The sequence below is a fragment of the Podarcis melisellensis genome (genome assembly GCF_964234715.1).
Source record: "Podarcis melisellensis genome assembly, chromosome: 7".
Lineage (NCBI taxonomy): Eukaryota > Metazoa > Chordata > Lepidosauria > Squamata > Lacertidae > Podarcis > Podarcis melisellensis.
In genome coordinates this window covers 20,027,197-20,088,509 of record NC_138539.1, presented here as the reverse complement: position 1 = coordinate 20,088,509, position 61,313 = coordinate 20,027,197, and the positions used below count along the sequence as shown (strand labels likewise).

General features: G+C 42.2%; 1 protein-coding gene and 1 long non-coding RNA gene across 4 annotated transcripts in view; one reads left to right on the top strand and one right to left on the bottom strand.

Moving 5' to 3' along the window:
* Positions 1-1,275: 1,275 nt before the first annotated feature.
* On the bottom strand, positions 1,276-26,866 carry EIF3E (eukaryotic translation initiation factor 3 subunit E). Its single transcript, XM_081918889.1, has 13 exons — positions 26,708-26,866; positions 20,592-20,706; positions 19,210-19,327; positions 16,901-16,943; positions 15,816-15,920; positions 13,137-13,262; positions 11,347-11,471; positions 9,214-9,340; positions 8,591-8,692; positions 7,950-8,059; positions 4,731-4,833; positions 2,817-2,951; positions 1,276-1,434 (listed from the first exon to the last, which is right to left on the bottom strand). Exons 1-13 carry the CDS (start codon positions 26,795-26,797, stop codon positions 1,396-1,398), a joined length of 1,338 nt encoding a protein of 445 aa, XP_081775015.1. The 5' UTR covers positions 26,798-26,866; the 3' UTR covers positions 1,276-1,395.
* Positions 26,867-52,860: 25,994 nt separating this feature from the next.
* The window catches only part of LOC309374218, a 21,145-nt gene continuing 12,692 nt past the window's right edge, over positions 52,861-61,313 (top strand). For all 3 annotated transcript variants that reach the window (XR_014170407.1, XR_014170408.1, XR_014170409.1), the window contains exon 1: positions 52,861-53,159. This is a non-coding gene — a long non-coding RNA (uncharacterized lncRNA). The remainder of the gene's footprint in view (positions 53,160-61,313) is intronic.

Genomic DNA, 61,313 nt, shown 5'->3' with positions numbered 1-61,313 from the left:
GCTACCATTATCTTGCTTAGCTGGCCTTGCTGGCTGGAGCCGAGGCAAGCTGGAGTCCCACAACTTTATTAATGTTTGTATTTATACCCCACCTTTCTCTCAAATTCAAGGCAGCTTACAACATCCAAAAACACCACTGCAAAATACACAGTCATAAAAACACGATAGTTCAAGAACAATGGTTAAAATACCTTTGCCAGGTGAGCTACCACTGTAAAAAAAACCCACCAGCTAAGAATTAGTCTTTCACAGCTGCCATGCACTATTTTCAGAGAGCTATCCCCAAGGTATTCCCTTGGCTAGCTATCAACAATTCAAACCCCATCAGTGTGTGTGTTAAGGAATGGGAGTGCAACTGTGCAAATCACTTTACCACAATTGAACTACCTTTGTTGTTTTGTTGCCCATATACATATATATATATATAGAGAGAGAGAGAGAGAGAGAGCGCTTTCATTTGAGAGTTTACATTACATTACATTAATTCAGCATCCTTTGCAAATGTGGCCACCGTACTGTTCACCTCCAACTCCACATAATTTATGAAGTTAAAAAACACACATGCCCCTAATATAGATTCTGGGGAAAGCTCATTTCGTAATGCAAGTCCCACTGCACAAAAATAAGCAGCTTATGGTAGTAGTCATTATAGACTATATAGAAGAATAATTACACAGGTTGTATAGACTTCCTTGAAAGAGTAGCTCATTCACTCTTCACACCCTTTGATTTTTATCCTGTTACCTGTGCAGTAAATAAACAAACATTGCTTATTGCCCTGATAATTTAAGTTTCCTTTTCAAGATATAACACCACGCAGTAATCTACATGTAGATTCACCCTTAATGGCAACAAATGTTTCATGATAATACTTTTTCTACCTGTTGCTGTGAAACTCTTGTGACAACTGCAACACATTAGATGTTGGCCACTGGTTTCTATAAGACAGGCTACTAGGGAACAGCAGACATCTCTGTTGAAGGGATGTCTTAAATCAAGGGTACTGTTTTTATTTACTCTTGGAAAGATAAGACTCACACCCACTGTCCAAGTATATATAAATCTAGTGCTCATACACAGCAAATTTGATTCTTTTTAAAAATAATGTCGAATGGGAGCTTAGATGGTAGGGTTTTTTAGCAATTGTACTTGGAAGTTTAAGTGATTCCTTTAAACTTTAAATTAGATTTCTACAGCTTCTCATGAATTGCTAGCTTTGCTGCCTTGAACAAAAACCTTTTACAAATCCAATTATAAAGATAGACAACCAGTCAATTAAAAGTAGCCAATTTTATTCAAATCAACATGTGCTGCAAAGTCCACATAATTGCCACCTCTTCAAAACAGTACATAATTAAAGTTCTTATCAAGTTGTCTTTCTTCCCGAGAAGTGTTTCAGTAGAAGCCAGAGTCTTGAGTAGCCCAATTAGGTGCCTTTTAAAAGAAGAAGCAAATTTGAAAGTCAGGACACAAAGTGTTTGGCATTCAAAGCTAATAAAAACTAATTATTTGGAAAATATTTCTAAATCTGCTTTAGTCAGAGTAACACACATTGCTGTGGATAACTTTAGCAGTGTATACATGAATCTACTTTCAAGAACTTTAGGGCACTAGACTTTCTTCTTTGTTGTGGTGTCCACCATGTGGAATGCTCTCCCAGAGACCAAGGGAGCAACGGCTGCAGGGGGTGTTTGTTGCCAATTGAAAGCACCCCTCTTCATGCAGGCTTTCCATGACCCTTAATATTATTAATGCTGCTTTCTGTGATTTGCAAACATATTTTTTTATTTTTTATTGATTTTTAAACCATAACAAACAAAAATAAAAATATTTACATCTTATTATCACAAATTTCTTTCTTTAAGACTTCCTTCAGCTTCCCCACAAATCATCCGTGCCCTTATTTGAAAAGTTTACGCAAATCCTAGTTTATATTGACATTATTTTCTCTTTTCTTCCTTTTCTCTTTAGACAATATTCCTACTTTTTCAGAGCCTTTTTAAACCCAACTAGCGTTATCTGACCTTCACTTATGTTATCCAGATATTCCACAAATTTCCCCCAGTCATCAATGAACCTTTGGTCTTTTATATATCTAATTTTCCCCGTCAATCTGTCCATCTCCGCGTAGTCTAACAATTTTGTTCTCCATTCCTCAACCGTCGGTATGTTCTGTTGTTTCCAATTTTGAGCTAGTAGGACTCTTGCGGCCGTTGTTGCATATTGAAAAAATTTACCGTCATTATTCTTTATATCCCTTCCTGCTAGTCCTAACAGGAAAGCCTCCGGTTTTTCCCCAAAAACCCTTAACCTTTATGCATTCCCACCACATGTGGAAGAAGGATCCCTCTTTTTCCCTGCATTTCCAGCATTTGTTACAAGTTTTATACATTTTTGCTAATTTTGCAGGAGTTATATACCATCGGTAAAACATCTTCATGAGGTTCTCATTTAACGTTATGCAGGCTGTAAATTTAAGGTTTTTTTTCCAAAGTTTCTCCCACTCTTCATAATATATGTTGTGACCGATGTCCCTAGCTGCTTTCTGTGATTTGTACTAATTATTGCTTCTACTGGATTTGTTACTCTCTCACACACACTTTTTTTTTTACTCTGAATCATTTTGGTATTTCTTTCCATAAATGAAAAGTGGTATAGTAATCTTTTAATAAATAAATAAAATAAACCTATTCCATATTCCAACCGTAGAGACAAGCAAGTTATGTTTAACCATCTCACTGTAATCCTTTATGAATTTCCATTTTGGAGATTTCTACTTAAATTAATAATATACTTGCATGACAACATGGACTTACCTCAGCCCTACCGCCTAGGTTCAGTTTTTTCTCAATGTTCATAGCTAACATCTGACTCCGGAAAGACAAGCTTTTGGTCTTTTCAATCACTTGTTGATAAGGTGATACTGCATTGTTTCCCATAACGACATGACCCTACAAAAATATATATACAAATATTGCCTCAAATGCTGAAAAAAGGTTTTGTACGGGATACAAAATGTACAGGGTATTATTTGCCTTCCTTATGGAAGGAAACTTATGGGCATACACATTGATGGATATTTTATTCCCTTCTTGTTTACGTCATTGATGAACAGGGTTGCCACTAACTTTCTAATACAGTGGTGCCTCGCAAGACGAAATTAATCTGTTCCGTGAGGCTCTTCGTATAGCGGTTTTTTCGTCTTGCGAAGCAAGCCCATTGACAGCTTAGCGGATTAGCGCTACAGCTGTCAAGCGGCTTCCAGCGATCAGCTGTTAAGCGGCTTATCAGCGGAACAGCTGATAAGCGGCTTAGCGGCTTAAGAAAAGGGCGGAAAAAGCGGAAAAAACCCGCGGGGGGGATGCAAGATTTTTTTCGTCTTGCGAAGCAACCCCATAGGGGAATTCGTTTTACGAAGCGCCTCCAAAACGGAAAACCCTTTCGTCTAGCGGGTTTTTCGTCTTGCGAGGCGTTCGTCTTGCGGGGCACCACTGTACTCTTGATGTTTAGCAAATGTTACAAAATCCATCTCACCCCATTCTATACTTGGTAAGTATGCATAGGGCATATGTAAGTTTTCTAGTACTGTATTTATCCTTCAACAAATTTCTGATCTGCATCTCAACCCATCTCTAAATGTACCAATTAATTTGGGACGAGAGCTGGAAACAGGTGAACACTGGGGGGAAAAGCAACTTCCCCTGGAGATTTGGTCTAGCACCAAATCTCTGCTTAAATGCAGGGAGTCCTAACATATGAGAATGTGGGGTGGGGGAGAGTGAGACTAGGAAGATGCTGAAAGTAATTATAAAGTGCTTATCACATCCTTGATCTTCTATGCCCTCACCCAGCTTCAAATCCTTGCCCCACTACATTATAAGCAAATTCAGAGCAGGTTAACAAGCTGAAACATAATGCCATCTACACAAAACAAAATAATAATAGAGGCAAATCAAATATGGCCAAAATAATCAAATCCATTAATCTGAGATTGTATCTAAAATGGCAACATCCATGCATAAGGCAGAAGTAGCAGCAGGCTTGGGGGAACTTATAGGTTGGCATAAGTCCAAAAACTTCAGGAAAAGCCCGGCAAAGGTGATGGGTGGGGCACAGCGGGAGAGAACACGAAGCAGCCCAATAAGAACTGAGCATGGTCAAGAGTTCATGAAATGCAGAGCCTGGCACCCTGAGCAGCATTTTGTTGCATGCCCCAGGTATACATCTAAAATATTCATCTAAAGCCACCCACTCCGTGCATCTTGGAGTTGTGTACTCTTGTTCCTCATTTAAAAAGTGCTAAAGGTCATTTTAGTATAAAATACTGAGCTGCAGGGCCATGGGGGAGGGGAGAAGATAGGAGTCAGCAAAAAGCCCTTCAGTAAAATCCAGTTGGGCGACAACTGTATTAGGAACAACCAAAATGTCACAAAATAAGTGACCACATTTTCAAAAACATGGAACCCGTGGCCTTCCAAATAATGGAACTACTACTGCCATCATACTTGACCATTTGCCATGCTGGCAAGTACTGAAGGGAGTTGCAACAGGTTCCCCATCCCTGGGCTAAATGTTACTCAATGCAGCAGCAGCAGAGGGGGCGGGGGGAGCCAACAAAAATACAGAATTAGGCAGGAAACTGTAGCCATGAGATCTTGCAGCTAGTAATGAGTTTTAAGAGTTCCCCTTAATAAATCAGATTATGCCGTGCAATGCAATGGGAAACCTACCAATTTTGAATCTATCTTGGCATCAAGCCTTGCGTTCCGAATTAAATTCACAATCCATCGCTCAGCTTCTTCAGGGGTCATATTTAACTTATCTGCCAACATACTGAAGAAGAAGAAAAAATACACTTAATAAAGTTTGAAACATTAGAGAACGTGCTAAATAATTGTAAACAATATGCCTGATGATTCCAGCATCTTTGCAAATTTTGCAATGTTTTAGTCTGTTTTAAACACTGGTGTTCTAACAGCTGACAGCAACAAGAGAGGGATACATAGAAAAGCGAAAACACCTTTTTGCACCACAGAATATTCTAGGTTAAAATTCATCCTAACACATATAAAGGCCCTTTAAATTTAGCATCAGGGAGACAACTGGCCGACTGTTTACAATTCATAAAGTTTGATCCACTGTGGACTCATCTGCCCATTTACACTACAAAAGAAAAACAAAACAACCAAGAGGTATTCATAGAAATAAGCTGATGTTATTGTGTGAAACACTTCACTGTCCGTCTGATTCATGTTGAGAGCAGCTAATAACACAACCCTTTAGAAATGAGTGAGATTCATAGATCATTTCATGTACACTGTTTAAAAACCATGTTACACTAGTCACAATAGTTTAAATTTATGAAGGAGAAGGCCAATTATAATGGGCCAGAAATTAGAAGGAATTAGATTTGGTTAGGTAAGTAGCTAATCATTAGGACAGCAACACACACTATAAAAGGACTCTCTACACTACTTTTCATTTGCTAAATGTCTGTCTGCTTTTTGACAAAGTAAACCATTGCAGGGATGGGTTTCATGTTAATTCAATTAGTAATAAAGCACTGGGCAGATGGCATTTCTATGTGTTGCCTCAGAACACTTATTCCCAATATCTGAGAGTCAGACATAGGTTTGTCACAATATGATCGCTCTTTCAAGGAGGTCGCTTTATGTCCAATGTTTTCTCAGTTTCTTATTCTTTACAAGAGCCAGCCCAGATCTGCTGCTTTGTCAACAGACATTCTGCAGATGGCATTTCCTGTGGCTTTCTAATAAGTTTTGGGCTCTCTCCTTTTTGGTGCTTCATTTCCTTGAGAATTATAAACTTGAAAATTCCCCTAGCTGCTGGACTTCAGAAACGCTCACTGTTTTTAACCTGAAACCTGGCCAACATGCTACACTGGAACCTCTGTTTTAATCATTCCCTAATGCAATCTCTGTCTACATTCTACTGAAGTTTAGTTACTTTGCCTTCTGGCTGCCTGTGTTAAGACAACATACTTTTAAGTTATTAAATTTGCAGGATTATTCTCTCAGCCGTGGAACTACCCAGTAATTTGTTTAAAGTGTTTCCCCCTACTCAGGTTAAAATCCTACACATGAGACATCTTGCTTCAAACTAATGGTGGTTGTGCATTGGCCAGTGAGCTCACACAGTATCACTGAAAGGGCAGGACTACCCTCACATCTTTCTACTTGCCCCTTCAGATGTTCAGATTTGTTGTCTGAAGAATAATATGAAAGACCATATGGAAACAGTAACTCTGAAACCAGATTAGGCATATTTATTTGCGAATTTTTATCCTGGTCCCTAATATTGATGTTCCAAACTGAACTGCTAATCAGTTTTAATTATGTATCTGTGTATCTGAAGAAGTGTGCATGCACACGAAAGCTCATACCAAGAACTAACTTAGTTGGTCTTTAAGGTGCTACTGGAAGGTTTTTTTCAGTTTTAATTATTTATCTCATTTTAGAAAAAATATCTCATACTCCCTCAATAGTTATTCAGAAAACACTTTTAAATATATTGACTGAGCTATTTATTTTTAGGTGTGGGGTTGCGTGAAAATTAAGGTTTGATCTGTGTCTCTTTGGTTTGAGGTGCTGTACTGTTGTTGAAAACAAATTGTATCATCCATTGGGTTACAATGACTAATCAAGCAAGAAGACTCATACAAACGCACTTCCTCCTGGAACTGCATTGATTCATTCATATTTCTTCCCCAACAGTCATGTCTATATACAATTAATAGCTTCAATCACTGCTCTTGTCTGAAGCTAGGAACTTAGTGCAGAGGAACTGCACTTTTAAGTTTGATCCTAACAGGTCAGCATGATGTGGCAATTTTGAGAGATCTGAAATTCACATGTCCAGCCTCTCACACACTGGCTGACTATAATGGTGAAGATGAAAGAGAAAACTTTCAGGATGTATGGTTTATGACTTCTGCAATAAAGCTCTGAAATATTTAATAGAAGGCACCACACTTAACGAGACAGGGGAATCTCTGCTCTCCCTTCCTGGTCAGGGCCACTTATATGTGCCTACTGACACAAACAAGCACACACATGCAAATTAAGATGAGCAGATAGTACTTTCAAACGTTTTGTCAGAATGATACCCTTTGAGGTCATAATGGCACAGAACAAGATTTTCTTTCCATTAATTTTTCAGAACATTGAAGGCACTTAACAAGTCTCCAACATCTAAAATAATTTTTACTCACTGCTCCTGTAGGTAGCCCACGGTGATGTCAAACTTTCTGTGTTATTTTTAAAGGTATAATCAGTTGTTTCTGAAAAATACTGCTTGTATATTTGATGGGTGGTCTGGTTTCTTTGCTGAATTTTAGATCTGACAGTAGTTCTTATGGTTCCCATATGTTGTTTCAGATTACATCAATGTTTAAGGCAGTTTTTCCCAACCTTTGGTCTCCAGCTGTTTTTGGAATACAACTCCCATCATCCCTAAGCTAGCAAGACCAGTGTCAGGAATGATGGGAATTGCAGTCCGAAATCAGCTGGATACCCAACGTTAGGAAACACTGGTTTAAGGTGTCATGCAACTCTTCTTATCTAAAATGTTATTGTTGTATCTTTGTGGCATTTCTAGGATACAAACCACTGAGATTTCTTTGAAATATGAAGTAGTATACAAATTATTCAAATAAATAAAACAAGGACCTGCAACTGCACAACTTCAAGGCCCTTTATCCCTTCAGCTGCTTCCTATGGGCTAGAGGGAAGAACCCAGACCCCTGGATGAAAGCTAGTTACAGGGCGCCATCACCCCTGGTTTAGTACGATGGCTGAATGTTGCCATACTGTTAGTTCTTTTTAGCTTACAATTCAACCACTATTGAAGCAACTTCATGACACTATCTGTTAAGTACAATGTGTCACCAAACTAAGAGAGTTTTCCTACTGAGCTTTTAGTTTTCTTACTTTATGCTGATGCACTGATGGATGCGGCAGAAAGTCTCAAATATAAAGAGACGAGCATTCTCAATGAAGTCTTCCAGACATGCCACCAAGAAGAAATCATTCACAAGAACCTGCAAGAAGCCATACAGGAATTAAAAGGGTGAGAAAAACGCCAAAGCTCTGACAAGCACTCAGTTACAAACGCCAAGCCCTTAAAAATATCCTGAAAGGAAAGGTAAAATTAGGACTGTGGATTCACAGTATGAAACATACATACCCTTACCTCAATTAACCCCTTGAATTCTCCCACAGACCACTGGGAGAAAGAAGTAAAAATACCCTTCAAAACACTATACTGATGAGACTGAGGAAGTTTCCAGCTCACCTAGCCCCAGACAATCTAGTGTTAGGTTGCTGAGGTTGAAGATTAGATGAGCAGGATGCTAATCATGTAGCCCCAGATCTGAGCCATCTCAAGCTACTGTGTTACTGGTAGCGGCACATTTCCCCAATATTCCCAGCTCTCTCAAACATTAATTGACACTTTAAACAAGAGATTATGAATACATGGAGGTTTTTGTTTTGGGGCAATATAATGAATCCGTGGCCAACATATAGGCTCTTTGTTATTAACAAGTGTAATCTTTTAACAAAACTCTTACCGATTCACATTCTCTCAGCTTTTTCTGAGCTCCATCGAAGTCGAAGTTCACATACAAACACTCTACAAACTCTGTTATTGGGTCCTTATAGGTATAGGATTCCTGCATAGTGAAGAATAGTTGTGTGAGTAACTCCAAATTATACCCCCAAACATTTGTATCAAAAATCACTTATTGCTGGAGTCTCCAACTTGGCACCAATGGGCACTACAGAACTCATCCCAAATTATTATAATAAGCTCCTTACAAGCTTTTGATGTTGCTACTAAAAACAAAGTTTCAACGTGGTATAGGTGCTTCCAGGTGCTTGTTAATCGAGCATTCATCCTGATTTGTTTGCAGAGAGATTAGATCCTATTGCGTCAAATCAAGTGCTATCCCATACTTTCCAGTGGATTTTCCCATTACTTCTTGTATCATAAAGTCTGATCTTTTGAGGAAGCAGTTTTGTTGTGCCAGACCTCCTAATCAGTGATAATTGCACAACATGAATTTGTTGGCATGTGACTGATCCCACCCCATAATAGCAACAGTCTGGTAAGGCACACAGCCTCTGTTCAAATACAGTCATACTTAGGAAGTAGGCATTTTATAATTAGCAGTATGAGCAAAGTATGCCTTACCTGCTGAATAACCTTGACTAAGTCTTTCAGCACTTGCCTACGTTTCCGAACATCTTTGTTTGTTATTACTGCTGTAGTCAGATATCGAAGAATATGTGGGCACATTGTCTGAATTGCATTAAGATACCTACACAAGCAGAATGTTTTGTAGAGTGAGAAGCAGAAATTTTGAAGGAAACGAGAATATAAGAAAACTCAGGTTCTTTACCTGCCAGAAAGTCAGAAGAGGAAAAAGCCTTGCCTACTGGAGCTCCAGCAGTTTTTATAGTAGTAGCAGTAGTAATTTATTACTTATACCACACCCATTTGGCCAGGTCTCCACAGCCACTCTGGGCAGTTTATGGGCCAACTCTGGGCCAACATAATATTAAAAACACAATAAAACATCAAACATTAAAAACTTCCCTAAACAGCTTTTGTTTTCCTCATCCCACAAAAAACAGGAAAAAGTAGGAAGCTGCCGGTGTCTCTTACAAGATCCTGTGCTCTGGCATTTGCCCATAAATGCTGATCCTTTTGTTTATATTTTTATCCTAACTGAGAAAGGCCTGTTTTTACATTAAGGGTGGCATTCAATTTAAGTTTTACTCCCAGTAGCCCCAGCAAAATTAATGGACCAACTTAGTAATGTTGATTAATTTCAATGGTCCTGCCCTGAGTAAAACTAAGTTCAATATTGTCTCCCATCAGTTAGAATCAACTGATCATATATCAAATCAAGCTCTCGTTGTAATATTTGAACCCTGAGGCAAGTTTACCAATCTAACCATCAGCAAATAATGTTTTTGAACTCTCTATAACAAGTAAGACTATTGAGCAGGAGTATACAATTTCAAGCACACATCGTAAATATTTTAAGTTTAAGCTAGACAGCAGAGTTTGCAAATTCAGGACATTTCCTTAATGGACATACTATGTTATTATGTTACTTAAAATTGGCTACTCTCATAAAACATTATCAATTTCAAAGAGATTGTACTGTATGCTAAATGCTATAGGAATGTTTTTAGCTACTTTTACTTGTTGTTTTTTCATGTTTTGTTTCTGTTGCCATTCCTCCACCCTAGGCTGCACTGGAAGGAAGGCAGAATGTAAATCAAAATCATCATCTCAAACCAAATTGTGAGATGGTAAATGATAGACAAAATATACACTAGATTCCACACAAATTTAACCTCCTAAATTGTAATATGGCGTTGCACAAAATATGAATTAAATGGAATTAGGCAACAACAGTATTCCAGAACAAATCAGGATTGACTGCAGTTGGAAAATGGGTGCAAACTTAAGTGGAAACAGTTGCCATCATAATAAGAGTGCAATAAAATTATTCAGAGTAGAGGTTGTCCGAGACAGTTCAGTCTTGAGATTAATTCACGCATACTGTTTGTCTATAATGCATATAATGGCTACAACAGATGAATCATATGTCCTTGAAAAACACTAGAAGATGGCAATGAATCAGTGCATTACCTCATGCAACACTGACATCACCACCCAACTCCACTGAAATAGACTGTACTCTCAAAATTCTTTGTGGCAACTTTAAATGTAATACAATATCAGAGACATCATGCCAAGATGAAGTTACCTATGAAATAATGCCTCTTCCAAGTTTATGGTAGTTGCCACTAAAAGGATTGTACCTGTAATATTCAGCCCTTCAGTATTTGATGCATCATAGTACAGCAGAAACCTTTAAACTTGGCACATCAAGTATCAAATTGCTAATCACATAGCTAAGTTTCTACGGTAATGTAACATGAAGCACTTTCTATTAGTACATTTCATTTTTGTCAAGAGTTATACTTAACTTCATAAATGTAATCAAATTTCTATTCAACTCCTTAGATTTAAGAGTTTACTTCTGTTTCCTAAATGTCTGGGCTTCACATGCTTCTAGCCAGATTCTATGCATGTTTATGTAGACATACCAATTTTAAAAAGTGTAATAGTATATGGAGCTATACTGTAGCCTCAAAACCGTGGAAAGGATACAACAGTACATTTCACTTCAAAGGCATAGAACAACCTTCTAAAGTATGTAGGAATGTTTAACATCATCAGGGCAGAAAACTGGATTACTACATTCTTACACATCCCCTTTATTTTTGTAGGTATATATTAACTCACTGGGGCTGATAGAGAAAAAGATCAATTATGTTATCTCTGCCTTTAGGATGGTTGAAGAAAACGAAGAGAGACCAGTGAATGAGCCATGTTCTCTGCTGAAGAGACTGGAGAGGAGAGCTGACGGACTGAAAAAATAGAAAGAACAGTTTACATTTACAGTATTTAGTTCTTGGATCCTAAGTAAACTTAAGTTTACAGAAGGGACATTCCCCCCCCCCCACAGCAAAATGCCCATTTTCCAGGATAGTCTCCAACCCTGTGAATTCAGAGGTAGCAGTGGCTACAGGGGGTGGAAGGGACAGAAAACTCTCATTTAATTTTTAGTATTATTATTATTAATAGTAATAATAATAATTTATTTAATAATAATTTATTTGTACCCCGCCCATCAGGCTGGGTTTCCCCAGCCACTCTGGGTGGCTTCCAACAAAATATTAAAAATACAATAAACATCAAACATTAAAAACTTCCCAGTTATCCAGGCATAATGGTTTTAAATTTCTCCCTTCTAGCCCATTTTAACCCAAGATTTCTGAACAATCTGAATTTGACTCAATGGGCGTGCCAAAAGAAACTAGCCATATAAGTTGCCACTTAGCTCTGGTGAGCAGTACATTGGTTATAAATTGTGTTGGGCTGCCCTGGGAGTGATAAAGCAACTAACTGATGATGATGATGATGGTTGAGTGACAAAGCTCATCAGTTATTTCCCCCACTGCCACAGCACTGAGCACAATTTCCTGGCTTTGGAAAGGCAGAAAGCCAATTCTATGTATTCTGGCCTCCAATTGTTAGTAGGCTAGACAACAGAGTCCCAAGTACAGGTCCTGAGTGACTATCCATGAGCCACCATACCAACCAGGAAAAATCATTCAACATAGTGCCCAGCCAGTACTGTAACTCTGCATACTACTGCCTCCTCTGCCTGCAAGCAATTGCAAGGAGCTGCTGCAAAACTGCAGAGGCACAGCTCACGATGCCACCCCAGGAGAGGTGGGACCCACTCCCTCTGCCATCACAACAGCTTCCTGACATTACACAGTTGACAAAAGTCAGAGGCAGCATGAGTTCTGAAATGCTATAGTGGAACGGTATAGTTGAGCAACATGTTTTGCATGCAAAAGATCCCAGATTCAATCCTTAACGTCTTCAGGTCAGCCTGGTAAAGGTGCCCGTCTTAAACCCTTCAGAGCCTCTACCACTTACAAGTAGGCAACCTTTAGTTCTAGTAACCCATGGTAATACAGTGGTACCTCGGGTTACATACGCTTCAGGTTACAGACTCCTCTAATCCAGAAATAGTACCTCAGGTTAAGAACTTTGCTTCAGGATGAGAACAGAATTCATGCTCCAGTGGCGCGGTGGCAGCAGGAGGCCCCATTAGCTAAAGTGGTGCTTCAGGTTAAGAACAGTTTCAGGTTAAGAATGGACCTCCGGAATGAATTTAATACTTAACCCGAGGTACCACTGTATGAGAACAGAAATATGCCCTTAAAAACACTCTTTCTACACAGATTTTAAACTTTTACTGTATCTTGCCACTTGCTACTCCCCTTCTGAAAGCCAGATTCCCATTTCTTTTAAGCAATAGGGAATCATCAACAAATCAGTTGATTTAGCTGACTTCCCAGGCACACCATGAAAAAGTTGCCTAAAAAGAAAGAGCACCGCTAACCATAACTATTTTGAGCAAAATGTGAAGTGATATTAAATATTTGCCAACATCCACCAGCTGCAATTCCTCTTCCCACACCAGCTATCTGTCAATATGTAAATAAAAATAAACTCACATTATTGTCAATTGTCTCTTTCAATCTTGTAAGGTCCTCCATGGCAGCATCCCAGTTCTGCATCAGAATTTCAGATGCCAGCTTTCCCCAGAGTGAACTCAAAGCATTTCTATCTGTTGATGGAACCTGTTTTAAATAAGTGAATCCAATTACAATAACCACAATAATTTAATACTTCTCTAGGTCAAACATTTTGATTAGAGACTTGCTGGCACCAGTAGAGAGAGAATATGCCACTGACATGCTTGTTCCACAATTTTGGGAGAATGAGCTGTGTTTCATTTAGCAAATCAGTTTTGATTTTCTAGGAAACAATCAGCAGCACTAGGCATTTCCAAGGAGATTCAGCTGGAGATTTTAAAAACCAGGAAAGCCTGGAGAATTGGCAGCCACAGCTTCTGCACAGAACTTTCAATACATGCAATAAGGATTCCTTTGTCAACAATACTTCAGTGTAGTTTGGGGTTTCACGCACTAATTTAAAAGGGTTTAAAGCTTAACTAATAAAACCACCAGCTCTACAGAAAACCTCTGCTAATCAGAATGAGGAAAATCTATAGCAGACTACTATAGTCTAGAGTAACGGTTTGTACAGACTGCTTAACAGGGATGGCTATGGGGGTGTCATGACCCTTTCTGTAATTTCAGCTTAAGATATCATTATATAATAGAGAACTCGTAGAATTACAATATGCACCTTCACAGCTGAGCATGGGTTGTTGCAACACATTTATTCTTTCTTACCATTTATAAGACACCCTGTAACACAAGTCCACATTTGTGGCAAAAGAAAAAAATACTGTACTGAATTTCAAGTGAGGGTCAATCAGCTTTAGCTGACACAGGGCCAAACTGCAAGTCATTCAGAGAACAACACTCTAGCCTCAAATCCATTACAATGGTACTTTCATAGCATGTGTTTCTCAAAAATCTCACTTATCAACAAATTTCTTGTCAAAGACAAGTAAACTAGCTTCTCTCAAAACATTAACAGTTGAATATTTACCGTATTTTTCGCTCTATAACATGCACCCGACCATAACACGCACGTAGTTTTTAGAGGAGGAAAATCCGTAGGCATTCCCTCCATAACATGCACGGACATTTCCCCTTACTTTTTAGGAGGAAAAAAGTGAGTGTTATGGTGCAAAAAATACGGTAACCATTATTTTAAAATCTACAGAATGTAACAGAAATTCTGAAAGACTGAAGAGAAAATACCTAAGAAATTCTTATTTAAAAAAGAAAGAAAAATTAGATCAAGCACTGCACATTGCCAGGTCTTCAGAAACTGGATTTCCTCTGCCCTTGAAGTTTCTGAAATTTGAGCATCAACTACTGCCTCATCAGCTAGTTGTCGCTGTGCCCTGAATGCTACCTCATTATCATTATACTTCCATCCCAGTAACAAGCTTTGTCATTTAACTGAAAGCTGTGTTCAGAAAGATCAGAGAGACTAAATTTGTTGGGGATATCAAATAATGTCATTCATACACACTCCAGAACCCTCAAATAATATTAGAACCATACGTATTTTCATCCCCCCTAGCTGAGGGTGGGGAAAGACGATGACATTACTTTGCTCAAGTTCAGGGCACAAGGTCATACATGCCATTTTTTACTCAGCTCTGCACAACTTCAGTTGGCACTGCATAGTAACCTATTTTCAGGTAAGGCTATATTAGAATAGACTAGCTTCAATATGTCAGTCTACCCAACCATTAATTTCCATTTCTAAACAGAATAAAACATGCATTCAACCAGCCACAAAAAGTTCACGGCCCTAGATTTTCTCTTACTTTATCACCACACAAAATGACATGAATAATCAACTCTTCATGTTGTTCTAAGTTGCTGCATTTGTTAACTATTGGTATAAGCCCTTTCCAAAATACAAGACTACTACTCAAACTCTTTCATGATATTAAAAGGAAAGACTGACAAAATTCTCAAAAGCAACCACTAAATTCAGCATTACCAGCTAATTCCTTCACTTTAGTTGTGCCTCAGCACTTTTCTGTTTCTGTAATTAATTTAGAAATTAAATGTTCTGCTATGTATTTTATGTTTTTATTTATTTTCCTATATTTAAGCCCTGTTGCCAGCCCAAATGATACCTCAAAGCAGCATATACAATACATACAGCAATAAAATCACAATGAAATAAAACAGTATTAAAACAGTGAAACAATAAGCTACAGTCATAAAAAATAAATCATCCTCATCTGCATACATATTCATCAAGTACAATAGGTAAAAGAAGAATCTGCAACAGCTTTGTGGCTAGATCTCACTCGCTGGACTGGTGTGGTATTTGAAAGCCAAGTCAGCATCTAACTTTTCATGTTGCAGTTACAAAGACAGGACTCAAGTGAGGTAAAGACTAAGTTAATTGCAGCAGTGCCATTCTAAGAAATAGTTTTGTTTCTCTTTAGGCAGGTACACTGTTTGAATACAGCTGAGTTGAAAGAATAAGATTTCCAACTTGCTCTCAAAAATCACACACACACACACACACACACACAAAAGGAACAGTGATTTTGCCAATAATTTAGAGGTTTTGCTAGAAAGTATCTACCATGAAAGGAAGAAAAAGCAAACTCATATGGATGTCCATTTTGGGGCCCACAAACTTTTAAAAAATATAATCTTAAATTATTTATATATAGAAAAACTTACCAATACTCTAAAGAAGTACAGGTATTCTGCTGCTCCTGAATAGTTGCCACATTCATACTGAAATTTTGCATACCTGTAGAGTGTATCTAGATACTCTTGCCTAAACTGCAAGACAAACAGAACAAATATCAAAAATGTTTCAAGAAATTGCTTTGGAGGTAGTTCAGTCTTGTCTAAATATACAGCGGAATAATGTAGAGGCAAAGTTCTGAGGGCACAAAATTACTGATGGTAGGGGCTCATGAATTCTCCCCAAGTGCAAAGCCACCATAGCAGGGAGCATGGTGGAATAGAACCTATTTCTCAAATATACTAGGACTGTTTTTGTTTAACTTGCAGGAAGTCTGTTACATTGCAGAAACATTCAAAAAGTTATACTTCAACCACAACAATGAAGTCCTCATTCTGTGCATGCTTAGACAATGCTGAAATGGACAAAATCTAATTAAAACTTGACTTTGTGAAAAGGTAGAATGAGATTTAATCAGACTTGCCATTAGTAATGTCAGCCAGCACTGACAACCAGGTGACTAGATTGTGACTCAGAGGCCTCAATTTCCCCTTTTAAAAATTCACTTGACATGCCCAGTTCAGTGCTGACTGAATTCTCATCACTTATCTAGCCAGTAGATGTCAAAACCTTTAGTTGTATTTGCCAGAGGGCTTTCCAGCTTGCATGCCTTTTGAACCAATCAATACACAGGGTTGTATCTAACTAAGACATACTCAGAGTAACTCCTTTGATTTCAATACCCAAATAGAATGGTTAACTTATGGCCAATGGAATTACTCTGCTCCCACTAAACAGACATCTCTCTCCACCTCACAGCTGACACTGTGAGACTAAGCATTAAAATAGCTGCTCACCATAAGTTTAGAACCATTGCATAAAAGAGGTATATGATTTTAATATTTAACTGTGCTTTTATAACCCGCCCTGGGACCACTCAGTATAGAAGGCAGGCTACAAATACATACATCACAGAAGGACATAATCAATCACATGACCAGTTCTCACATCTGAAGTCCATTTATTTTGCATCATGCATACTTAAAATTTTACAGATTTAATAATTGATACCTACACCATGTTTGTCAGCTAAGTAGTCAAATAGCATCCGACCATCCCTGTAATAAAGAAGAGTTCACTGTAGTGCTATAAATCACACAAAAAACATTACAGAGAGAAACATTTCTGTTCACTGAAAGCAAATTCATTTTTCTACATTTCATATATGAACAAGTCAATTAGTTTTCACTCAAGGCTAACTCTTACATTGCTGCAGCATGCATTTTTGCACGCCACCGGCTGGGTATTATTTAACTTTCAATAATATGGGCACAGGGTCTAATAACCCTCCTCTTGTTTTATGGAGAGTGTAAGGGCAATATCTCTCTGCCTTAGACAGCATCCTATTATGTCCCGTCACTTGTTATCCTTTTTCCTCTGCAGTAGAAATCAGCACCTGTCACCTCTTAACCAAATACAGCCTTTTAGGGGATAGTACCTAGCTCTGCAATCCCCAAACCAGATGCTTTAAAAAAGGGTATGGAAATAGTGGCAGATGCAGCAGTGGCACTTTCTATCAGGTTACCTCACAGACATGGAATAGAGACATCACCATCATCATATGTACCCCACCCATCTGATTGGGTTGCCCCAGCTGGGTTGCTTTTAACATAATATACAAAACAACAGAGAATGTAATAATAGTTAACTATTTTTCTTTTCACTGATTACGACCTCCATTCTGGCTTTTAAAAGGTAGAAGGGGACTTAAAGCACAATCCCAATGACATCTATTCAGTAATAAATCCAACTGAATTTGATTAAGCTTACTCCCACATAAACAGGATTAAGGCTAGGTACATTGATGGAAGATTGGGAAAAATGATGGAAAACTGAAATAAAATTTACTGCATGTGTGGCAATTAAAGAAAATTATGTGGAAATGATTTATAGATGGTACCTAACTCCAGTAAGATTAGCAAAAATGTATAAAAATAAAGAAAGTAAGTGTTGGAAATGTAAATCAACAAAAGGGATATTTTTTCATATGTGGTGGGATTGCAAAATTGTTAAGTACTTGGAAATGATTTATAATGAATTGAAGATGTTTAAAATAACATTTGTTTAAAAAACCAGAAGCTTTCCTACTAGGTATTACAGGAGTGGATATGCCAAGACCGCAAAAAGACTTACAGTCATACCTCATGTTACGTCCGCTTCATGTTACGTCCCATGGCGAAATGGAAGTACCAGAAAGGGTTACTTCTGGGTTTCACCACTCACGCATGCACAGAAGCGCAAAATGACGTCATGTGCATGCACAGAGGCGGCAAATCGCAACCCGCACATGCGCAGACATGCCGCTGCGGGTTGCATTATTTTCATGTTGCGAAAGGGCCTCCAGAACGGATCCCGTTCGCAACCAGAGGTACCACTATATTATTGCACAACATTGGAAAGAAGTAGGTGTCCCAGCTAAAGAAGACTGGCAAGTGAATGAAATTAAGAGGAAGAAATGAAAAGAAATTTAAAGAAGATTGAGAGGACTTTATTGCATATATACAGAAGTAATTTACACAGGTTAATACGTTAGCAGGATTTTAAAAAGACTTCTAAAGACATTATGCCTGGACAGTAAGTAATTTTAATGATTTTATCATTTAAAATGGAAATGTGGTGTGATGATAAACAATGGAACCAGGGAAGGAAATGGGGGAAGTCAACTCTACTTTTTTCTGTGTTTGAATATGCATTGTTGCTTTTATTTTTATTTTTTTGTTTTTGGAAAATTAATAAATTATTTTTTAAAAAAAAAGTAAAGGTAAATCTTAGATCCTAAGGCAATGGGATACAATTGTCGAAATATCCGAGTTACCCTGTGCAACCTTTCCCAAATGTTTCTGGCTGCAACTCTGAAGAGCCCCAGCTAACATAGCTGTGGTGGGCCTGATGAGAACCTGATGAGTCCGAAACATGTGGAGAACACCAGATTGCTCTAGTCTAGAGAATGAGACATGATTAGCTAAATGGAGGTTTAAAGACTCAATTTCCCATGTGGAATACATGTCAATCTCTCTCATCTGAAAGAACTTTCAAGTTAAGAATTTCAAAAATGTTTGAATTAGGTTTCACAAATTAAAATCAACAGAACATCAGCTGCACATAGGCAGAACTATTTCCATTTCTAATCTAGACGATAAACCATCCTAGTGACTACATAGGCTACAAGCCTACGTACACTTACAAGGTATTTACAACTGGGAGACTTACTTCTGAGTAGGCATGCATAGGATTGCACTGAGGCTCACACAATTAGAAGATCAAACTTGAAAAATTATCCAATTACACTCAAGTAGCAATTCTGCAAACATCCAAAAGCATTACCTAGTAGACTGCATTTGCCGTGTAGTTTCTGGGTCTTCAAACATTTTGACAATAGGTTCAGTTTCTGCCTGAAGCTGTTTTAGCTGTGCAACAACTGTGGTTCTCTTTTCACGCAAAGCTGATGAGAAAAACAGAAAAACTAAGTTAAGTCAACTATACAAAAAGTTCCGTCAGCAATAGTCAATCAAGCAAGATAATACTGTGTACCCTAGAATTCTCAAATTTTATTCACCTAGGTCCTAATCAGTTAGACACAATTATTAGCTCAATAAAATCTTTTGTTTAAATGTGTCTTGCTCTGTATCTCAGCAGAGTAGCCCACAAGATTCAAGAAAGCGATCTAAACACCCATTCTGAATGCAATGGGGAAAAGTGAAGTTTTCAAATGGGCTCAGACAAAGCAAGCAACAGCCTGAATAAATCAGAAGTACTACTTGCTTACCAAACTTTTAGAATATTTATGGTGTCCATTTTTTTGAAGGGGCAAAAAAGCTTGAATATAGCAGTTTAGATGTCTGAACACTTGACTCCAGCTCCACAATACTAATAAATATTTTAGGCCATAAACATTTTATTGAAGAGTTTGGATATAAACTTAATCTGTGCATTGAGAAAATGAATGTGAACAGATTTAAGTGGGAACATTTTAGACCAGAAAAAGTGTGACAAAATCCCTCAGTGACAGATAGATCCAGGCAAATACAAGAGACATTTTCCAGGGAGTCCCAATATTCCACCAATGTGCATCAAGTCTCACCTCCTACCCCACTGCATAAAGAATGACTTGCCTGATAAGGAAGGATCCAATATAGATGAGCTATACCCTGTTTTAGGGAAATCTTGGCATTAAAAGAAATATGGAAGTAGAGAAGAGCCATCTGGTTAACACCGATTCTTTGTAATATTTACATAATTCTAACTGAAGGCATGTCAACTTTGACAAGTGGGGAAAGGAATGGGACATTCTTCTAGTCCTTTCTCATTCCCTACTCTTCTTATTCTCTCCACCCTTCCATTCATCACTGAGGTCACTGCCTCTACCACAGCAAGAGATAGGCCAGAACTGTTTTTTCAATGTGGCCCTTCCCCACGCCATCTCCCTTCGTCTTTTGTCTTAGAATCTGTGTTGGGATGGGAGGAGGCATGCAAACCAGTTCCTACAGTGGGACTCAGAAGCCAAAAACATTAAAATATATGAATAGAACTGAAAAAGAACTTTGATTGAACAAAATGACATTATTTTTTAAACAAACAATTTGGATTTAGTCAACATTAAAGATCAGTATATGATAGTAACTTAAAGTCGTGGGCTTTATTATTTTTAAGGCACGAGGGCTGGCTGTAGATCCTGTCACAGTTTTATTTGTAAGTAGATAGCTTACCATGAGGAATATCATCAGAATAAAGGTTTTTGTAGACATCCATAGCAAAGTCCACCATATTGGTGTCACTAAGGAGATCCAGTTTTCCTTGAAGTAGTTCCTTTTCATTGTATATCTGAAAGAAATAAAATAGCAATGGTTTTAAATATTACCCCTATTACTTTCTATTTAATTTAAAGTTTGTGTTTAAACATTTAGATGTCACCCTTTCGTTTGCACAATTACCAAGGTAATTCACAATCAAAGTACTGAGTACAATGAAGTCAGAAGAACAAATAGAGCTCTATAATTAGACCCTGCAAAACCCACAGCGATTGCAACCCGAGGTATAACTGTACTAGTCACATTTGGAGAATGTTGAGGGATGAGGGGTGCTAGGACTGAAAGAAGGTCTCAGGATGGATAAAAATCAATGGGTTTTTCTTTTAAAAAATTGATTTTTTTATTTAAATCGTATTTTTTTTATTTAAATTGATTTTTTTAAAATTTAAATTTGATTTTTAAAATAAAATGCTTTTGGTCCAAAGGCTATTCATCAGGAAATAAGGATTTGTTTTAAGTTTTTCATGTGTGCTAAAATTCAGTCTGTTGTTTTTTTTAAAACCGTTTAACCACATCAGTTAACAAACATGGATACTGTCAGGGAACTGCCATCGCAGCTAGCAGAGGAGGCGAGACTCAGCAGCGATGCTGGAGAGGGGCCAAGCAGGGAGAGAGGGAGGTCCCCGGCTGGGGAAGATTATCAGCGCTACACCAGGGATAGAGGGGGGCTGATGGGGGAAGCGGAGAGGAGGCTCCAGGACTCTTTGCAGGAGACCAGCGAGGAGAGCACAAGTCCTCCACTGCCTACGCCCACCCTGCGCAAAAGACTTTCGCGCAGGGAAAGTAGGCGGCGACTTGGCGTCAAAGAGCTTCTTTGTTGGAAGAGGTTCAAGAAACACCCATTGACGGATTCTGCCAGCAACTGAACAGCCACGGAGTGGAGGGCTGTCCAGAGGGAAACGGCTTAACCAGGCAAACTAGCCCGGAGAGGCGGTAACTTACGCACAAGCAACCCTTAAAGCCATTACAGATACATATGCTATAATGTTATTGTTTTAGTTAAATTGTTTAAGTTGTTATTAAGGAAATTATTATTTTTCTCCTTCCAATAAAGTACAGCCAAAAAGTTGTCCAAATATAAACAGTTAACTTATTAAACCTCACAATAATTTCATAATTATCTGCTTTGTATTTCTAATAGTATAACCAAATCAGTAATTTTTTATATGAGTGTAAAAACTACTCTGAAAATTTATTATTCCAAAAATGAAACCTTCATCTGGTTGTAAATACTAAGATTATACCAGCAAAAATGAGTCTTTCTGTAAAAAATTGATTTAAATCAAGTCCACCCTGGAAGGTCTCCAAATGAGTTTAGAGCAAAGGCAAAAATCAAACTGGGAAACTTATCTGTTTCCTAACTAACATGCCACAGCAGATCTTGTGGGCTGCGTCAAGTATTGTGGTATTTCAGGAGGAGATGCTAGTCCAGTTCCATTTGAGGAGCACTCAGGCAAACTCAGTACCAGGGACGCAGGTGGCGCTGTGGGTTAAAGCCTCAGTGCCTAGGACTTGCCGATCGAAAGGTCGGCGGTTCGAATCCCTGCGGCGGGGTGCGCTCCCGCTGCTTGGTCCCAGCGCCTGCCAACCTAGCAGTTCGAAAGCACCTCCGGGTGCAAGTAGACAAATAGGGACTGCTTACCAGCGGGAAGGTAAACGGCGTTTCCGTGTGCGGCTCTGGCTCGCCAGATGCAGCTTTGTCACGCTGGCCACGTGACCCGGAAGTGTCTCCGGACAGCGCTGGCCCCTGGCCTCTTAAGTGAGATGGGCGTACAACCCCAGAGTCTGTCAAGACTGGCCCGTACGGGCAGGGGTACCTTTACCTTTTACAGGCAAACTATTGACTGGAAACACACTGGGGCATAATGCACTTCATTACAGTAGTTTCGGAGTACTCTCCAAATCATGAAAAGTAAAGCTAGCACTTTACATATATATAGCTCTTTCAAGAATTCAAAAGCACTTCATGTACACTAACTGGCTGTAATTCTTGCAATAACCAAGTATGACAAATTATTTATACTTCTTACACACCACCATTCCTCCTACTCACAGGTGGCTAACAGTTCATAAAATGATACATAGATACAGAAGCCTAAAATGAAATTACAACTAATACATACAAATTTTTAAAAGAAGCAAACAATGTACTCTCTCAGCAACAGTGTGCAATTAACTAACAAATGCCAGGCAAAATAAGGTTTTAAGGTGGCACCTAAATGCCGTTTATTCAGGGGACAATATTATGTCCATCAGAAGGAAGTTCCATAAACAAGGAACTGTCACAGAGAAGGTACTGGCTTGTGCCACCACCCCAGAATTCTCACTCATCAGTAGCAACATCAACTCTGCAGAGCTTAACAAACAGGTTGGGCCATATTCAGAGGGGCACCTCGTCAACTATTTGGATTCTAGGTTGTATTTGGTGTTACACACCAGTACAAATACTTTGGATTGGGCTTGGGGCCTAACATATAGTCAGTACAAAGTTCTCAGAAAAGGAGTGATATGTTTTGCCCTCACTGTCCAAGACAGCAAACTAGTGGCAGCAGTTTCCACACTTTCTTCAAGGGCAGCCCCCTGTGGAGGGTGCTGCAAAAATCCAGGCTATTTTAGTTCAGGAATAGTCATAGCTGACAAACCAACCAAATACAGGCTTAAACATTTCTTGACACTGAGGCCACCTTGGCCTCCAAAAATATCTTCAAATCAAGGGGTACTCTCAAGTTATACACTTACTCCTCCACAATGAGTGCTACTCCATCCAGAACAGACCATCTCCCTAATTTCTAGACCAGGGAACCACTGAACTGCAGTACCACCATCCTATTAGGGTTGTCTGTTTACTGGCTTTCATCCAGCCCATCACTGCCTCCAGATATTGGTCCAGCACATGTGCAACCTCTTCTCATTCAGATAAAATGAAGAGAAGCTTCAGGTGCCATCTGCATATTGAAGACACTGCACTCCATATCTCTGAATGACTCCTCCCTGCTGTTTAAACAACATGTGAGACAAGATGAATCCCTACAGGAACCCATATAAATGCCATAGGATCAAGAAGCACTGGAACCACTGCAACACAGTGTCTCTCCAAGAAAACACTATGGTCAATGGTATCAAACACTCCTGAGAGGATGGGCAGAATCAACAGGGAAACACTCCCCTCTCTCCCAAGAAGGGTAATGAATCAGGCTTTTTCAATGTTCTACCAGGCTTGAAGCCCAAATGAAGTGAGTCTAGATAATCTGCTTCCTCCAGACACATCTGCTAGTCACCACAGTGATCACACTTCTCAATTACCCTGCCCAAAAAACATCTGCAACTAGACAGCAGTTATCTAAACCATCAGGGTCCAGGTCCTCATTTTATTATTCCCCCATATTCCAGATGGTGGTTTGAAAGAGAGTTTGAGAGACAGTTAAAAATAAACTATGGTTTAGGAAGGAGCGGCATGCTGCTGCACCCTGCTAGAAAGTGCACACCACACTCCTCCCTCCCTTCTGCTATTGCTGAGCTAGGAACAAAACAAACCTGAGACTAGTTTCCTGTTGCCTATAAAGGAAGAAACTATGAATACTGGTTCACATGCAACAGGAAGTCAGTTTTTGGTTTGTCTTCTCCCTGGCACAGCAACGTCAGGAATTGGGGCTTCCAAGCATGTTGTTCTCACGTTAAACCATAGTTTATTTTTAACTATGGTTTAATGTGACATCCCTAAGAGGAGTTCATGACAGGAGATTTGAACCAATGAGTTTGATTTGTAGCCCCAGCCTTATTTATTTTATTTAACAAAATGTATATACTACTTCATCAACAAACCTCTAAGTGGTTTATAAAAATGATATAAAACACCAATAAAATGAAACTTTAAAAACAAGTAAACACAGACTATAAAAATATAGATAATTAGCCTCAACTAAAGAAAAAAGTCTTTAGCCAAGTTTTTGAAAACAATACCACAAAGCCTAATATTAACAGACAAGAAGAACCAGAAGGAAGATGGCACCACATTACAAGATTGATTCCATGCAAGGATAGAATGAACGTTATGGGGCACTTATAAAAATGTCAGATCAAAGCAGTTGGATAATGTGATCTTTCAAGCCAACTGACTCCAAGCTGTGAAGGACTTTATGTACGAACACTTTGAATTTGCTCTGATAACTCAGAAAAGAGCGTAATATGCTGAAAGACAATCACTCCCGTCAACAATCATGCAGCAGCCTTCAGTACTATCTACAGTTTCTTGATCAAGCACAAGTCCCACATAAGTGTTTTGCAGTAATCTTGGCCAACACCTGGCCTACTGTACTCAGACTATCCCAGTCCAAATCACAACATCTGTTGTGCTAGACAAAGCTGATAAAAGGCACTCGTAGCTACCCAAGCTACCTGGGCTTCTAGTGACTGGAACTAGAAGTACCCCCACACTGTACACCTGTTCCTTTCAGGGGGAAGGCAACAGGGCATGCAATTGACCAATTTCTCTTGACACAGGAACCGCTCGCTCACAGACCTGCTACAGGGATTCAAACTCCATATACAGTGGTACCTCAGGTTAAGTACTTAATTCATACCGGAGGTCCGTTCTTAACCTGAAGCACCACTTTAGCTAATGGGGCCTCCTGCTGCTGCTGCTGCCGCCGCACCGCCACAGCACGATTTCTGTTCTCATCCTGAAGCAAAGTTCTTAACCCGAGGTGCTATTTCTGGGTTAGCGGAGTCTGTAACCTGAAGCGTATGTAACCCGAGGTACCACTGTATTTCTCTCTCTTCCCAACACCTGTCCAGGGCCCACACAGCCTTTCCTGATTCAGATGTTACGAAAATAAAAAGTTGCGTAATATCAGCATATTGAAGGCATCTTGCCCCAAATGCCCCGCTCCCACCAGCTTCATATAGATATTAAATATTACTGAGAATACAACGTACCAGGGAACTAAGAATCACACTCCCAACAATACTTTGGGGGCAGAACCACTGCAAAGCAGAACCCTTTGTTCCCAATACCACAGTCCGAGAGGACTGATGGTACCAAAAGCTACAGGGAAATCAAAAAGGCAAAAGGACTTCCCCTGCCTCACTCTTAGTTAAAGTTAACCCTTCAGGACAACCAAGGCAAACATGGTCCCACAGTCTGATCTGAACCAAGACTGCAATGTGGCTAATGATCCAAGTCATCCAAAATGCCATGACCTTCTCCACTCACTGCCCCTGGAAAGGGGATAATTGTGACTAAACTCTCATCCACATTAATAAATGTGTTCATCTTTAAGGCATCAGGTACATTGCTTAATTTAAGTAGAATGGGAATCTGGGAGGAAGTGACTTCTACAGTGTATATGTTTGTGTGCGAACGCCTGTCTGTCTGTCTTGTCATACACCGGGGAGGGGGGGCGGGGATCTGTGATGTGCGCATGCCCTTGCTTCACCGCAGCATTCAATCTCTCTTCGTAAGGCAGCCTAGTGCACACGATGGATCGTAGCTGTCAACTTTCCCCTTTTTAAAGGGAAATTCCCTTATTCTGAATAGGATGCCTCACAAGAAAAAGGAAAAGTTGACGGCTATGCTCCCCAATTTTCAAGCACATTTGGCATGGCCTTCATAGGCGCGCTTCCACAGAAGTCGCATGTATTCAAGGGGCACGTGATGCAGAAAAGGCTTCGATGCCACAACGGAAGCGCGGTTGGGTTTGGGTTAGAATGAGAGAGAAGGGCCGTGCACTCTGCACATGCACAGAGAGCCCTTCTTGTTCTATAGCCAAGCCTGCGGGTCCTTCCCTTCCTTCAGCCAAAGGGCTTTTATTTTGTTTTTATTTGTATTATTTTAACCCCGCCGAAGCAGCTGTTCTGACCGGGCGAGGCGCGGAAACCCGACCAGCGCGGAGAGGCCTCCTGGGCCTCGGCCTGGCCTGAGGCGGGGAAAGGGAAGCGAGGGAGGCTCCCGGAGACGCAGCCCAGGCTCACCCCCTCACGGGCCCCAGTATCCCCGCGACTCGAGGGAAGCTCACCTCTTTGACGGAGAGGAACTCGAGGAGCGGGAACACCAAGTGCCGGTCCAAGAAGTGCGCGATGCGCGTCGTCAAGTCGTACTCCGCCATCTTGGGCTCCAGGCCGCGAGGGAAAGGCGGGGCTTAGGAACGCGGCGTCAGGCACGCCGCGGGTTAACTGCGCACGCGCGGACTGACTCAAGCCCGCCCTTCCGTACCGGCCGCTCCCTGGCTGAGTCAGGGGTGTATGAGCGTCGTGCCGCGGGGCAACTCCTTCTGCGCACGCGCAAGATGAATTCCTGTTCCACCCACCCCCTTTTTCCAACGTACGTCATATTTTTCCTCCTCCCCTTCCAGACCTGGCTCCGCCTCCTCCCGCGGCTGCCTCTAAGAACACATGGACCCAGACGTTCGGCTCAGTTATGCGCAGGCGCAAACTAGTTTTGTTGGGATTCAGGGAGTGTTGATTCTGAGGCTTCTGAGTCGTCCGAGGGGCGAGTCCCATCTCACCCACCGACAATTTCCAGAGGGAGAGAGAACCCTCCAAGTCTGTTGCAGCAAAAGCAGCAGGCACCTTAAATCCATAACTTTATAATGGCAGGAGAAGCTTTCAGTCTTATGTCGTAATATATGTCCCTGACTCTTATGGTGGTACAGAACCTCTTTTGTTGATCCACGAGCAGCCAATCGAAAAAAAGATGCATGCATGTGTTCTGATATGTTCAGCTGTACTTACTGAATGCTAACTGCACCACAAGCAATGAAATGCAAAGAGGTGGTTGTCTTTGTATATCATTTCCACTTTACAGCAGCGCACGGTGCTCGTTTAGTACCTTGACTTTATTATTTTGTGTCTACTGACTGATCAGGAAACTTAATTTCTTTTTTTTATAATAATATTTATTAAAATTTTGTTTAAACAATAAAAAACATACAGAATAACATACAGTTTTCCAATATCCACATTTCATTCTCATCCTTGGACTTCCTCACAACTCTTGTTCCTGCATTCCAAACTCCTAACTTTTGCCAGCAATTTATTAACTTGTTTCAATTGATATAATATAATTTTCCCATTTTAAGTCTCAAATTTTAGAAAATTTAGATCACCCTTTTAAAGACTTAGTTTTAACATACTATTTATCCAAAATTTGTCTTTTCATTTGCATTTCATGTTCCTTATAGCTAATTTGTTGGAACCATGTTGTTGCTAGGCTTACATCCTTCTTAGCATTCATACAATTTGCAATGTTTTTGGAGATAGTAGGAAACTTATTTTCTAGGTTAGTTTTTTCATACCCAAGGTCTACCTCATCCCACGTCGTTTCCTGCCTCTAGGTCAGGAGTAAAAGAACTGGATCTATCTGGAGGTGGATCCTTACCTCCCCCAAACCACGCCAAGTGGCCAAACCTGAGGTCATTATTACATTAGATGATGACTTTGCAGCCAGTGCCCATCGGCTGGGAGAGAACTCCCTTTAAGGGTGGTGTCATCAGTTGATTAGTGCTGATAGATGCTCTGTGCTCTCAGCACCAGTTGCAGGTGCAAAGGGACATCTAAGGGGATCCTCCAAACCCATCAGCTGATCAGTGCTGAGGGGAGTTCCTTTGAAGGTGTGTTCTAAGCACTAATCAGGGGACCAGCACTGAGAGCAACCCCACTGACTACACTAGGGAGTTTTGTAATGCAACCAGTCCAGTCAGATATTTACCTGTTCCACACCTGGTGTCACATATAGCATCAGGTGCTGGGCAGGTAGGTGCAGCTGGGGGAATTATTAGGCCTGCAGGTCAGAGGCTTCCCCCCCCCCCACTGCTCTAGGCACTCTCACATGAAGGTTGCAACCTTCCACTAGTGTCTGGTATCTTTCCCTCATGTCTTCTCTTGTACTTGCAGGTTCCACTAAGCTATTATGGCTAATAGACCTGTCCTCCTTGCATTTGTCTATTCTTCCCCGCAGCCATAATTTGACAGAAACCGAGATGAATGTTAATAAAAATAATTTATGTGTTATTAGCCTGATGGTCACAGTTGTAACAATGGCAGGAAATTCAATTACTGTTATGATGTCTTGGAGGAGTAGCTGTTTACCTCAGTTTCCTCACCCATGATTTTTTACTTCAGCATCAACTTTATGGGCAGGAGTTTTGGAACGAGATGAATACCTTGTAAAATATCTACGTTACCTTTGGTTAAATTCTGCAGCTGTTGTGAGTCAATGCAAAAGATAGACAGGATAAACGGTTGCATGCGCTCTCCTCCCCCCAAAAAAATTGAAGTAGGAAGGATGAGATCTCCTCCCCCGCTGCCACTTCACACCAGTTTTAAAAGCAGAGTATCATGATTCAGAAAATTCAACTCACTAACGTCTGTGTCATCAGAAGAGATTCAGATGTAGGGAAGGGAATAAGTCTGTGGCAGAGAGCGTTTTACTTGTGGGATTGCTGTAGGTAGGCTGACAGGAAGTGGCAGAAGGGTTCTTTAAAGTATGTGACGCTGATCAACTCTTGTGGTGCGCATGTGGGCCACAAGACCTCTTGCAACTGTCATGTTGTAGGTGCAATTCAGTGTGTGCAACAGAAACTCTTGACTTCTGGAAAGATTTATGATGGAATGCTAAAAGCTGCAGAGCAGAAGTAGCAAGACGTTTTCGGCCCAAGGTCGGCACTCCCTTCTGGTCAGTCTTCTGGGCAGAGCCGTCTTTAGCATATACACTGCAAAGATCCACCCATTGCCCCCCCATCCAGAGATGAAACAAGCCCACGGCTCCACCGGTGACTCTGACCACCGATTATTTCTCTCATGCGCTCCTTCTACTGTTGCAGCCTCAGGCTGGAGGCTCCTTCTGGCGAACCAGAGCAGCACACGGAAATGCTGTTTACCTTCCCGCTGGAGCGGTACCTATTTATCTACTTGCACTTTGACGTGCTTTTGAACTGCTAGGTTGGCAGGAGCAGGGACCGAGCAACGGGAGCTCACCCTGTCGTGGGATTCGAACCGCCAAACTTCTGATCGGCAAGTCCTAGGCTCTGTGGTTTAACCCACAGCACTGTCCCATTCTAGCCATGTGCAGTTCTAGCCAGGTCTACTCAGAAATAAGCTCTACTGAGTTCATTGGGGCTTACTCCCAGGTAAGTGTATCGAGTCGCAATCTCAGGCAGCCACTAATCTTCTCTTTGTGTGGGAAGAGCCATACACCTTTATTCAACCAAGCTTCACCATAATATTAGCCTTTGGCATCTCAGGATTAGCATTCCCAATGAGAGAGGAAATAATTAAAGTCTCTGTGGGTTGGAGGAGCTCTCCCTGGGAGATGGATCTCCTTAGAACTTTTCTCGGACGCAGCAAGTTTCCTTTCTGAATGGGACTGGAGGTATATAAAAGCTTAAACCCATGAGTGACCTCTGTTGGCTTCTACACCATAGACGTCTGCATATAGGATCTGAATAGGACCCTACGTGTTTATTATTACAGAATGTTTTCATTACATTGACTGCCACTAAAGTAGACTTTAATTTCCTCGAGACAAAGATCCCTGGGTCTCTCTTTGGGGAATATATAAAATGGTTTGAAAGGAAGGCAATTAACTAAGCCATTAAATGTGCGGTTTTTTAGTTTTACGTGCACTTCACAAAAGGGAAAGGATAATTTATGGGGGGGTAATCGGATTTTGTACTTTGCCAAACATTTGTATTTTATGTCGGGTGAAGACGAACTTTTATTTCTGACAGCCTCCCTACCCGAAAATGGTACCTTGGAGAATAGCTGCTGAGTGATTCAGTGTGATCAACCCAAAAAGGTGAGCTAACCTGAAATAGCTTTAGTGCAAAAGCCGTGGGAGGCGTGTAGCTTTTCTCCAGATAAAAGAGAAGTCAGTATACTTGGGGGAGAGTCCCCACATAGCTTTCACCTCAACAAGAGGGCATTTGCAAAGATTCCCATGGTGTTAAAGAAATATTGCATTGGAAACCTGCCATCTCTGTTCATTTTCCACGGAGATTTGATGAATACTTGACCCCTACCACATCGCCATTGACAGGATTGTTCCGGAAAAGGCTGCACTGAGACCAAACAAATCGTTCTTTAATGCATGTACATCCACTGGATCCACAGAAATGCAAACAAAATCCTAACTTCTATTCGTTTGGGATCAGGAAAGAGATATTGGGATCCAATACTTTAATTACTGTGATAGGGGAAAGCTCAGGCACTCCAGGTCTCTGTATCTGGCTCTTAGGGTTCACCTAAGGTCACATCTACTCCCCAGCCACACTCCCTACAAGCCTTGCTTTGCCTCCTCCTTCATTGAAATTTGTAAAATTATACATGGCATGGAGAAAGTGGACAGGAAAAACCCAAGGGATGGCTCAGTTGGTAGAGCACAAGGCTTTTAATCTGAGGGTCATGGGTTCTAACCCTACCTTGGGCAAAAGATTCCTGCATTGCAGGGGGTTGGACTGGATGACCCTTATAATAATAATAATATTAATTTTTTATTTATACCCCGCCCTCCCCAGTTCAAAAACCGGGCTCAGGGCGGCGAACAACAAATTTAATACAGTACACTTAATTATAAAAGCAGCATAAAACACAGTATAAAAACATGAATAACAATAAAATTCAAAAATCAATTTAGGGGAAATATGCATTAGATAATCCCCAGGGCTAGCTGGCTGAATTGGTCCTACTTGGGCCAGTGAGGAGGCCAGGGAAGAATTAGCTGTGGGGTCTCAGAGCGGATGATCTTCATAAAAGGGGAGGGGGAGGGAAGAGAAATAAAAGATCAGGCTGAATTCAAATTGAAGGCCAGGGTACCTTCCAATTCTATGGTTCTGTTTTGTAAATTCACACTTAGTTAAACTTAGTTAAACTAAGGAAATCCCACAGGACGCAGTGGTGGCCACCAACCTGGATTATTTTAAAAGGGGATTACACAAATTCATGGAGGAGAGGACTATTGATGGGTGCCAGCCATGACAGCTATGCTCCACCTCCACCACTGGAGGCAGTACAGTGGTACCTTGGTTCTTGAACCACCTCCATCCATTCCAGAAGGCCATTCGACTCCCGAAACCATTCGAAAACCAAGACGCAGCTTCCAATTGGCTGCAGGAGCTTCCTGCTCTCAAGCGGAAGCCACGTCAGATGTTTGGCTTCCGAAAAATGTTCGCAGACGGGAACACTTACTTGCGAGTTTGCGGCGTTCAGGAGCCAATTGGTTTGGCAACTAAACCGTTCTAGAACCATGGTACCACTGTAATGCTTCTGAGTACTTGTTGCTGGAAAGCCTCTCCTCCTTCCAGAGGGGAGTTGTTGTGAGCGGGAGCTGTTTCCCGCGTTTGCAGGGGGCGTTCCGGCCCCTGCTCAGCTGTCCCGGCTGCTGCGCCACGCCCCCTGGCAGCCAGCCAATCAGACGGAGGCTTGGGAGTGGGGTTAGCTGCTCAAATGCAGCCACGGCAGCACTGCTCTTTCATTTCACTGCTGGTTTTCATCAGATCACCCACCCGCCCTCCCTTTAGTTCTTTGCTTCATTCTTGACCTTGCTATGGACCTGTGGTTGGTCGCCTTGGTTGGCCAAAGGGCCTGGTAGGAATTTTTATCCAACTAGCAAATTGACACCAGCCATATGGTTTTTCGCCTACCTCGTAGCAAATCGTCACAACGTTTTAGGTATTGGTGGTTAGGCATTGGAATGTGTTTGTGTATTGGAGGGCAGGGTGTGGCCATCGCCTACCCCTCCACTTTATGGGTATTCCGTTAAAGCAGCCTTTCTCAACCTGTGTGGCCCCAGATGTTGTTGAACTACAACTCCCATCACCCCTAGCTAGCAAGGCCAGAGCTCAGGGATGATGGGAGTTGTAGTCCAACAACATCTGGGGACCCACAGGTTGAGAAAGGCTGCATTAAAGGAATCCAGCGGTCGTGGATCCTGTCTGATGCCCTTGCTGGGGGCTAGGGCCATGGCACGACCCCCAATGACATCAGGAGGAGCTTTCAGTTGTATTTGCATCAACAGGCTCCTCCTACTGGTGGTTAACCCTTGTTAGACTCACCCCTCCCTGAGGGGGTGGAGTCACGCTCTGTTGTTTTGTCCAATGCCTAAGCCAATACCTCTCACATGCTGTAATCAATAAAGTTGTGGCCTTTTTTAGCCCATTAACCTAATATACCACATCCATGAGTCTTTCTTATTCTTAAGCGGGTGGCAGGTCCTGGAATCACAAACCACAGGAAGGAAGAGGGCTCTTGTGCTCAAAGCCTTCTTAAGGGTTTCCCATAGACATCTGCTTGGCCACCTTGGGAATAGCATCCTGTTCAATATGACCCATTGGCGCAATCCAACAGGCTCTTCTTATGTTCTTCTCAGTTCTGCTGTCTTTTCCTCTCGGAAAACGGCCCTGTAGCAGCGCTGGTGCATGTTCCTATGTGTGCGCCGTCACAACCATGCAATAGCTCATCATAAAACTAAAATACAACTCCAATTTTCATTTACATCCCCATAAATAACAGGCAAAGCTAGATGGACCCCAGCAAACAGGAAGAATATATTTTAGCCTTCATCCCTTAAGGCAAACATTCAATATTATCAACCCCCCCAAAGGCTGCAGCGCCAGGAATATGTTGATAGCACTAAAAGTCTACATCTTGTAAAGCCAGTTGGAAGTCAGTTTAAAATACTCCTATTACCTTGGACCAGAGCCAGACTGGGAACCTGAGGGCTGAATAGCTTCCCAACAGAAAGCACTGCAGTCTGAGAATGATAAATTGCAAATCTTTTAAAAGTTAAACGCTCGGCCGGACGCTTTGCATGTTAATCCGTAAGTAAGGTCCCCTGAAATTAATGGGACGTGTTGCCACGTAAGTGTACATAGAGCTGAAGTCTTGATTAAGGGTTTTCCCATGGTAAGCCTGCTGCCTAAAGCCAGTGGCTCTGTGAAATAAAAGCTTGGTTTTGAGATTGCAAACAGGCTCAAAACTATCACAAGCTAGCAACGTTCTATTTTGCAAAAGCCATTAAGGCAACTTCCACTCTTCGAGATGTCGCGTGTCGACTTGCTGCCCACAGTGATTTTCTTTTCTTTCTCTCTTTTTTGCATCTGAGTTATAAACCTCTCTGAAAAATGGAAGTGCTGACACGCTCTGAACTCCAGTTTCCTGAAAGTGATGCTATAATATTATTCTGGGAGTCTAATAAGTCCCATTGTGAAAGTAATTTGTCAGTCTAACCCTACTGGCAAATTTGTAAAAGGTCAGCACAGACTATTTGTCAAAGTGAAATACATCAGCTGTTTCATGTTCTGCTTCCAAGATGCGAGTCATCATACCATATTAGGAATTCTCTTTCTTTCTTTCTTTCTTTCTTTCTTTCTTTCTTTCTTTCTTTCTTTCTTTCTTTCTTTCTTGAAAACTGGCTTTTTTCATGGAACAGATGGAGGGAAAGGACCTAATCTGCCTGAAATTGTTTCACTATTTGTGCTAATTCTGCTGGACTGAGTTTTGGAAAAGAAATTTTACTTTCAGATTGAGAGCCCTCTGCAAAACTCCAGTCCAGAATGGGTTGCTTGCTCTTTTGATATATACAGTCGTACCTTGGACCCTGAACGCCTTGGTACTCAGATGTTTTGGCTCCTGAACACCGCAAACCTGGAAGTGAGTGTTCCGGCTTCCAAACGTTCTTTGGAACCTGAACATCTGATGGGGCTTCCATGACTTCCGATTGGCTGTAGGAGCTTCCTGCAGCTAATTATAATAATAATAATAATAATTTATTTATACCCCGCCCATCTGGCTTTCCCAGCCACTCTGGGCAGCTTCCAACAAAATATTAAAATACAATAATCTGTTAAACATTAAAAGCTTCCTTGAACAGGGCTGTGCTTTGGTTTCCGAACATTTTGGAAGTTGAACAGACTTCTGGAATAGATTCTGTACGTACAGAGGCTGCCTATTAGTCACTGACCCAGTTTTAAAGCCCTGAACAAGTCTGGACCAGATTACTTAACAAGATGTCCCCACACCCACTACGTAATGTAAGTGCATTATGATCAGCAGAAGGAATCAGGCTGTTTTTACTGCTGATTATTGGTCAACGTATAAGCAAGCTTTTTCAGTGGTGGAAACAGCGTGTTGAAATACCCTCCCCACCGAAATACAAGCGACCTTATCAGTATGGGCATTCCACCGGCTCTTTAAAACTAGGGTTCCCCTGAATTTGAACCGCTTGATCCACCTGTTTCAATTGCTCCATTTTGTTATGCTTTTTTTAATTGGGCTTGTTTTAGTGTATATTTTAAATATGGCTGGTTTATTTTTGTTTTGATGGAATTGTCTAGAGCTTTATGTATGGGTTTTACAATTGGTTTTGTGCTTGTAAAGCACTTGGAATAAATAGCAATAATACATACAACAAAGGGCGCACCTGCAGTTGCTGCCATATTCAAGTATATTCCCATTATTCTTTACCACAGTTTTACCCCACCCTTTCTCCAAGGAGTTCAGGGACTGGCCCAGATGATGTGATCACCCTCTTAGGCCATGGGTGGCCAACACGGTGCCAAACTACAACTCCCATCATCCCCGACCATTTGCCATGCTGGCTGAGGTTGATGAGAACTGTAGTCCCACAACACCCAGAGGCTACTATGTTGTCTACATTATGCAAGAATGTCCCATCATTCAGGATCCCAGACCCAGTGTTGCTGCATGACTCATTTGATCTGCATGTGAGGAGGTTCATGATGTTTCTACAAGGGACAGGGCCTTTTCTATTGCGGTGCCTCCATGTTACAAGTCCATCTTCAAAGAAGTACATCTGGCACTTATACTACAAGCCTTTCAGTGCCACAGCCCAGGAATTTTAATTATCACCTTGCCCCCAGGCACTTTAGCAATTTGGATTTGTCTGTTCTAGTTTCGGTTTGGTTGTTTGATTTCGCATTTCCTTAAGTTTTATTGTTTATTCGCACTTTTGTACACAGCCCCGACTCCTTTGGCAAATGGTGGTTCACAAGTATTTTCAAGATATCAGTCTTTAAAAAAACCTGCCCCCCCCCCAGGTATTAAAGCCAGGGGGTAAAAAATGCTCCAATAATCAAAATTCAGAGGAAAAATGCCCCAGGTATCAGAAGTTTGTGGATAGACATTTCATTCTGATTGCTATGTAGTTTACAGCTTGTGTGAAACATACAACAACTTTTTTAACAAGGCACAATGGCAATAAGCAATGATTCAGGACATTAAGTTGAACACTGTATAGGAATTTGAAATGGACAAAATCCATTCTGTCTGCTGTGTGCTCTGCCCCTCTTCTCGGCTGTGCTATTAATGCCTTTGCCAGTTTTATCGCTATCCGCATTGATGCTTTTGGCTGCTAATTCGTATAATTTCAAAGTTTTTTCCATTAACTGCCATGTATAATTGTAATCTAGGTGGGACCATATAATAGTATTATTAGGCGAAAGGTTTGGCATTACCAAGCAATTTCCTGGAATCTGGGGCCAAAAGCGGCGAAAGCTTTGCCAATAAATGTGCCTCTATGTAGTAATCCTGAAAATTGAAGCAAAAAATTTCACAAGCTGCTCTGAGAGGTCCTAAGGCTGAATTTAATAGGGCTACTGGTACAATGGAAATTATAGTAGTATTGTGCAGATACATTTTTGTGTGTGTGACGATCCATCTTTCTTCTTTGCTTTGGGTTTAGAGGTGTAAGTAGTCCTTACTATGCTGTCTATCCACTAAAGACTGGCTGTTAGTGCTTGTCACATGTTCCAGAGGCAGGGAAAGTCTCATCTATCTCTCCTCTATGCATGTTTACATTGGCCCTTGGGACTGAAACTTGAAGCCTAATCCAGGGACGGAGAATCTGTGGCCTTTTCAGATGTTGTTGTACTCCAACTCCCATCATTCCTGCCCATTAGTTATGCTGACTAGGACTGATGGGTGTTTGAAGTCCAACAACATCTGGTAGGCGACAGGTCCCCCATCCTGGGCCTAATCAAATGAGCTTGAAAGGAAGATGTAATCCACTAGGGCAGTCTATGTGGTGTCCAATGGCCAAGAGTCAAAGATGGTGAGAATCCAACAACGTCTGGAGGGCACCAGTCAACTCTGACTGATGGTGGCTCTTTCCCATTATATGCTACCTAGAGATGCTCCAAATTGACCATGTGTCAGGCTTAAGAAAATCCGACCCCCCTCCCTCATGGCAGGCTTCCAGTAATGGAAATACAAGAAGCTCTTACCGAGGTATTTTATTCAATATTCACAGAGAGAAATATTTCTAGGATAATGGCATTGCTCTGAGTAATCTCCTCCCCCCTTTTACTCTCAGCCGTCAGCAGCTCCACCTCTTATACGGTGGCTGCGTAAGGCCCTTTGTCTATTCATTTTCTGCTCTCCGACTTTCACTGCCCTCCTGGTCCTAGGAGAAGGGGGTTCTGGAATGCTTTCTAATGATAATGTGTCAGCCAGCTGTTCTGGCTCTGCTACTCCCCCTCTTCTTCCATTATCAGCTTTGTCCTTCTTCTGTCTCAGAGTCAAGTTGAACCACTTAACCTGAACCTTTGTCTGCTACCGGTGGCCTTTGCCTCTGCTTCTCACTCAGAGTGGGGCAGGGCAGTGGGGCCAATCATTCTTAAGAGATCAGTACTTTGCTCTCTTTGTTTCTTGCTAATGGTCCATCTTCTCCCAAGCCAGTTCCTGAGCATGGAGAACTGGTTTGGCTTATCTTTTTGACGCTGCTAGATTTTACATCTGGCAGCTTGCCTCATTGCTTTATTTCTAACATTTACTAAAGCTAAGATTTTAAGGATGTCTGGCCCTCACAAACTCATAATAGGCCTAATAACCTGTGTCTTTTGCTCAGTGAACAATACACATTTGCTTAATTTGTACAGAAGAAATGGCAGAAAGGGAATGGGGACAAAGAAGGGAATCTTTTTCAAGCCTTCACTGTAGGTGTTCTTCTGGCGATGAGTAGGAGTTCTCCCAATAATAATATTTTTGCTAATGGAATAGCAAACTGGCACATCCTGTCGGGTCAGACTATTGAATGGGCTCAGCAAACATAGGAAGCGTAGATTGTTTTTCTACAGAATTATTAATAACAAAAGCCATATAAAAATCAAATTGAATGCATTTTAGGAAGCCTCATTTTTAAACATCAATGGAAGTGTTAATCAACAGCAGCTGTTTTAATTTTGTATCTTAGTTTCATTTGTGTTCCCAGCGTGGTAGACATTGGAAAGCCTTAAACATCCCAGCCGCTGTTATTTTATTTCTGTGTTTCCAGTTTATGTCCCATGAACTGTGGGCTTCAGCGCCAGACAGCTCTTCCATTCAAACCTGTGGGAATTGCTTTCAAATGAATGTTTTTTAAGTTTGAGCTCTTTCAGGGGACGGGATGCCATTCTGTGCACAAAAAAGTATTGCAACTTTTTCCATTGGCCCCCCTTCTATATGACTTATAACATCTCCTAAGAGGAAGATGTTATGGAAAATTATGGAAGGCAGATGCATTAAAGACAGAGTCAGAAGATACATGCTTGGTTAATCCAACAAGTTACCCACTTACCTGGGAGTTTTTTGTTGTTGGCATCTGTCTGTCTCGAGAGACGACGGAGTGCACCTCCAGGGGTGCAGTCAAACAGCTGGAGAATCACAGCGCCTGCTGTGGCTGCAGAAACCAGTAACTCATAACTGCTTCCTCCTGCATTGTTTTTTTCTGCATTAGCGGCACCCAAGTGACCTCTCCAGAGTGAAAGCCAGAGCAGTGTGTATGGAGGTTGTGGGCTGCCCAGATGACAATGCCCCACTCTCAGCCTCACTGATGTGGTCGAAAGAAAAGCAGAGCAAGACCTTTGTCACCAGCTTGGCTGCAGGAGTTTCCAGAAGAAGGCATACAAGATGCAATCCAACTGTCTTAGGGACTCCACTTCCGAGTTGTGTAGGGCTTACTCCTTAGCCTTTTCTCCTCCTGAAGATGTCCCTCAAGGCAGCATGTACAGTTTTTTCCCCTGGGGGGTTTACTCCTGAAGTCTTTCTCACAGAGGAGCTGAGCAGCAAGACAGCAGGAGTTTAGGATCAAAGCTTTTCTTCTCCTAGATGGGCTACCTTCCCAGGTTGACAGGCCCCATATGCCTTTCTCACTACAGCATGTGCAGAAACCGCCTGGTTAACTGTTAGATCCATTATTAGCCACATCCACTCAATCTGTTGAAGCCTGTCTTGGCATGCAGGGGAAGTCCCCAGTGGTGGAGTGCGACTCCAACACACCCCAGGTGGGAGGGGGCAGGGCAAGCAGCAGAAAACAAAGGCATTGCGCAGCCAACCCCTACCGCTGCTGGAGCGACCCCAGCCCCGAGCAGAGGCTGTTGCACACTTCTGGCACCCCGCTCCCCAGATCTGAGCCTTTCAAAGCTGCTTGATGTGGGGACAAGGCATAAATGAAAGTCACCTGGCTCGGTTCTTTTGCTTGTGTTTTGAAAGACACTCACTGCTGCAGGGCACCTGTTTGTGCCTGTTGTGTTTTCCTGCAGAAGGTTCTGCTTCCAAGTTTGCCCCTGCCCCACATCTCCAGTGGGATGGAGTCAGGCTTTGCCCCCCCCCTCACAGCTCCCCAAGCGGGTGCCAGCTGCCCCCAGTTCAGGATGGTAATGTTGGGAGGTGGGTGCACAATGCGCTCGGAAAGCGGCGTGACTGCCTCCTAGCTGGTTGGCCATTTTGTCACCCCCCTCATTGATGACACCCGGGGTGACCTGCACCCCCCTTCCTATACCACTGGAAGTCCCTAACTCTTTGAGGGCTTGAGACCCATCAGCTACCCTCACCTGGTTTAGCCAGCCCATCAAAACTGTTTCCTGGGGTGTGACCGCTGTCACATGCTGACAGCTTTTAGGAACCACAGGGCAGGGTGGGGACTAAAGGTGGACAAACAACCCCAGAAGGGATTAGTCTTTTCATAAGCTGACAGTGATAGTGGCTATTCAGCAGTTAACATATAAAACTGCCATCCTGAGTCATGGCATTGGTTGAACCCTACATTATGTGCTGGGCCCGGGGGTTAACCGGAGCAATGCGGTCCTAGTCTGGTCCCAAATCTAAGGGTTCCACAAGGAGTCAGTCCAACAGGGCCAAGGCAGGACATGAGGCAGGAAACTAGGCAAGGTCAAGCACAGGGTCTCAGGCAAGTTCTCACAAACAGCAATGTTGCTCCCACAACCTGGGGCAGGGTCTGACAGCCTTTTAGCTTTGTCAGGGTAACGGCCGGTCCTGATCCCCCGGTGACTCACCTCCCTGACTCACCCGAAGGCGAGCACTCCTCCTGCGAGTACTCAGGTCTCTCCTTCTCTCAGATCTTAGTCTCTGTAGCTCGGGAGATGTTGGTGGGGTATTAAACCCAGAGGCCACCTCAGCCTGTCCTGACCCAACTGGTAGTAGAGTAGCTGTTAGTGATTGCTCAGCTGAAGGCAATGAGGTAATCCCCGCATCTGGAGCCAGGGCAGGCTCAGGCCCCTGACTCGGCCCAGCTGGTGCTTATTGCAGGGGAACCTGTGCAGACTGGGGCTCCAAAATAGGTTCAGGTGCTGCCTGAGGCAAAGGATCTGGTGTGGACTGAGACTCCTCTGGTTCCGAGTCTGAGCCCGAGTCCCAGCCCATCACACATTAGCTGTTATGACTGGCAGGGGCTTAAGCAATGGGAAATCTTTCCTCATTCCCTGCCTTGGTCCTAGTTTTCTGGAGATGCTGAGGATTGAATCTGGGATCTTCTGCATGCTGCTCTCAATGGCTAAGATACGGCCTCTCCCTTTAAACAGGGGTGGGGAACCTGTGGACTCCAACTCCCATCAGCCTCAGGCAATATGGCCAACTGTCAGGGATGATGTGAGCTGGAGTCCATGCACATCTGGAGGGCCACCAATTCCCCACTCCTGCTTTAGACAAATATAACTGATCGGCCAGCCAGTTCTGAGTTGTTTGAGAACTATCACACCTATATCACACTTAATTAGGTACAAGACGGTCAGCATTTCTGAGAATCGCTTCAGGTCATTTCCATTCTAATTGTGTGTATGTGTGGGTGGGTGTGCACACACACAGGTGCTTTAATGAGGTGTGTGTAATGTTTCGCTCCTGACCAAAGTCTTCTCAGCAGAGTGAAGCAACAATTATTTCTAGACATTCAGTATGATTATTTCTCTTGCCTGAAATGTTTTCAGCACAGTTTAATTTTATTCCTTGCCAAAGACTATATTTCTTTTTCACAAGGGCAGCCAATGTGCAACTGAGCTGTGGGATCCAGATCACAGATCAGCACAGACACATTGGTATCTGCACGAAGCCCAGAAATGTTAGTGTGTGGTCCTCCTACACACCGCCATTGCATCTGTCTTTGTAGTTACAGTGTGCCTTGTGTCGAGGCCAGACTTTTACTGCAGTCAGATCTTGTACCTGCGGCCAAATCTGGGGATCAGTTCAGGGCCACTGCAGATAACCTGAGGGGAAATGCTGAATGGAGGAAAGTAGTCCAAGAACATAGTGCTGACTAGGTGAAAAGTGCAAGCAGGCAGAGACCAAGATGCAGGTTGCAGCTAAGAGGACAATCCAGGATCTGGGAAGAATGCAGGAAGCAGCAGGGATATTGAAGGAAGGCAACTGAAAAAATGCTTGCTTGGACATCTGTGCAGGGCGACTCTAAACTAGGTGTCTAGAGGACAGCAGATGGGACTTCCTGCTATGCTGATCTGGCAAGGACAAGAGGCCAAGGTCCTGGGATGGCTGCCCGGTCAGAAGTAGGGCTGGGCAATATCTGGTTTTCAACATTGTAATATGCCACTTTCTAAACATCACAACATACTGCTCTATGATGATGTCTGAAATAAGGAGGGAGCTATGTAGAGGCAGTGGCTGGCTTCACGGTTTCCCCCACATCGTGATTTTTGCATAGCACCCGAGCACACAAATTTTGACATTGCCAGGTCAAAAATTATGAAACCAGTATCATGATATGGACTTGAAACTGGTTTTGGACAATATATCAATATTCTGCCCAACCCTAGTCAGATGGTGCTCTGGATGTCATCGGGCAACTCTGCATTAGACCCAGCCAGCTTGGCCAATGATCAAGGGTGATGGAAATTGGAGGTCAACAATATATTGAGGGGGACATGCTCCCTATGCTTGCTCTAATTGCTAACCTGTTGTGGGTACTGATATTAGGAATCCCTGTCCCTTGCTACACTTTCTGAGCATATATAGCTTTGACTGACTCACTAGGTTTGATTCCAGGCTCTTCCTCGGCGATTCCAGCTTCTTCAGCTTTGCAGCCCATTTCTTCCATGGCCTGCTGTGCCCGACAGGTAGCAATAGGAGGTGCAGAGACGCAACCTTTGTTTCAATGTTAGAAATATGTCCTGTTGTGCATAAAGCAGCTCAGGGCCCAACATCTAAATAAATATGGTGTCTAATTAAGGGTTCGTTTATCCTTGGCCAGTCCGGCATGATCAAGTGTAAGCAGGTCAGACCTGCCAAGTGTCCGACTGATCTGCCTGCCACCCACTTTGAAATCTGGTCTCCAGACTTCATTCTGGTTACTTTCACTCTCGCTGAGTTTTCCTAAACAATGCTGTTGGCAAATAAGTGAGCTGTTCAAGGAGCAGCCTTGAAAGATCCTGGCGATAGTAGGATGGGGCAGGCAAGCACTCCAGTTGAGCTGTATGTGAATGGGAACAGCCATTAAGGTGCTAGAAACTGGGGATTAGTGAAAGTCGGAGAGGAGAGAGAAACAGATGTAGGAGCTGGCAGGACCATAGTGGTCCAGCAAGCCCATTGTGGTTCAAGAAATGGATAAGAAAAGTACAGGATCTGTGTTTACAAGAAACAAACAAGCCACCTAGCGGTTATCAGACCAAGGACCTATTCAGTACAGCATTCTTCTGCCAACAGTGGCAAGCCAGATACTTTTGGAGAGTAATAATCACAACGCCATTTGGTCACTATGGCTAATACCCACCAGTAGGCTCATATGCTGCAAATTTGCCTAATCCTGTTAAATTTCATCCAGATCTGGAGGTGGTGCAGTGTCATTTGATCAAGTCACTTCAGCGATGATCCATTGTCAGGGACTGGCAGGACGCCGAGCAGTGTAAACTGGGGGAAGCAGGGTTGGGGGGAGTGAGCGGCAGTGGTCTGTGGGGACCTGTACCAGCCAGGAGGCAAGAATCAGAGGCAGGGGAAGCTTCAGAGCTGGAAGAAGAGGAGGACGAAGAGGCAGGCCAGGCAAGTGAAGGGCTGGGTGCTCTTGCAGCACTATCTCCCAGAATCAGGAAAGCATTGAAGTGGGAAGAGCAGAAGCAGCTTCTACATGGGTGTAGTCTCTGGCTACATGCATGCAGCGCATAAACTGGTGGAGGGGTGTGGTTTCTAGTTGCTGCAACTTCTCCATAGAGTGCGGACCTGGGAATAGATGCCTAGACACCAGATTGGCATGCATAGGTATCCAGAGCTGTAGAAGCGACTGTGTTATCTTTGACAATAAAGAGTCAACTCTCTGCCTTGTGCATTCCTTTGGCTGGGAAGTGCCCTCGGCATCCATATTTTTATAGTAATTTCAAACGGGGTTTCATGTTTTCACTTTGTAAACCAGTCTGATATTTCATGATATGGTGGTTATAGAAACAAGCAAATGAACAAACTTTTTGCCCACAGTGCCAAAGCATCTACTCACCAGCTTTGTTTCAGTTCCTGTGCTTTCTTACTAAAATCATGATAGAGTCCCCATTTATCATACTAACAAGCAAATCTAAAAATAATAATGAAACCAATAATCCGTGGATGTTAGGTCTACAAATGGTAGACCTACATTATGGTAGCTATAAACTACCAGCGTCCAAAATACAGAGGCAGAATGCTTCTGACTACCTGATGCTGATGACAAGTAATTGGGTCAAATAACTGGGAAACACAAACACATTCATGGATTTCTTTTCAGGTTCCAGAGGTGATCATGGCTGGCCTCTGTTAGAAACACAATCCTGGGCTCTGGGCTGGTGTCAAGGGTCAGCATTGTTGGACATTTCTCAAGAGCCCACACCCCAGCAGGGGATCCACTGGCAAGAGCTCCCTGGCTCTCCTTCTCTTCCCCATTGCAACCCACTTGCTCTCCCACATCTCACCCTGTCCCAGACTGTCTGTTGGTGTCCCAGCACCATGGAGAGCTCCTAGTGAGCCACTTGATCCAATAAGAGTTGGAAGCAAACAGAGCCCAATTGAGCTTCTTTCTCTAATACACATCTCCCGGGTGCCCTCTGCCTCTTTGTTAAGAATTAGATTCTCACAAAGGACCGACCCTCTGGCTTGAGGAAGAGCACTTCTCCTGTGCTCCTGTGCTTCTAGTTCTAGAAGACAGTGATGCAGAGAGGATGGGAAAGCACCCGGCCCTTCACTTGCCTTACCTGCCTCTTCCCTCTCTTCCTCTTGTGCTCCACCCTCCAGTTTCCTCCAGTTTCCTCCAGTTTCCTCCAGTTTCCTCTGCCTCTTGCCTCCTGGCTAGTACAGGTCTCCACAAATCACAGGTCCCCTCTCCAGCGCCCTTCCTGAGTCAGACTGCCAGCTCCTGACAGGCAAACATGAGGGTCCTATGCACCCTGGTGCTGCAGCATCTGGTTCAGTGGGCTACTGCCTGCCATCTCAGATTCAGTGATCCCCTGATCTGTGGCATCAAGATCACAGCCAGGAATCTGGTCTGACTCCTTCACTGGTAGTTCTGTATGCTCAGACAGTGCCCTGGTCACTGATGGACTCCGGGAACACAACATGGGCAACACTGGTGGTGAGAAGAGTAGATACTGTTGACTACTTGCTTGCTGGCTGGTTGGTTAAGAGCTGTGGAAAATGGGGACACTTGGAGGGTATGGAATAGGCCAAATATCTTCTTGTATGGCTGCACATTCCGCTTCACTGATGGATTCAGTGCTGATTTGGGATGCTGTAAGTGAGGAGGGAGGCTGGGGCCCTCATGGTTTGTGATCCCAAATACCTGTGAGAACATTCAAATAAATACACTCACTTCATTTATTTGAGTGTGTGATGGTGCAATCGTTTAAACAAATTAGGCGCCTGTGTTTATTTGATCGCCCCTCCTGTGTCCCGCTTTGAACATGTTGCTCCAGTACACTTGCTTTTTCTCTGCAAGAGACGAGAGAGAGGGAGAGAGAGAAATTAAAATGCCACCCCCTTCTCCACTGCCTAATGTTATTGTAATGCTGTAGGAGAGATTTAAAATACACGAAAAGCCAGAATATTTAAAAATTATGACTCCCACAGGGCCTGTAGCTCAACCATATAGCACATGTGTTGTATATTAAGGTGGTGGTTCACAGTTTGTTTTTGTTGGACAGTCCTTTGGGATGGAGTAGCAGGTGAGGCCTCCCACTTTCCTCTATCTTCTACAGGGGGGCAAACGCAGACCTGAATGCTCTGGTAGCATAGAATAGAAACCAGGAGGTGTGTGTGATGGCGGCTCCTTCCGGTGCTCAAGAGAGATTGTGTGAGGAAGGAAAGCTGTGCATTGCCCTTCTGGGCTCCACAACAGGAGTTCCAAGTGTGTACCTTGCTCCAACAAAGCCCTCGAGATGTCTCCAGTGCTGAATGAGCACAATGCCACCCACCCAATGGGACTTCTGCTTCCTGCTTCTCACCCCAGAGCCTGCTCATGAGGCTAACCCTTCAGAGCTGATTTTGAGGGTGCATGGGAGGCTGAAGGGAACAGGAGAAGAAGAGGATGTTTTCTTGGGTGCATTGAAGTCTGCCTTACTAGCAGAACTGCAACAGCAGAGTAAGCAAAAGGCTTTGATGCTCCCAGGACTAGGACCCTGCCTCTCCTGGACTCTGGAACTTAAAGGAGCAATCCTCCAGGTGCATTGTCTACAGGACAACCTGTGGGTGTGAGTCCCTAGTGTGAACGAGGCTGGTTCTTTTGGTGTGGATGTTCTACCTCCACTGTCCAAGTCTTTATGACTCTGAACACCAGTTGCTGAGAATCGCAGGTAGGGAGAGGGCTGTTGTACTCGGATCCTGCTTATGGGATCTGGCCAGCCACTGTGAGAGCAGGATTCTGTACTTGGTGGGCTTTTGGCTTGATCCAGCAGAGCGGTCAGGAATCAGGATCAAAGAGCAATGGAGTTCAGAGAGCAAAGCAGATGGCAGCACAGATAGCACGGATCAGGAATGAAGAGCAAGACCAGAAGCCCAAGACATACTAAAGCTCAGGAAGTCCTTGACGCTTATGTCAAGCTTGACTTTAAAAGCAAGTTTTATATATTCCTCCCTGCACAGGAGGAGCCAATGGTTGCCCTGAGTGGGTAGAGCCACGTCAAATCTGAAAGCTGCTTCCCTGAAAGACTTCAGTTCACCACAAGGGGCAGTGGCCAGCAGTTCCTGACGCCTCCACTCATATATCTGATGAGTGCAAGAAACCTCTGTGATGGATTGGTCTGTATGCAATCATGGAACTTATTGAGGGATCACTGTATGGAAAGGAAAATGACTGTGAAAAGCTGAGCCAGTCAATCGTAAAGAAAAAGTACGAAGCGACACTAGTAAACACTATATAAGTTGCCAGCACCAAGACTTAGATCATTGGATATCTTCCAAGGAGCACGGGCTCATTTGTTTATTTTTGTAATGAAATACTGTACAAGAAATACGCAAAAGATTGTAAAACGAGCCTATAGCTCAGACATTGTTTATATGTGAACATAAGATATTTGGGGGCCGTTGCCATCGTTTAAAGAGAGAGGAGGAGAGACCTTGCAAAAGAGTTCTTTCCAGTGTTTAGATAATTCCTATCTGTTAAATTGATAAGATTTATTATTAAGAAAACCATAAACCATTTCTTAACTGTTTGGAGGCTTTGGGCCTTTTTTTATGATCCTCCACGATAGCTCAGTAGGGTTTACTAAATAGAACTACAACAGTTTCGTGAGTAATTGCTTTCCCCTCCATTTTTCTTATGTTAATGGTTCACATGTCAACTCCACAAGGCTGCAGTGCTCTAGTTATACAATGAACAAGCATGGATTATTTGATTATTTTTATCTGATCGTTTTCTCCCGTTCCAAATTGTCACGATAGTGTCTAGGCAAATAGCCCAGAATCTCATCAAATTTGGATGTTGGTACCAAAGTTTGAAAGGGACGCAGGTGGTGCTGTGGGTTAAACCACAGAGCCTAGGACTTGCCGATCAGAAGGTCGACGGTTCGAATCCCCGCGATGGGGTGAGCTCCCGTTGCTCGGTCCCTGCTCCTGCCAACCTAGCAGTTCGAAAGCACGTCAAAGTGCAAATAGATAAATAGGTACCGCTCTGGCAGGAAGGTAAACAGTGTTTCCGTGTGCTGCTCTGGTTCGCCAGAAGTGGCTTAGTCATGGTGGCCACATGACCCGGAAGCTGTATGCCGGCTCCCTCAGCCAATAAAGCGAGATGAGCGCTGCAACCCCAGAGTCGGTCATAACTGGACCTAATGGTCAGGGGTTCCTTTACCTTTTTTAACCAAAGTTTGACCCATGGAAAGTTGACTTATATTGAATTATATCAGCTCCTCTAATCAGTTTTGTTGACACTGATTGGGAGCATTTCTCCATGATTTCAGGTGCAGATCCATGCCCACCCCCCAGCCCTATCTGAAGTGCCAGGGATTGAACCTTTGGGACTCAGCTAGACTGGTAAAGAAAAAAGCAATTTATATGTGTTGCATACGCAATATAACATTGTGCCACCATATGACGATGTGGAGTCCCATTTTCCTCTATCTGTTTCCCCTGTTTAAATTTACAGTGCTTTAACCTGAAATGCTTCTTTGATGTGTCTAGATCTAGCCTAGGTTCCTTCTCATGCAGCACATGAGAGACACTACTGATTTTTGACCTCATCCACTGTTCAAGGCTCAGTGGAAAAGACAGAAGCTACAACAATGCCACAGGGCCTGGAACAGCACTGCCTTATAATCCCCTTGAATCATTAATTCTTTCCCATGTGACTCTGCCTGCCATTTCAGATCTTCCTCAGTAGCCCTTCTGCGGTCAGGACTTGGCTACTGGAGAGAGGATTATTTTTTTTAATGTGGCACACTCCAAGCTGTGGCTCTCTCTGTCTCTTAGTGACACATTGGTCTGGCAATATCTGTTAACTTTTCAGTGCCCGACAAAAGTCCAACCTGCTCTCTTATGCACTCAATGGCAATTAAGCCCTCTTTTTTAATTACTCTATTGTTTTAACGGGATTGCTTTCTTGCAGATTTTAATTAAGGATGTATATATTTTAATCTTGCAACATGATTATACTATTGTGTCTTTTAATTGTGTTTGTTTCTCTTTTAAAGTTTGTGTAACTAATTTTTATACTTTGTTAAGTCCTGTACTTAGAATCCTATTTTGGCATTACTTTAAAATAATAATAATAATGATAATAATAGTTTTTAAAAGATGTTTTGGTTGTTTGTACCTTATTGTATTTTACTGTCATAAAAAATTACTATTATTACTATTACTATTCAGTGATCAACAGTGGGAGTCATATTCAGAGTAAATAAATGGACTTAAGGTATTTGTGTCTATTGATCCATTGCGCCCACTCTGAGCATGACTTAATGCTGGATCATTTAAGGTGGATATTTGCATCTGAACCAAAATCCAAAATCACCAATTCAGCTGGTGTGTTTTGATTCCGATAAATTATATCAAAATTCTTTCTTCCTTTCCTGCTGATCAGTTGTTGTATCATGGATGTTCTTGCTACAATTAGCACGTGGTTATTTTGCCCTTAAGGTAACCAGGTCTCAAGCCATTCTCCAACCTGGTGCCCTCGAAATGCTTTGAACCACAGCTCCCATCAATCCCAGTCAGCATGGCTGTTGTCCAGCCTCTGTCCTGGAGAATCTGTGGCTGGCAAACCAGCCTTAGCCTTATATGTGCATCCCAGCCACTAGCCAACCTTGGAATATTTTTCACTGTCTCTGCCATTCTTTTGGTAGCAATGTTCCTCCAGGCATACATGCAGCTGAAGTGATGATTACAATAAGAGGAATTGTAAGAGGCTTTCCAGAACTGGGGTCAGGGATGACATCTCCATAAATCACTTGTAACCTTAACACAGACAGTCTTATAGGAGCTTTCCTGTCTGATGCAGAATATACATAGGTTAAAATATTCCCATCATATTTACCTTTCACTCTGAGGGTTACAGAAACCAAATTTCTGTCATCAACAATTATTAATGTTCCATTTTACCCTGCAGAGACTTTTAATAAAGCATTAAGCACAGCATTTGGACAGGCAAGGGCTAAAGGGAGAGAAGATGTGGTCCAAATATATAAAAGTGAAGGAGAGAGATATAAAATCTGAATATAGAAAAGTGATGGAGAGAGAGAGAGAAAAGAGAGTGTGTTATGTAACATCTGTGTGCCACATGTACATAAATCACAGTGGGATTCTAAACATTTCTTCCTTCACCTACACGCAACTCAGCTTTTATAGTTCATAATTGTACTAAAAACATTATTATTTTTCTAACTTTAAAGTGACATTTGATCAAGTCTAGAGGAGAGCCATTGCAAGCTGACTGTGGACTTGGGACTTGTAAGACCCTCACGAAGCATCACTCTTATTTCATCACATAAAGTCTGGGAGTGAAGTAGATGAAAAACTCTGAATCTTAAGAGGATGCAAAATAAACAAGGTAACACAGCTTGTGCTCAAGAAATGTGGTCAAATGAATAAACAAGGAGGCCCAATCAAATAGTTCTCTGCTGTTAGCAGTCACCAATATTGGCAGCCAGAGTACTTTACATCTAAGGAGGAATCAGCCTTTGGAGCAAGTTCTCATGCTCAGCTGATTGGACAACCCAATCAAATAGGTAGTAAAGGTAGCTTGCCTGAGATCGAGGATAACTGGGAACATCCTGTAGGAGAACACAATTCCCTTCTTTTCAAATCCAAGCCCTTGGGAGTCAGCTAGCCCTGGCCAAGCCCTGCTCCATCTTTTATTTCACTCTAGAGAATAGAGCAAAAAGTGTCCATTCACTTGTATGGAGCAAGGGTATAGAGTTGCACTGGGGGAAAGCATCAAGGAGTGGGGCACACAACTCTTCCTTTACTCCAGGTCCTGTTGTCTCACATGTCTAAAAGCTTGCCAGTCTCCACATGAGCTCACCTTTTCACCAAAATAATAATCCTAGAGACCCTTTTGCACATGAGTGGAGGCTGGTCCCCTAGGCTGAATGGGAGACTGTCTCCCTCACCTCAGTTTTGCCCTTGTAGAATTCAGCAGGAGGATGGAGACAAAACCAGCATTAGTTGGCTCTGCCTGCCATTGGTTCTGGCTTTTAAGGAGAAAACACAAGTCCTTCTCCCTTCAGCTGTAGATTGTTGACAAGATGGGCCATTGGATGGGTGTGCTTCAATGTTGGGATGGGAAAACAAAATTAGGGCAGAAGAATAGCATGAGCTGGCTAAGCCCTTAGATACACAAGAAGCCAGAGCGTATTCTGGAGCGCATTGGTCCAACCCTGCCATTTGGCATACTGAAGCAGCCACCTGAGACAACAGATTCTGAGGGGTGGAGAGTAGACAATGTTGTGTGTGCCCCTTAAACTAACCTGCTGTCCTCAGATATAGTGGAAGATGCTGTCCCATTGCCAGTGTTGAAGTAAGATTCACCTGTCCACCCAGCTGGCTTTGGTATGTGGAATGGGAGGCATCAAAATGTCTTGGGCCAACACAACCATGCATTTGACTCTACAGAGCTGGGCGCCAAGGAGCATGTTATTGCCACAGATTTGATACCCGCCTATTAAAAAAAAATAGCCTAGTGTGGCCCCAGGTTCAGTTGATCTGGGAGAATATCTGGATTCAAAATGGCACCCACTGACATGGGGAAACGAATCCACTCAATTTGCAAAGGTTAATTATCCCAGGATTTGTCAGCAGATGTGTGGATTTCACACAGAACTGTTGTTGTTGAGTCATTTAGTCGTGTCCGACTCTTCGTGACCCCATGGACCAGAGCACGCCAAGCACTTCTGTCTTCCACTGCCTCCCGCAGTTTGGTCAAACTCATGCTGGTAGCTTCGAGAACACTGTCCAACCATCTTGTCCTCTGTCATCCCCTTCTCCTTGTGCCCTCCATCTTTCCCAACATCAGGGTCTTTTCCAGGGAGTCTTCTCTTCTCATGAGGTGACCAAAGTATTGGAGCCTCAGCTTCACGATCTGTCCTTCCAGTGAGCACTCAGGGCTGATTTCCTTAAGAATGGAGAGGTTTGGGTTGCAGAGTATGGAGAAAATAAAAGACAAAGTGCGAGATTGGTTACATTATGCCCAGATTAAAGAAGTTTTTAAGTTGGACAAAAAGATAGGATTCCAGGTGGAAAAGTCAAAGCTAGAAATGGAATTGTTAGAACCTAAAACTAAGGTACTTTCAAGAATGTACAATTTGCTGCTTAAATGGAATACACAAGATGAAACGGTCAAATCAGCTATGATAAAATGGACACAAGACATTGGGTACAATATTATGTTTGCTGACTGGGAAAGGTTATGGACCACTGGGTTGAAATTTACGGCATGTAATGCCTTGAAAGAAAATGTTATGAAAATGATATATAGGTGGTACATGACCCCAGTCAAGCTTGCAAAAATATACCATTTGTCTGACAATAAATGTTGGAAGTGTAAAGAAGCTGAAGGAACGTTCTTACACCTCTGGTGGACTTGCCCTAGGGTCAAGGCTTTCTGGGAAATGATATATAATGAGTTGAAAAAGGTATTTAAGTATACCTTCCCTAAGAAACCAGAGGCCTTCCTTCTGGGTATTGTCGGCCAGAGGATGTTAAAGAAGGACCGAATATTTTTCATGTATGCAACTACAGCAGCAAGGATACTTGTCGCTAAGCATTGGAAAACTCAAGATTTGCCCACACTGGAAGAATGGCAGATGCAACTGATAGACTATATGGAACTGGCAGAAATGACCGGCAGAATCCGAGACCTGGGAGAAGAGGCCGTGGAGGAGGACTGGAAAAAATTTAAGGATTATTTACAAAAGTATTGTAAATTGTATGAATGTTAAGAAGGATGTAAGATTAATAATAATATGGTTCCATTAAACTAGTTAAAGGGAATATGAAGATAAATGGAAAAATTGGATAAGATAAATTTTGGTTCAAGTTTTTAAGGTCTGGGTAAAATTATCTGAAATTAGGGATATAACATTGGGAAACTTTAATATAAGAGTTGATACAAGCTAACAATTTGCTGGGTAAAGCTTGAGAAATTTGGAATGCAGAAACGAGAGATGTGAGGAAGTCCAAAGAAGTGAAGAAAATATGTTTTTGTAAAAGTATATGTTATTTTGTTTGTTCTTTATAATCTATTGAAAAAAATCTTAATAAATATTTTTTTTTAAAAAAAAAAAAGAATGGAGAGGTTTGTTCTTCTTGCAGCCCATGGGACTCCAGCACCATAATTCAAGAGTCACCATAGTTCAAGAGTCATAATTCAAGAGTCTCCTCCATAATTCACACAGAACTACCACTTGCAAATAGTTCACTACAGAGCCTAGATTTCCTACAGGTTTCTTTTGGGTCAGAAACATGCCTCACCTTGTTTATATGTTGTGAATGCAGGCAATGCACAGAATATTTCTGTTCCTATTTCCCAAATCATACAAAGTCCAATGTATTAGAGACAGCAATGGGCAAATAATGCTTTCAGGACTGAGCTAATGGAAGAGGCTCGACAACTTGCCAAGGAACTTTGTGAAGTTCTGTGTACAGTTAATATGCCAAAACAAGCAATAATAACAAAGGCATGGAGCCCACCAACAAATGGGATAAATCCCTAACAGTTGGAAACACAGTTGTTGAGTTTAAAATAAAATTTTAAAGTCCAGTCTTTTACATCATTTGAACCTGCTTAGTCAATATTTGCCCTTTGTCCACATCTATATGAACGTAAGCAGAGCTCTGCTGGATCAGGCCAAAGGCTCAGCTAGTCCCGCCTCCTGTTCTCCCAGTGGCCAATCAGTTGCCCAGGAGAAGCCTACAAAAAGAACTTGAGTGCAACAACACTCTTCCTCCTTCTGATTCCCAGGAACTGGCTGCCTTCAGCTCGAACCAAGTGAAGATTGAATCTTACCTGTAGGCAGCAACTTATAATGCAAATACTTTAATGTGAGCTTACGCTTCATTTTTGAAATAGTTTTGGAGCGAGTAGAATTGGCTCAGACACCCATCCTTCAAAAGCAGACTTATTTAGTGTGCTGTGGAATGTTGGTTTCTTCCAGCAGATGCTACAGATTATGGCTTGTCTACTCCATTTACAGAACCGGGGATAATAACCTGTGAACTTCTTATAACACCTCACTTATTTGAACAATGAAGGGGTGGATCAGAGGACAGAGAGAGACGCCAGCTCCTTTGAAGGTGAGTTGTTTTTGGTCCAAATCTCTTTCTAACTGTGATAGTTGAATGTAGGGACAATAACACCCTTCACCAACCTTGTGTCCTCTGAGGTTTGGGGACTCCTGATCCCTTGTCAAGAGTCAATATGGCTGGGGTTGATGGGAGCTGTGTATTTCCAAACATTCAGAATGGAATGATCCTATTAAGGAACACAGTTACATGAGAATCACACAGTAACCAGCAGGGAGCTTTGGATGAAACATGTTGAAATCCCTCACTGAACTGAGAGCCAGTGTGGTGTAGTGGGTAAGAGCAGTAGACTCGTAATCTGGGGAACCGGGTTCGCGTCTCTGCTCCTCCACATGCAGCTGCTGGGTGACCTTGGGCCAGTCACACTTCTTTGAAGTCTCTCAGCCCCACTCACCTCACAGAGTGTTTGTTGTGGGGGAGGAAGGGAAAGGAGAATGTTAGCCGCTTTGAGACTCCTTCAGGTAGTGATAAAGCGGGATATCAAATCCAAACTCTTCTTCTTCTTCTTGTTTTCACAAGTTGATTTCAGCCTTTGGATAAAGCCCTTGGAATCTTGTGTAAATGAACCTTTGGGTACTAAGTACGTGACACAGAAAAGATGCTAATAAATAAGCAGCAGAAATGCCGTAAATAATAATAAAAATAATAAAAATAATATTATTAATAATTTATTATTATTATTATTATTATTATTATTATTATTATTATTAATAATAATACCCCACCCATCTGGCTGGGTTTCCCCAGCCACTCTGGGCGGCTTCCAACAAAGAACATTAAAAGCTTCCCTAAACAGGGCTGCCTTCACATGTCTTCTAAAAGTCAGATAGTTGTCTATTTCCTTGACATCTGATGGGAGGGCGTTCCACAGGGCGGATGCCACTACCGAGAAGACCCTCTTCCTGGTTCCCTGTAACTTGGCTTCTCGCAGTGAGGGAACTGCCAGAAGGCCCTCGGCACTGGACCTCAGTGTCCGAGCAGAACGATGGGGGTGGAGATGCTCCTTCAGGTATACTGGACCAAGGCCGTTCAGGGCTTTAAAGGTCAGCACCAACACTCGGAAACGTACTACAAATAACTATATAACAATAATGGTTGATGGGTGTTGGTTATGTTTAGCCTGGAGAAAACAAGTCAGCGAGGTCTTATGATAGTCATCTTCAAATATCTGAAGGACTGCCACATGGAAGATGGTGTAAGCTTGTTTTCTGCATCTACAGAGGATAGGACTCGAACCAATGGATTCCAGTTATAAGAAAGGAGATTCCGACTAAGCATTACAAACAACTTTCTGACGCTCAGAGCTGTCTGGCAGTGGAATGGACTCCCTCGGATGTGGCAGACTTTCCTTTCTTGGAGGTTTTTAAGCAGAAATTGGATGGCAATCTGCCATGTATGTAGTTGAGATTCCTGCATTGGAGAGGTTGGGACTAGCTGATCCTTGAGAGTCTCCTCTAAGTCTACAGTTCTATGATTCTATGAACTGTGATGCAGAGGCAATTTGGTCAGCTTGCGGTTGCCAGGAAGAACCTCATGCTCTCCTAAAACAGTCCCCACTGAGCCACTGCCACATGCCAGCCTGCCTTCATAACAGGAATTGCCAACTTCTGGGGACCCATAGGCACATATGCAACACCAGAGGGGCTGAATTACACACCACACATAGACCCTGCAACCAATTCCATTAGCTACCATAGAATGCTTCTTTTGCAGAGGGAGGAGAGAGGAAGCCAGGGAAGGCTTCTGCAGGTGCATGGGCATAGATCCATGGGCACCGTGTTGGTGACTCCCGCTCCATAATATGCAGCACAAGAGGAGGTGGAAATGCTGGTTAAAAGCTCACAAACTTGACAAAAATAAGGGTGGTGCTTTTTTTTTTCACTGACTCAAAACTAGACCCACAGCTGAGCTCTACATAACCAGATGATCCAATTTCCAAGTAGGAGAAAAATCTCCATGGCATTCTGTACAATCCCCATGAAAAAAAGTTGTTTTTTAAATAATGAAAGCCAACTAATAAAATGAGTATTTCACAGCAAAGGCCCTGCCCAGAATTCATTGGGGTAAAAGGGATGATAGTGTCTTTCCTTCATGGAAATACTGACAAATGTCTAGACTTTTTAAAAGAAGGACTCCAGAGGAAGAGATAAGTACCAACTGAGCTTTCTGTTATAAAAACAAAGCTAAAACACATTCAAATGTACAAAAGAAGCAAGATGTAATGATATAGCAATTTAGCAATCGCTACGAGTGCTCTTTAAGGCTAAATGATGCAGATGCAGGGTTTCCCCCCAGTTGCAAGCATCTGGAATATTTTTTTTAGTCATTTGAAAACAATTGTACTTGAGAGAGTTATGCCTATGGTTAGATCACACGAGCACCACTCTATGAGCACTGGAACTCAGATCCACTTGCAGGTCCTAGTATTCATATGCTTTGAAATGGATCTCTGGATTCATAACAGCTAGGAATTTCCTTTTGCTAACTAATGGAAACTGAAAATCTGAAGATTCATCAGCAGGTATGCAAAAAGCAAAGCTTGACCCATAAGGAAAATTCCAGGTTGGTGCAGAATGTCATGATTTGTTGCACCTTGAGATCTTCGTAGCAAAAAGGACGTTTTCCAATAAATAATAATAATGATGATAATAATTAATAATAATAATTATTATAAATAAATAAATAAATAAATAAATAAATAAATAAATTATTTATACCTCACCCATCTGGCTGGGTTTCCATTACTAATGGTTTAGTAATGCTAATAATATTTTATTATTCATTTAATTTGTGAAATCTTGAAGTGATTAATCATCATCATCAATGAAAACGATGCATTAAGACAATTTCAAATCCAGTTGAAACTGGAATAAGTGCCTCCGCTTGAAAGGCTTGTAAAATGAAGGTCTTTGGTATGTGATGGAAAGATAATAGACATGCCTCATATGCAAGGTGAGGGAGTTCATAGAATAGGTGCCACTACACTAAAAGTCTGATTCCTGCATTGTGCCGTATGGACCTCCTGATGAGATGCTATCTGCAGAAGCATAGTGATTAGCTGGGTATATAAGGGGTGAGATGATCTTTTAAGAATCCTGGTCCCAAACTGTATAGACGTTTTACATCAATACTGGCCCCTTGAATTTAGCCCAGTAGTAGCTAACTGGCAGTCTGTGTGGTAGTTACCATCACTGTTCTCTCTGTAAAGAGATAGCAGAGTGAAATATACTCGGAGTCGAGTAGTGATTTTATGCTCTTTATTGCAGCTCATTAAACAGTGAATTGAATTTTCCCCCAGACCTCAGGCTTTATATACCGGTACATTATCTACACAATGGGGTCCTGTCTGATTGGCTGATTCTGCTTCCCACGTGGAGCCTGATTGGGCTGCTCCTGCAGGCCAATCAGTTGTTGCATTCTAGGATCCTACTGGCCTAATAGGCTGATTAACTTCCTCCTGGGGCCTGATTGGGCAGCTCCTGCAGGCCAATCAGGCTGTTGCATTCTAGGATCCTACCTGTCTATTGTTCTTGGATCCAAGCTCAGTACATAACACAGAGACAGTCCTACTGACAAACAGACAACTTAATTTTTCACTGCAGGTCATATTTTAAAAGATTTTAAATGATTCACACTGAATGTCTCCTAGTTGCATAGACTAGTCCTGACCAGTTCCTGGAAGTCATGGGGGCGTACAGAGATTGCTCTTGTGCTCAAGTCCTGTTTGTGGGTTTCCCACAGGCATCTGGTTAGCCACTGCGAGAACAGGATGCTGGACCAGATGAGCTACTGGCCTGACCCTGAAGGCTTTTCTGAACAAGACAATTTTAGAGAGGTTCTGTTGCGCCAAGGAAGCTTCCTTGGCCTGCAGAATACCCTCCAACATTTCTTTGATAAAAATAGGGACATCCTATTTTTGAATTATGGTGCTGGAGGAGATTCTTGAGAGTCCGATGGACTGCAAGAAGATCAAACCTCTCCATTCTGAAGGAAATCAGCCCCGAGTGCTCACTGGAAGGACAGATCATGAAGCTGAGGCTCCAATACTTTGGCCACCTCATGAGAAGAGAAGACTCCCTGGAAAAGACCCTGATGTTGGGAAAGATGGAGGGCACAAGGAGAAGGGGACGACAGAGGACGAGATGGTTGGCTAGTGTTCTCGAAGCTACCAGCATGAGTTTGACCAAACTGTGGGAGGCAGTGGAAGACAGGAGTGCCTGGCGTGCTCTGGGCCATGGGGTCACGAAGAGTCGGACACGACTAAACAACTAAACAACAACAACAGTTCTGTGTGAAATCCACACATCTGCTGACAAATCTGTGTGAAATCCACACATCTGCTGACAAGTCCATGGGGTCACGAAGAGTCGGACACGACTAAATGACTAAACAACAACAAATTCCATAATAATAAGAATGTTATTATTTATACCCCACCCATCTGACTGGGTTGCCCCAACCACTCCGGACAGCTTCCAAAATATATAAAAACATAATAAAACATTAAACATTTTAAAACTTCCCTATTCAGGACTGCCTGCAGGTGTCTTCTAAAGGCTGTATAGTTACTTATCTCCTTGGCTTGAGAGTCACATAACTCCGTACCCTCCAACATTTCTCTGATGAAAATGGGGATGGCCTAAGGAAAAGTGGGACATTCCGGGATCAAATCAGAAACTGGGATGGCTTCTGTAAATCCGGGCTTGTCCCTGGAAAATAAGGATACTTGGAGGGGCTGCTGCAGGTCACTTCACTGACCAGAGCAGGATGGTGGTGCCAGTCTTGCAGCTGTTCAAGAGCAACTTTAGGTCATGAGACAAATGACCAATGGATACAAGGCAAACATGTTTGTCACATAAAGTAGGATTCAGCTCTGAGATCCCACCTGTGAGAGCTGAAAGCTTCCACCAGCCCCCTCGTTCACTCTCCCGAAGAAGAAGAAAAAGAAGAAGAAGAAGAAGAAGAAGAAGAAGAAGAAGAAGAAGAAGAAGAAGAAGAAGAAAGCAAGTTATGCAGCTAAGGCTGTGCTCAGTCCTTCAAGGAGGAGTGGAAACTGAGAGACCTATCAAGTCCCAAATAAAAGCCAGACCTTTATTTTTCCAGTAATGGAAAACAGTGTTTGGCACCCACAGTGGAATTTAGGGTTATTCGCTCTAGTCCAAACCGGAAAAAAGGAATCTCCCAGAATAAATAGAAGTGAGAATTAGCCGCATAACCAGAGTAACTGGAAAGAGTAGAGCGACCTCAGGAAATAACTAGAATTTGAGCCAAAGCCCATAGAAGTGAATGGGTGTTTCCCATATAACACCACAATGTCAAAATAGATATTTCTTCCAGATCATATCCCCAGCATTGGAACAATTAGTAAATATTCCTAATTATAAAACACTTAAGAACCTAGAAATGCAACCCCAGGGATTTTTTATTAAATCAGAGCGCTTATGCATATATTAGTTCTTTAAAAAGAAAGAAAGAAAGAAAGAAAGAAAGAAAGAAAGAAAGAAAGAAAGAAAGAAAGAAAGAAAGAAAGAAAGAAAAAGAAAGGGCCACAATGTAAGTGGAACACTTATTTCAGATATAAACGTGAACCCAAGCAGTATTAAGTTTTGGAACAGGTCATAAATTTTTAGCTATGATTCCAGGTCTATCCAACCTTTCTAGTGTAGGGAAAATATTTGGAGAGATATAAAAGACCCTGGAATGAGCCCACTTTCTCAAGATGAGTCTTCTATATGGTAGGGAAATAAGCAAATATTTCCCACCCTCTGAAGATTTCTGCTAAAGATCCAATACCCAGAGAAATGACATCCAGATTCAAATGGTATTTCAGATGTTATTTCTGATTCTTTGGCATTCGATCCAGAGTTTCCATCACCCGCAGTGGCTCCCATTGGAACTTGGATAACTTGCATCAGCACATTTCTGAGCACAATTCAAAGTGTTGGTGCTAACCTTTGAAGCCCTAATTGGCTCCAGCCAGGTGTAACTGAAGTAGCGTCTCCAACCCCATCTTTCAGCTTGGACACTGAGGTCCAGCTCTGAAGCCTTCTGGCGGTTCCCAGCATCCAGGCAACTACCTTCTTGGTAGTTGTGCCCATCCTGCGGAACACCCTTCCATCAGATGTCAAGGAGATAAACAACTATGTGACTTTTAGAAGACATCCCTGTATAGGGAAGCTTTTCATGTTTGATGTTTTACTGTGGTTTTATAAATTGTTGGAAGCTGCCCAGAGTGATGGGTGGCATATAAATGGTGTCTCCAAAAAATTATACACATCACTTGGGAAGACAGGTGAACTAATGCCAGTCTCCGGCAAGAAGCAGAGATCACCAGTGTCGAAGCAACGATCCTTCAACAACAGCTTCATTGGACTGGTCATGTTGTTTGGATACCTGATTATCGTCTTCCTAAGTAACTACTCTATTCCAAACTTAAAAATGGAAAGCGTAATGCTGGTGGTCAACAAAAGAGGTTTAAAGACTCTCTCAAGGCAAATCTAAAAAAATGTAGTGGAAACACCGACAACTGGGAAACACTGGACTGCAAGCGCTCCAGTTGGAGAACAGCCTTTACCAAGGGTGTCATAGGCTTTGAAGACGCTCATGATGAAAGGGAGAAATGTGCTAAGAGGAAGGCATGTTTGGCAAAGCCTCACGGTGATCAACTCCTGCCAGAAAACCTATGCCCCCCCCCCCCCGTGGAAGGACGTGTGGATCCAGAATTGGCCTTCACAGTCACTCATGGACTCACTGTTAAAACCATGTTCATGAAAGACAATCTTACTCTGCTACAAGTGATCACCAAAGAAGAATATAAATAAATTGAATTAAAAATTTGAATTGGAATACAAAAAAGGGAGGTATGAGGAGGTCTGGGAAACAAGTTAATGGGAAATAAGTTATGGAAATTTTGTGTGTTTTTAATTATTCTTATTTTTGTATTTTTGTTATTTTTTCTTTTTCATTTTTGATTTTTCTTATTGTATTAATATTGAAAACCTTAATAAATACTGTATCTTATTAAAAAAAGAAGAATATAAATAAATTGTTGTTGTTGTTATTTTTATTTTAATAGATTTGCTGTCAGGAGACTTCATTTACAACATCTACACCGAGCAGTGCCGGATTTACGTATACACTAAACAAGTTATAGCTTAGGGCCCCACTCTCTTGGGGGCCACCAAAAAATTTAAAGAAAAAAACTGGATGTACATTTCCAAAATATAAGAGAAAAAACAAATAAAATAAAACCTACATACAGCAAGTGTTTTGTGTTGTATCGGCTCCTATGATGTAAGTAATGGGTCCCGCATGCTAGCCTGCTCCCTAAAATATCACTGTTTTGCTCATTTCTATATATAAGGTGCCTATATTCTGCATGGACTGGTTGCATGACAACATGTGCAAATGGCTTTAGATACTATTAGGTCCATAAATGACCATATAGCATATATTCAACACACAAAAAACAGTGACAATTTGTTGTTGGCAAAGGACAGCTGGACATATAAAGGGCCCCATTACCTTCAGTAGCTTAGGGCCTCATCAAACCTAGATCCAGCCCTGACACCGAGGTGGCCTGTTGCCTGCTGAAGACCCATTGAAAACAGCCAGAGGCTGTATGGCAGCGTGCCAAAGTCCCACTGAAGATGGCCGGCAGTTGCTGAACGGGATGCCGAAGTCCTGTTCAAAATGGCCAGAGTCTTGCAAAGCAGCATGCCTTGTCAAATCACTTCCACAGCCATTGAGAAAAGAACAGCAGATTAATCCAGAAAGCCTCCGAAAAAGGAGGATGTGGAAGCTGCTACTTGTTACATGGCTTACGCTACGCCGCATGAATCATCCTTAGCTGTATACTCAAGTAATTGTAATTGCTTTTAATAATTTTCGGCTAGAAAACTATGATAGTTGCGGACAGCTATAAATAACTGTAATGAAACACGTTATTTGCGCTGTGCCTTTGCATGCACTTGTTTAGCTCTCTTGCCGCTAACTTGAAACATCTGCTTCTTTAGAAGTCGAGAGGCATTCCACAGCAACAAATAGAGCTCTCAAAGTGACTCATGTACTAAATGGCAACATTTGACAAGATTCAGCAGTTGATTTCTAGCGGGGAAGGAGGCTGTGGCGAAATGGAAAATTCAG

Bases quoted from the DNA above. Each gene is read 5' to 3' on its own strand.
- EIF3E (XM_081918889.1), bottom strand. From the start codon at position 26,797: ATGGCGGAGTACGACTTGACGACGCGCATCGCGCACTTCTTGGACCGG. The intron at 20,707-26,707 runs GTGAGCTTCCCT...TATTTCTTTCAG, and splicing joins AGTTCCTCTCCGTCAAAGAG to ATATACAATGAAAAGGAACT. The intron at 16,944-19,209 runs GTAATGCTTTTG...TCTTTATTACAG, and splicing joins CGGCAAATGCAGTCTACTAG to GGATGGTCGGATGCTATTTG.